This window comes from Sparassis crispa (assembly GCF_003851025.1).
Source record: "Sparassis crispa DNA, contig_000007F, whole genome shotgun sequence".
NCBI lineage: Eukaryota > Fungi > Basidiomycota > Agaricomycetes > Polyporales > Sparassidaceae > Sparassis > Sparassis crispa.
Window position 1 is genome coordinate 1,375,528 of NW_020939754.1, and position 55,089 is coordinate 1,430,616.

Sequence of the window (55,089 nt, forward strand, 5' to 3'; positions counted from 1 at the left end):
ACATCCAATGGAGCAGATCGAGAGCGCTGTAACAAGACATCCACAGGTACGGTGGCAGATGGGAATAGCACAATATTAGCCCAGAGGGTGGGCAGGTCCAGCGCAAGGCCGCGCCAGAGGTGGCACACATGGGTCAATTTGACGTAGCATGTGGAATCCACGTAGCGAGGCAACCAGGGAGAGTTCCCGAAGTCCTCGCAACAGAAGTAATCACCAATTGTGCATGGGCTGTCTGGTACAAGCTGGAAGATAATACCGAGAACGTCGGGAGGCAAGTTGTTGAAGGCGTGTTGTGAATTGCGGCAATCGCTCCCAAGGATGCTTTGAGGGTGGTGGCTAATTCTGTGACCTACGTAGTTATCCGTGGTGAGTAGCAGAATGTCGCGAATTTCTGTGATCTTGCTCACTAAGTTCAGGCTATAATCTCGCTGCCGAAATTGCGCAGGATTGTATTTCACCATCGACTGGATGGTATCGGCATTGCGCCGGTCCTGACAAACCTCGAAGTGCCAAACGACACAGCGCTGCGGTTACGTTATTTAATCCCTTATGAAGTAGATGATCCTATCAAGCTCTCCCGTTTACCTTTGATGAAGAGTATCACCAAAGTCTTCATAGCAAAGATTCTGAACATCTGCGAGCTCGTCGCCGTAGGGCCAGTCTCCGGAATTGAAGTTGTCACGGAGCAGTGTGGCGTGAACGACGACGACGATATCGCCGCCTTCGCACCGTTGTTCGCCTTGATCGACAGAGAATTCCCATCCAGGAGCTCTGCATTGCGGAGAGTACAGGCACCTTCCTACCATTTTCTGGTCAACACAACCGCTTCGTCCGATGCTGCAACAGATGCGGAACTTGGAGACATTGGTAGTCTCACAAAAGAGCCTGTACCACACTATCAATGCCCTCCTTGCACCCATGAGTATCTCCCGGTTACCTCTCCCTCGCAGGAACATGACAGTGCATATCATCATGCAGCTGTCCGACGTGAACATGGAGACACTCGGGAGCCTCATAGCACGCCTCACGGAAATCGGTGTCATGCGCCTTATCATAGGGTATCACCGCATGCACGCCGGCCCTCCGTTTGAGGGTACGTGCTTCAGTGGTTTATTCAAGTCGGTGGAACATAGATACCACGAAACCATGCCTGGCCGGCCGTGTGCACATCCTATGCACATCTCCATTGGACGTCGTGGTCGGAGTCGTGGTCCTACCTTGACCCTCCAGTGGAGAATTATTAGAGTTGAGTAGTGTGCGCGAAGCGATGGAGATAGCTTGTGTTGGGTAGGAATAGGAGATGCTGAGTACCCATAGCGAATTACCACCGGGCTCTATTAGGCCTGTACACTGTACATGTATTCCGTAAGTCCGTATACCTGACAGACACTCACATCAGGTTCCCCTTACACCTACCCATCCTGCAAGTAGTAATATCACGATGATGGAACCCCAAGCTCGTATTTGTCCGATGTTTATGTCTCTATCTCCAGGATCCATGCCACCTGCAACGGCTTCCCTGAATTTAACTGCAGCCGACTGGGCAATATAGGGAGCTGCAAGTAACGCGGGGACATCACTCGCGTTTTCGCTCTCAAGCGGAGCAGCACCCTCTGAGTAATGCGAGAACGCTTCCGCCGAAGGTGGGTAGTCCAGTAAGGCGGAGAGAACTTCTGCTTGAGAAACACCACCGAAGAAATCGGTGACAAGTGTGTCTTGAAGAGGCCTGTCAAAGAGGTCTGCTCGCACACCGGCGTGGGAATGAATTTTCTCGAAGTCATACGTGTCGAACTGGAAAACGCAACGTCAAAATTAGGATATATCGCAAAAGAGTAGAGACGCACGAGGTCCTGCATTGATTTTTGACTCGTCTTGTTGATGCCTTCCATGAATTGGAGAACGTGGTGAGTGTAACTATCGATGACTGCCACGCCAATGTCATTATCGTTCTCATGCTGGATATTTTATCGGTCAGTAGAGAGCATGATTTCTACGCCGGATCTACACGCACGGAGTAGGAATTCTCGTGAATCTCAGACGACCCCGTTGCGAGGATGTTTGGAGAATAGAACTTGGTGTACATGGTATTGGCTTGACATGTATCGATCATGAAGAAGATCTCGTTGTACCTGCATAAATAATGGGTCAAAGATCCCCGAGAGTAACCAAGGCATCCTACCGCTTCTTCTGGCACATTTGGGCGAACGCGTCGGCTATATCAAACGCACTGATTTCCTCGTTGTCTTGGAACTTGAGAAACTCGTTACCCCCATGACCAGTCATGTAGACGAAGATATTTGACCGGTCGTCCGTCAAGAGACGCTTCGAGCGGGGAACAGAAGGATCCATCCGTCCTGCAATACGACCACATAAGGCACCGCTGAGATAAGGATACTCCACAGTTCACCTGTGAGAACTCTGAGGAAGTTTTCGACGGTGACTTCATACCCTCTGTAGTCTACCTCGATGTTGTCGCCGTAGAGGTCAAGGTGACGGCCGCGGTTCGCGTACACACACCCGGGGAACTTGTTTCTCGCATTGCAGGCCACGTCATCCGCGAGCATCAAAATGATGTTCGAGTCTGGTATGCCCAGACGTTTGACGGTTCGATACCTGTGACATGAGGTCAAGTTCTGCAAAAACAGCCCATCCCGTCAGTCAACGCACATGCCAAGTGCATTTGCCATATGCTGGCTGTGTGTGAGTTTCGAATACATATCTGACGCACACGAGGAGACATACCCTGTAGTTGAACCAGTATCTGGATGCGCATACTAGCACCGCCCAGTTACTGGTGTGCGCAGACGCGCTTCCAGCATGTTTGGGGAACAATTTACCGACATCCTTTGCTACTGCTTCCTGCGCGGATGTAGACGTATCAAAGAAATTCAAAATAAATAACAGCACGAAGAAGATGTGGTAGTTGCGGCACAGCATTCGAGCCGCACCGTGGGGCTGTAACTTGGTTCGAAATGCGCTTCACGAATTTAGCGCCCACTCTTACGCGATGCGATGAATTCTCGACAGGACTTCTGCGCAGTTCGTGCTAAATTACTACTCTACATGAAGCCTGGCTATGAAACATTACGGTTCCGCTATGCATAGAGAATGGAAAGAGGGAGGGAAAAAGAATACAACGATTTGCACAACTAAACGTGTGATGAGGGCGACATATAGCATCTCCGGAGATATAATACATGCACGATAAAATGAAGGCAGCTTGATGGAGAGGTATACTACAGAGGTATGGGGACAACACATGAAGAGGTGCAAGCCATCAAGGCCTGAACCTGCTGCTCACTGAGTCCAGTCTCGTAAAAGGGTCGCGATAGGCGCCTGTGAGTGGTGCTGGATGCGGTTTCGAGCCAGGTGCATTTTCCGCTCACCTGCAAGCTTGTTGATGGCATTGATCAGGTCACTTCGTCGTAATGGCTCTACACGCAAAGGTCAGCGACATGCAGCCTCTTTGAGAGAGTTCCTGTGCGCACTGGTGATGTGATCGTCCTGAAGAGAAATATCCATTAGACGGCTGTATCTCACAGCACCAGATCTGACTCACCATTCCTGCCTGTAGGCATCTCTCCCTGTCTCCAATCACTAGGAATATGGTGGCCTCAGTATGGCGTCATAGCGGATGTGCGAAGTAGATACGCACTTGCGTGTGCAGTCAATGCAATGATAGGCACGGGGTCGAGGCCGTGTGACGTCTCGTACGCACGAATCAACTCGGTGGCCTCCATACCGCCCATGAACGGCATCGACACATCCATCTAGGAAAGGAATTCAGCCTTGTGTTGATTTGCAAATCGACACAAGACTCACGAGAATGATGTCAAATGGCCTGTTCCTCTGGATCCGCGCCTTGAACGCGTCGACCGCCAGCGAGCCGTTTTCAGCGATCTCCACCTGGTGACCATACTTCTCGAGGATCTTGACTGCAAGTTTTTGGTTGACGAGATTGTCTTCCGCGATGAGGATGTCGTATGGTACGTCATTCTCAGCGACGACTGGGGTCACCGTGTTCGACTCTAAGGCTGAGATCAGGGCCGATGCGAGGTCTGGGGCAGTCACCGGCGTCGTGACTTGAGATGATATGCTGTTGTCGAGGCACCATTTCACTGCACATAGGTCAGCAGAAGTTCCTATATAAGCGGATTGGGCCACACACAATTTAGTCGAGGAGCGGATTGCTATAGAGTACCCGTCAATGCTGGGCCTGAAGGATTATCTGACGCAATGACGTACCGGTGTCAACAGTACGATAGGAATGTACCGCAAATGTTCGTGTTCTCTGAGGCTTTCGGTCTAGCACTAAACGTCAACATAATATTGACAACGACACGAAGCGCATGGACGCACCACATGGAGAGAGTCCACGACGATGGTATCGATATGTGGGCAGGTCGCCTTGTCCGCAACCTCGCTGACGTCGTGAACGACGTAAGGCCGTAGGCCGAGCTCTAGGATCCGCTGGACAACGCCCGTGCGGTCATACAGGGTATCAACAAACAGGATATTGCGCTTCTGGAACGGCTGCATCTTGCTGAGAGTGCCCTCCATCGTCATCGGGCTTATTTGCGACGTAATGGTGAAGAAGAACTTGGAGCCATTGCTAACTTCGGACTCGACCCACATGTTGCCTTGCATGAGCGTCACGAGCCGCTTCGAGATGGATAACCCTAGACCCGTTCCACCGTATTCCTAACCCACGAAGAAGGATCTTCAGTATCCATCCCGGGCAAGGCAATGACGTAGACTCACTCGTGTGGTGGAGCCATCTGCCTGGCAGAACGTGTCGAAGATCATGGTCAGCTTGTCCTTCGCGATACCGATACCCGTGTCGCACACGCAGATCTCCAAGGTCACATGCATGTCATCCAGCGCTAGTAGCCTGCAGCTCAGTGCAACCTGGCCCTTTTTTGATACCTTCGATGGTGTGAACTTGATCGCGTTGCCCACCAGGTTAGTGATAACTTGGCGCAGACGGAGGGAATCACCGATCAGCTGGTCGGGAATGTCGGGATCCACGTCATATGTCAGGTCCAACTGGTTCTGAGAGGCTCGGACAACTAAGGTCTTGAGAATGCCGAAGACAGTCTGCCTGAGCGAATAAGAGACTTGTTCCATGGTCATGCGTCCAGCCTCAACTACACACCCAGGTCAGAACAAATACAGCGGAGCTTTGAGAAGCACGTACTCTTTGAGATATCCAAGATATCATCGATGATCAATAATAACGAACGGGCCAAGCTATGCACAAGCAGCAAGCTCTCGCGCTGAGATCGGTTCAGGTCGCTATCCAAGGTGAGTTCCGTCATGCCAATGATGCCATTCATTGGCGTCCTTCAGTGCGTGTCAGCGACAGCGAGCATCATGCAGTCCGGTACAACTAACCTGATCTCATGAGACATATTAGCCAAGAACTCAGACTTACTGCGATTGGCCAACTCAGCAGCTTCCCTCGCAGCAGTGTTCTTCTGGATGCTGTCTCGCAAGTTGAACACCATCTGGTTGATCTGTGTCTTCAACGAGTCCATTTCGCCGTTGGCTTCGACAGTGATGAACCGACTGAAGTCTCCGTCTGTCGCAGCGGCGGAGATCTGGGCGAACCCACGCACTTGGGTCGTCAAGTTCATCGCCATAGTATTGACAGACATGCTAGATCCCCGGAGTCAACACCCTACCAATGACAAACATTGCACAGAGGCACTTACGTGAGATCCTGCCAGATGCCCTCGACATTGTCGACTTGTGCCTGACCGCCGAGTTTGCCTTCCGTTCCGACCTCGCGTGCAACCTTCTGTACCTCGGCAGCGAAAATGGCCAACTGGTCGATCATGCGGTTAATGGTGTTGACTAAATCGAGCATTTCTCCGGATACGGACACGCCCATGACCTTCTGCGTCAAGTCTCCTCGAGCGACAGCGGTCTACAGATAGATCAGTAGTGATCTTACTCGCATTGAGAAGTAACATACCGTAGCTACTGCAATCGTCCGCACTTGTAACGTCAACTGAAAATATAGTTATCGCACCAACGCCACGACGACGATGACGACGATGGTCAGTACGCACGTTGGCCGCCATGACATTGACATTATCCGTCAAATCCTGCCAGATGACGGCGTTCAGCATGGTGCCCATTCCGGCGGTGGAGAACTACATACCCTCCAAGTGCCGCCGACATTCATGACCTGCGCCTGGCCACCCAACTTACCCTCCGTGCCGACCTCCTTCGCGACTCGGGTGACCTCGTCAGCAAAGACGCTCAAGCTTTCCGTCATGCCGTTCACGGTCTCTTTCAAGTCGAGCATCTCGCCGCGCACGTCGACCGTGATGCGCTTCGTCAAGTCTCCGCCGGCGACGGCCTTGGTCACCTCCGCGATCGAGCGCACCTGGTTCGTCAAGTTCATCGCCATCAAGTTGACGTTGTCCGCCAACACCTACCGCACGCCGTCAGCGAGCGTCGACGAGAGGAGGTGGAATGTACCTTCCACATGCCCTGTACGTCCGGCACGGATGCCTGGCCGCCCATGATACCCTCGGTCCCGACCTCAAGCGATACGCGTGTGACCTCGCTCGCCAACGTCGACAAGCGGGCAACCATCTGGTTCACGGTCGTCTTCAAATCCAGCATCTCTCCCTGCACATCGACGTTGACCGACCGGCTCAGGTCGCCGTTCGCGACGGCCTTTGTGACCTCGGATATCGAGCGCACCTGGTCCGTCAAATTAGTCGCCATTTTCTACAATCAAATCGCGGTTGCACAGTTCAGCGTCGGTCCCGATGGACCGAGGGAGGCGGAGGGGACCAGTAAGCCAGGGAACCAGTCAAACAGGAGAACAAACAACATACGTTGACGTTCCTCGTCAAATCCGCCCAGGTGCCCTGCACGCCCTCGACGCGCGCCTGGCCCCCCAAGATACCCTGCGTACCTACCTCCAACGCGACGCGTGTGACCTCGGACGCGAACGCGCTCAACTGATCCACCATGGAGTTCACCGTCTGCTTCAAGGTCAACATCTCGCCTTCGACTTCGATCTCAATCTTCTGTGTCAAATCACCCTTGGCGACTGCCGTCGTGACTTTCGCGATCGACCGCACTTGGTCCGTCAAGCTCGCGCACATCCGGTTAACCTGAATTGATGACGTCGTCGGGTGATCAAAAATGGAAGGAGAGGGAAGGGGGGAATTTAGGGACGTACATTACGAGTCAAATCCAGCCACACTCCCTCGACGTCCGGTACATGCACCTGTCCGCCCAACTTTCCCTTAGATCCGACCTCCAATGTAACCCGAGTGACTTCAGCCGCTAACGTGCGCAATCGAACAACCATGCCATTGACCGTGTTCTTCAGTTCCAAAATCTCACCGCGCGCATCGACGTCGATCTGCTTGGACAAGTCGCCCAACGCGACTGCCTTGGTGACCTTGGCGATGGACCGTACCTGGTTTGTCAAGTTCGCTGCGAGCTTGTTGACGACGCCCGTGAGCTCGCGCCAGGTGCCTTCCGCGTCGAGCACGAGTGCCTGACCACCCAGTTTGCTGCGAGCACATCAGTCTCAACGGGAACAAACACGATGCAGGACAGAGATGCGCGCACCCTTCCGTACCGACTTCCTGACTGACGCGAGTGACCTCCTTTGCGAATTGGCCCAGTTTGTCCACCTGGGGTGCGAGCGCGGGTGAGCCATCGCACAGATAGAAAATTAGATTTTAGGCACCATGGCATTGATGACCTCCTTGAGCTGTACCATAACCACACCCTGAACGGGGACCGTGATCTTCTGCGACAAGTCGCCGCGCGCGACGGCGTTGCAGACCCGCGCGACGTCCATGACCTGCGCCTTTAAGAGCTGTAGCTCCTCGACGGCGCTCATGCCGCTCTCGAACGCTGCCGCGGCGAGCGGGCCGGGGGGAACGACGAGCGGTGAGCTGATGCGCTCGCCGGTCAACGAGGCAACCCTTTGCAAGGTCGCATTGTCGAGGAGCGTCTTCCCGCAGTTCGGGCAGTACATGTGGTCCGTATTGGGCAGAATGGGGACGACGCCGGTGCCGTTGACCTTGAATATCCTGTTGAAGCTGTCCATCGGGTTCACGACGCTGTCCAGGGATATGTTCATCGGCGAGACAAGGTGCACACCGGGAGCTGCGAGGGGGGTGCGCTCGGAATCGAGCGACGAGATGTCGGACATCTCGACGTCATTGCTACTAATGGTGCTCGGGATGCTCTCCACGCTACTGCGGGCGGCGAAAAATGGCGAGATGGTGGTCGCAGCGGCGTTGGAGAGGCCGCTGGTGTCGTACGACGCGGTGCCGGCGCGGGACGAGCTTGCGCTGGAGCTGTGGGGGCTGTCGCCGACGCTGCGACGCTTCTTGGACTCCGGCCCGCAGTTCTCAGAGGCCTTGATAGCGTTGAGCTGCTCCTCGGCGGTGATCATGCGACGGGTGATGGCACCGAGAGAGCGGAGGACGCTGTCTGTCTGCCAATCGGACGGGCCATCGTACTTGGGGGTGGGGGACGAGAGGGGGCCGAGCTCGTACACGGAGAGGAGGGCGACGAGGTGGGTGAGGAACGGGTGGTTGATGTGCTCCCGATAGTCGACGATGGGGGTTATGGCCGCCGGCATCGTCGGCGTCCACGTTGTCAATGTCGTGATGGTCGTCGTGGTGGACAGTGAGGACGAGGTTCGCGACTAATGGGAGAGGACGGGAAAGAAGGGAGAGAGCAAGGAGTATCAGATCGCGAACTCGGCGCTCAGCAAGGCTACCCTTACACGCGTTCGCTGCAGTTGCACCCTCTCGCTAATCTTTCCCGGGAAATCCTTCCTCCTCAATCGATTGCAACAACCTCTGTGTCGTAAACATACACTCTCCCTCTCCTCGTGTACGCAAATAAGAGGTCTGAACCGTTATTTTCAACCACTGATTCATGTGTGTTGCACCGTGGTCCGTCGATTATCCGGCCGACATTGATATTACCTTCTAGACTCGGAACGCATACATGTAGTTCTGCCACTCTAATTGTGCTGGTAACCATGCCCACTCGCCTGCGTCGGCGCGTACTCGTCCGTACAAAAAATGTACGTGAATTTGTGATGCTCTGCACCTCGCGCAACCGCCTCACCACGGAGCAATACAATTAATTGCGTCAACGTCCTCGTGATCTTGCGGTCTGATCAGTTCCGTCGCGGGCATCATCGTATTGGTAGCCCAAAAAAAAACACAGACAGAGCTGCAACAGAAACGGACCTCGAAGTGACGACCGGAGAGATATGGACAAAAACATGCCGGCAGCAGGCGCACTCCAATATTCTGGAAGTCGAAGAGTGGAGCAGCGAGCCCAAGGTGCACTGCATTCGCAGGGTATTGCAGCAAACGCAGCACCCGCGGCGGCGCGATAGCCAGGCGAGTGAATTCGAAGGCGGACTAGGTGCAGGCGCTGCTGCAAGCGACACGGCGGGCACTAAATATTAAATCATAATGACGGGGTGTCCGCGGTCCCTGCAGCACGGGGGCGCGTCTGCGATCAAACTGTGAGCAGACAAACCGCAGCGTCCAAATCTGAGCCTGCCGGACGGCCCAGGGGTGATCCACTTGGCATGATAACCTGCGCTAGAGAGGAGCACACGCGAACACGAGGGACTGCACCCGAAAGCCCGCGGAGGATAACTGCGTGTAGAGGAGCAGAAACGGAAGCTCCATCTCCTTCGTGACACTGACAGGAACTACAACGTCTTGCGCGGACAGTCGTTATCCATACGAACGCATTGCGCTGCAATTGCGTGCGGTTAGAAGTTCGACATGGTAGCATGACACACCACCGCATCCTGTTCGGGAACCATCTACACACCAGTGCGGTCGTCCTGTTACCATCAGCGATTGACGAAGAAGCAAGCAGGCATCGTGGTCCACAGAAACGCATCCAGCAGCACGCGTTCCCGACGCGCTGGCGACGCTCTCACTGCGCACCGCATGTAGCCAATTGGCGCGGCCGGAATGCGCACAGCCTGCTCCGTCGTTCGACGCGGTTCGTACTTCGAGCGGGGAGCCTCGACTGCGTGCGAAGCCGAGGAGCATGCTATTGCAGCAGACCAGGCGAGCTTGAGGGTGACACAGGACGGCAGTCACGAGGGCTGACAACCTGCGCACGGGCTACCCACATCGCAGCGATGGTACAGTACTTACTGTATCGGTGTTTTCACAACCCAGATGCCGCATCGGACCAGATGTGCCGGTGTAGGAGGTCGGACCACCTATACCGTTCCGTCCCAGGAGTTTGGCTTCACCGCTCGGTGTAACGGACCAGAATAGAAACCAGCGCGCCAACTTGAGACGAGTGGGACCAGGGGATTCTGCGCTCGGAAGATCTTCACGAACCGGGTCCAGACACCGTTACGCAGACAAGCAGGACTCACCAATTATCACTCGAGAAGTCCTCGAGCACGCCAGGAAGCCCAGGCCACAAAGCAGCCGGTTGGTAAGATCCACCACAGGACGTATTCGCGCAGGCTGGCTCACAAGATGGCGACTCCGCTATTATTCGCGACCTTCATTAATACTGAGTGCTCGTGCAAATCTCGGAAGGAAAAGGCTTATCGGAAGAGCACCGCTCCACACGAGACAGGTATAGCGAGCAGGAGAAGATCGCCATGTTGCCTGGACCTGGACTTGTGAGTCTGATCACCTTGTATGTCTCGTATCGCACGCCACGCGTTCGCGAAGCAGTGGAGTGAGTACGTATCAGCTAACGGTACTTAGCAGGAGGAAACCGACTTGCGCAGCGTAACTCGAGTCACGGTGTCATGCTAGCGCGCTTGTCACGTGAGCTCTGTCACGTCACCCGTCGCGTTCGCAAATCAGTCCTTGGACAGAACCGACTCGAGCTTCGTGTCAATGTGAGCTGGCCCTACAACAGAAGGTATCCGAGTGCTGGAAGAGGAACTCACCGCATTTATTTGTAGAGATACCAACTCGGATTGCCGGTACCAAATCACGACGATGCTCCACGAAGCAAGCGTACAATGCACAAGGAATTAGAATTTACCTCACATCTAATCTGTCGAGCAGCGCAAAGCTGATGAACTCATTAATTGAATCACAGTCATTTGACACTTTGCGCTCGCCTGCAGTGTAAGTATTTGGCCCGACTGGCACGTTTTATATACCACTGCGGCGTGTAGGAAGAAGTTGAAGACCATCTTCAAATTCGAGTACAGTATGCGGTTATTTATCCTAGAACGTTACACGGAAGTTGATCACAGTGACCCGACTACGATGTACAATCCGACACTCTGTATTGTTCCGTTGCTTTCGTTGGTAGCCGGCGGCGCGCGCAGGCCGTGGCTGTCATGCCGTTAAATATTCAGGGCCATGTGGAGAACATTATTTCCTGGCGTGCGAGTATCGAACGACATGATCAGCGAATTTGAGCACTGGTCAGAGTACTGACCTCCGACGGACCCCACAGAGTTCATTCCGAAGGCCCACAGCACTGAGTAAGCTGATTGACGCAGCCTTTGTTGGCGAAAGATAGTCACTCCTTTTAAATAACGGCTAGCATGATGTGGGTATAAGTGAGGTGTTTTTCCCGACTCGCGATCGGCGTCGTCCTTGGGTATATGTATGGGGACTTGAGGGTTACATGTCACGTACAATGTATAGGTCGGTAAGAGCCGGTGGCAATTCATTGTGCATGTTCGACAACTCCTTCGTACCCAACGCAACTTCCAACACCGACTCGAATAAACAGCCGAGAAATGCATGGTCGAACCGAGGGCCGGTGTACTGGCGGTGGTACGCTATGACAAGGCGCATAACGCCGATTTCTGCAAGGCGTACCACGACCCCCGTGAGTGCCCCCATATCGACGTCAGGCAACTGCACGATGATATGCACCGTCATGTTCCTGCGAAAGAGGGGTAACCGAGAGGAATCCGTGGGTGCAAGGAGGGCATCGATGATGCGGTGCAGGTTCTCCTCCATGACCAATAGCTTCTCCAAATTCCGCATCTGTCGCAGCATCGGGACGAAGCGATTGTATTGACCGGACAACGGCAGGAAGGCACCCTCCCTCTCCACAATCCAGAGTTCCCGGATTTGCAGTAACGGAAGCTCCGCGTAGAGCATGGCAAACAGCGGTGCAAAGCCGACGGTGTCGTCCCTGTCACACAGCTCCGTGATGATGTCGACCCCGGAGGCCGGCCCGACGGCGACGACTTCGCAGACGTTCGAATCCTGCGTTATGAAGACTTTGGTGGCAGTCCTCACTACAGGTGAGCGGGACAGCTTGATGAGATTTTCAACTTTATACGGCATGAAGTAGCGCAACCGTAACGCCGTGCTGTCTGGCACCTCCAGGTGTGTTAGCACCGCTGCGATGCCGATATCATCCAATCGGTGCTGAAATACGATCCTGCGTAATTTGGGGAGCGAGACGAGTCGGGAATCAAATTGGACAGATGTGTCGCGATTTCGAGACAGCACTAGATCGACGAGGTTGGGTGTCCTTTCTAGCACAGACAGTATATCAGAAGAAAGGCCCGGGGACTCGTAACTCGCGAGTTGCAGCTGTGTGAGGGAATGCATGTCATTCGCTGGTAGCCACAACATACCACGAAGGGATAAGTATCGAATGCGCAAAGCCTGCGCGTCGAATATGGGCGCCATACGCACACGCTTATGAAAGATCCTGTCTACACCCAGAAGCGTGAGCGACTCGATCGAGGGTGCAGGAAACCCCAGATCTTCTGGATATAATATGGCTTCGTTTCCCTCCCACCAGATCGACCGGATACGCTGGGCGTCTTGAGAAGAGAACAGCGCCGTCAACGCTTCCCCAGGATAGCCGGTCCAGTAGACGTTTAAGGGAGCGGATCGCGAGCGTCGCAGCAAGACGTCCGTAGGCACGGCACCGGCGACAAACGGGGATTGTACGATGTTGGCCCAGAGGGAAGGCAGATCCAGCGCCAAGTGACGCCAGAGACGACAAACATGACTCAGTTTGACATACGGCGCGGGGTTTACACAGGAAGGCGACCATGGAGGGTGCATGAAGGCCTTCCCATAGTAATATGCAGCCCTTGTGTATGGTGCATCCGGTACGAGCTGGAAGATAAGACCGAGAACATCCGGAGGCAGGTTGTTGATGGGGGACAGTGTATTGTGAATCCGGGTAATCGCTAACAAGGAAGCATTGAGTGTTATGGCCAGTTCCGTGATCTACATCCCCGGTGGGTCTCAGAATGCTGCAATTGCTGTAGTACGGCTCACCAAGTCAATGCTAGAATGATAGATCAAAAAAGTGAGCTATTCGAGTTGCAACGTGGATAGAGAGGGGTAAAACGGACCTTAGGGATTCGGCTTGTTTCTGTATCTCTGCTAGAAGGGTCTCCGCCAGTTGCATGACAGGGATCTCTTCGAGTATGTGACGGGCGCAAGTCGCCATGGTGACTATCAAAGATCGCACTAATCTCGCCGTGAGTGCTCAGTTGATGCCTGCCAAACGAATCACTTACAAGTTCAAGTTACAAAAGCTACCAAGTCTCGAGTTTCGAATGCTTCCTCCGACTCGGAGTACGTGCACGGTCCTGCTCAAGATTGAAGCCTCAGGAATCGTTCCCTCCGTTCGGACGGCGCCGCGTGTTGGTATGCACGTGGATAACGATCTTATGGTTAATTATGGGAGTGCGGAAGCTGGAACTCTGAACCTAAGTGCTACAATATTCCCCACTGCCCGGGCCGTTAGGGTGGGCGCCTCGTCTCGGTGAACTCGCGTACCTTTGCCCGTGTATGGTGGCAAAGTACATCCTCTATTTTCACTGACGGAGTTACCCATGATGCGGCAACCGCAAAGCAGCGAGTAGACTATTTCAACATGGACAAAGTACACAAAATCTACTCCGCCCACGGCGAGCGTTTCGCATCATCGCAAACCCTGCGAAGGTACATCAATTATAACTCTTGAGTCCAAGGTTCGCAATTGGTCCGACAGTATTGACGACAAGTAGCCACCTCTACACTACTTGTGCACACTACTTGTCCACGCGACGGGCATGTCCAAATATTATCAATCTTGGCAACACGTCGAGCTCGTCAACCAAACACCTCGTGTCTCCTGCCCACAGATGTAAATGACGAGCTTCTTGACACCGTTCTTTTGACCGGGGACATCTCGAGCGCGAATTCGTGTGCCTCACAGTGATGGCATAATGGTGTCTAGAGTCGTGCCGCTGTGCAACGTACCACAATCGGCTTCGAATGTGGTAAAGTGAGTCAGATATACAGCTACTACACATTGTCGGGCCTGAGATGTCACTTAAATCGCGCAGAAACCTCTACAACGGATCTTTCAGTTACGCACCAGCAATATACGTCAACACACCATTCCAACAGCTTCTGCTCTGACCCCGTCATGGAGTGGAGAGTATCACACGACACAGAAACCATCAGGAAGACTTGTCTTTCACAGAGATCAGCGTGAAAATATCCCTCAGAAACCGTATGCACAGCGCAGACGCTACCGGGTTACTGATCCGATCGTGGTTAGCAGTCGTCTCGGGCACACGGCATCACCGCTTGCTGCTTCCAAGTGCCGAGATCCTGCCGGATTGCGACCAGGATCCTACGTACGCCAAATGAGTAGCGCTAGGGCAGGTTGGATGTGAATAGAATTCCCATCCCCTGTGCAACGAGTTTCATGGACCGTCGTCATTGGCTGCCGTTGTTCTGTGGTAGAACCAGAGCTGCGTCCATGATCAAGCTCAAGCTCTACATGTGTCTCAGCGCAGTTGATGCGGTTCCTCTGCCAGGGCGTGCCTTCTATTGTGGATCAACCTATACATTGACCGCTTCAATAAGACAAGGCTAAGTACCGTAGCTCGATGGAATGCTCTAGCACGAAATTCACAAACTTGAGTGCGAAGCGGCGGAAAGCCGTGAGCACAAGTAGTAAGCACCGCTTTGACGTAGCAAGAGACTTCGTAGAGGAAAAACTTGAGCATTGAAAGCTGGAGGGCCGAACTCCTGTGTCACCTGTCCGACCCAAGCTCAGCTCGGGATCTTCCATGCATTCTGATTGTTTCATCGCAGAAATGAAGACGGGGCTTGAAATTGGAATGACGACCGGTGATCTAAGTCGCATGCTAAAATGGGAAGGAGAGATGCTAAAAAAGGAAATTCTGTTAGGGAATCTTGTCCGCGGTGAACCACGCCTCTGTGCGTCCCTCTGTGACTGGGTACTAGTGCGCCACTCGAGCTCAGAGCTTGCTTGTGGGCAGCAGTCTTCACTGCACATATATTGCCATCACCCATACTTACTGGATCGTTGACCGCTTGTGTACCAGGATTTTGTGCGGATAATGGAATTGGCAGGCTCCCGGAGTTCGCTGGATCCAGGTCATATGCCGGCCTTCGAAGACCGAATGCTGGGGTACCCCTTATAGGTTAGGTCTGCAGATATACCACTAGTAGATTGCTCGAACCTGTCTGTGCACACGTCAAACCGCGCAATCTTGACACTTGATCTCGATATGTGTGCATGGATATCATAGTGGCGCTCTAACAATATATTCCAGAGGGCTCCGAGATACCAACTGAAGTTTCCGAATACACTGTACAATTCAAACAACGCTTAGCAGCAAAACCCACCCAGTCTCTAAACAAAGTGACAGCCTATGCAGTCGGCGTCTTGTACAGCCCAACCTTGAGCGGCATCTCCGGCTTACTGTTTTCCTTGCCCACCGTAGGATACCGCACACCGGCCATGTTCCACACGATCGGTTTTCCGGACAGCTCAAATGTGAACTTCGGGAGTAGTGTCGTCAGGACGACTTCTGTGGCAGCGATGTTAGTTCTAGTGCGTATATGGCGGAGACAGGACGGACTCAATTCCATCTCGGAGAATTTGAAGCCACTAATGAGATATCATTATCAGCCTGGAAACTAAGCTTATTCAGGGACGTCACGAACATGCAAGCTCTACCGCCGCCCAGGAAGGACATCCTACGCAATGATGCATCCTCAGCTTCATGTTATACAGAAGCACCGCAACTTACAAATGCGAATACACGCCGGGTATGTGGGCATCCGTCACAGCGTCGGGGAGCGGCGAGAGCCAGCGCTTGGGCTTCCACTCGAGCGCATCCTCGCCCCATAGTGCCTTGTTCAAGTTCGACCCTGTGATGCCCAGGAAGATCTGCGTGCCATTCGGGACAAGGATCTCGCTCATAAGTTGCCCGTTCTTCCCGCGGATAGGTTGAGAGAAGGGGAGGATTATATCCTTCCGGGCTCTGTGAGCACGATATTCAATATGGACTTAGCGAAATTGATAGGTGCACGTACTGGCGAGAGAGGATTGTGACGGGAGGGTGGCTGAGATACGTATAACATTAGAGACACCTTCATAGAGCGAATAAAATTGCTTACACCCGCATAGTCTCGCGACAAACGGCGTCCAAGTACGGCAGCCCCATCAATTCGTCGTACGTCAATGGCTGGACTCCTCGACTGGCCGTTAATATCTCATGGCGCAGTCGCTCCTGGACCTCCGTATGTTCGGCAAGAAGCCCCAAAATGCGGGCAAGTGTGTTTGACGTGGTGTCCGTAGCGGCAAAGGTGAGTGTCCTGGGCAACAATATCTCGTCACAATTCGTGATCCGTTGAGCTGTAGAAACCGGAGCTCACGACATCTGGGCAAGAAGTTCCTCCTCCGAGAGCTTGTCCTCATCCAACTTCGCATCCATGTTCGCCCTGACTGAGCAGAAAATTAGACAACACGTCGGCAAACATCCAAACGACGCACTGAGGATGCTCATGATATCCTTGCCCTCGCCCACCTGTTGCGTGACAGCCTTGTCCCCCGCAGCGAGTGCAGCCTTCTTTGCGTTGAAGATCTCCTGTGAGCGCCGGTACATGGTGTCTATGATGGCCTTCATCCGCTGCACCCGGCGGCTCGGGATCATATTCACCACGCGTCGGCGAAATGCCGGCGAGCCAATGCGCACCAGGTATGGGAGACTGGGCAGGAGCAGATCCAGCGAGAATAAGACAGGTCTTAAACAGTCGCGGAAGTACAACCCTATCAGATGGAACTGAGTGCATATACGGTCTGTTGCACTTACAAGAATTCCTTCAGCGCATTACCGTACTCATCAGCGGCGTCCCTCACTAGCGGGTCAAATGAGTACCCAAGGCCGCCCTGTCCGATCAGCTCGAGTGCCGTGCGTCCCATCCAGCCCAGCATATCGAGCTCTTGCGGCCCGTCAGTGACACGTGAGCCCATCGCGGCACTTAGCTGTCACATCTGGTGAGCGTTCGAGATCGATAACAGACGCAGCAGTAACGTACGTTGCCTACGACCTTGTAGAAAATAGGGAGCATGTGACGCATGTGTGCAATGGAGAACACCGGGTTCAGCATCTTTCGCTGTTTACGGTGGACGTCTCCTGAGACTGCTTCAGACTGACAATGAAATTTCCAGCTGACTGGTTGACGCACCAACTGTTGAGAGCAGACTTGGGCCAAAGTTCAAATGATTCGACCTGAGCGATAATCAGGATCAGTGCACGAGGTAACATTCAAACTACACGTACGTCAGGAACGCTGGCGGCTCTTCGTAGATATAGTGGTCCTTCACAATGATGTTGTGCAGCGCCTTCGGGTCATAGACGTACAGGATGGGTTGCTGACAGCGCGCAATGTCTCAAGAGTCTTTCGTTTACAATGAGCTATCACACTTACCCCTAGAAACCCTTTGAGATTGACAACAGGGCCATAGTTCTGCGCGACATCCATCTGAAACTCCCATCCATGACGGGTCATGAAGCGGGAGAGGTGACCTATTCACATCACAAGGCAGTCATTAGGGATGTATTGCAGATGTCGCATACGGACGAGTTCACCGAACCAAAAGGAGTTGGATGGAGGACCCAGGAGGTTATCCAAGGGCGACTTCACCAGCAAGCGTCGCACACAGAGCCACAAAGTCCATGTGGTTCCCGCTATTAAAAGAGCTTGAAGCAAGACACTGACCATGGTCACGAGCACGAGATATTGAGAGAGTCGCTGCAGATAGTCTGAGGGAGTAATGGTCTTTGAAGATCTTCCCCCCAACTTATATAAATGTTTCGCCCATCCGAACACAACGGAGGAAACGGGAACAAGGGCAAAGTTCGGTTGACTCAAGTGCCGCTGAGGTAGATGATATATCGTAACTATCATCGGTAAATGGGCGCCCCATCAGAAGGATAAGACCTCTGTGTGAACGTTACTTCAAGTGTAGGGCACCGCGTGAACGTCGTTCTCCGGTCCTATAACGTGTGAGTTTATAGGGAATTACTCTAATTTCGATACATACCGAGGAAAGTTGCAGGCATCGTCGAATATTGACAACGGCAGATGTCAAATGGGTCAGAGCTCGGCGAATTTGATCGTGGACGCAAACAATCCCAACTTGAACTGAGTATTTCGCGAGCAGACAAACCGGTCCAATCACCAGCTTCTTTGATGAGTTGAATTGCATATGGAAGCTGTATGAGCGGTGTTCCAAGTGCTGTTGGCTGATGGTAGTTTCTCGTTACAGGTTGCGGAAAAGATCTGTTTCAATCTTCGGGCCTTAGGATTTCCGCCGGAACCTTACGCAAAGGTCCTCAAACAGGGACACGGGCGGCATCATCATCACACGGGCGTCGACCCACTTCTCAGTGCGCTCTCGTAAAGGTTGACTGTATTGAGCTTGCACTCCGTAGCACAGCCCTTGTCTGCTGGTGACAGATACCTGGAGGACGGGCAAGAAAGTGTGGGGTGGCGCATACTGATTTGTGTTCTGTGCTGATTTCCTCTGGTAGAAGCCGCGGCCGCGGCCACAGCCTTCACGTACTACAGGACACATTCTGCTTCTCGGGGCGTCCGCCCTCCGCGTCGTGTACCTGCTCGAACTGGTACCACTCACCGCAAGTAAGCACTGTGCAGAGCCGTCGTCAAACGCGTACTGCAGTCAGCAGGAGTTCAGCGAAGCAGCATGTGGACACTACACTGATTCGGACAGTCAAACGCTGCCCAGCTGCTACTACAGAGAGTCAACGTCGAGGGGACAGTGTGCATCAGTAATTAACAGTATGAGAGAAAGATAGAACTTACCGCCTAAGTCAAGAATTCTGTACGTGGATTATTTGTATCAGAACGATGAGTGCTCGCGGAGGAACGAGCATGGTCCTCGCATACCGCTGCACCCGTACTGCTTCTTCGTGATTGCAGTTCAACTGGATCAAGGAGAAGCAAAGGAGAAGTATGTTTTCGCAGCCTCACCTCTCGTGTACCCTTGGGTAAATCCTGGTGTTCGTGCGAAGTGCGAGAATCTGCAGGCATAGGGCAGGAGATCACATGGGTAAGGGATGACGTAAGGCCTCTGGCAGGTATAAAAGTCAGGTCGGCACGTCCTGCAGAGCGAGTGCTGGTGAGTGATTCTCGCATCGACTGGGAGAATAGCGTGCTCATCCCTCGACCGCAGTGTCCGTATCAGGCTTGGTGAAGACCTCCGGCACGAGTTTTGTTAGAAAATGCGGGGGCTCGTAGCCCTTTTGGGAAGCGAGGAATTTAATCTGAGAGAATCGGACCGGACGCGAGGTAAAGGATCGGGACGAAGATGTGGCTGCGGAGCTCTCATTGCTCCAAATATAGATATCCTTTTATATAATGGCCACATTATGTAATTAATCTCCGCTGTGGCGCATCCCTCGGATGCCCTCGGATTGCCTCTTTTCCGGCCATTTCCAACACTCCCCCTCAAGCCGACGGGCATTCGAGCATATTTATTTGCTTCTGATGCCTTGGCTTAGGGATTGTTTTTCTTTCCGGGATAGGACAATAAATATTTTGAGGATCGCATGCGATTAATATCGCCGTCTGATGGTCCTCAGATACACACTCCCGACCATCCTACCTTCTGGTAGGGGTAGACCAGCAGTTAAAACCTCGCGGGAAAAAACCCAGTGGGAAAAGCCCGCTGTCAGAATCTGGTGAGGGTTCCCCCAACACCAAATAACACTCGCTACTAGCCAGAGTGCGATTTTTTTTTTTTTTCAATTCTGAGCATTTTTAGCTCATATGCGCGCTTCTGTTGGCGCGCGTTCTCCGGATCGTCCTTCTTGGCATCCAGATCATTCGGTAGATTTTACCGACTTTTCTGTCTGTGGGCCTTTCCTTTTTTGTGTGCATCAGTCCCACCTTCTTCGCGTTCTTCGGGATCATCATCCCATCTGCGCTGCGCGGATTTGATGTGGCAGTTGACTGTGGTGCGGAATTCCCTAGCTCCCCCTCGCGCCACACGTCTATGGCTGCCGAGGTTTTAGGGCTTCGGATCTCTCATCCCCATATTGCACGTCTGCAGTATTGGTTGGTATGGGATCCGGCAATTTCCTTTTCTTCCCCCTGGCACTGCACGTCTGCAGTTCAGCCTAGTTTGGAGACTTCGGGACTCATCTCCGCACGCGGCACGTCTGTCACGTTGCTTGGTAGTGGACCCGGTGCTAATATGCTCCCCCTGATTTCCCCTCGCACTGCACGTCTGCAGTCGCTTTGAGTTTTATGGGACTTCAGATCTCCTTCCCATGCATGCACGTCTGCCATGCTAATTGGCGAGGGGTCTGGAATTTTTCATTTTCTCTCCCCCTGGCGCTGCACGTCTGCAGTTCCGCCTAGTTTGGGGACATCGGGCTTCTCCTTACCATGTGACACGTCTGTCCATTGGTTCGCAGGGAGCTCGGCTAGGTGGTCTTGACGCATTCATGCGCCCTACATTTCACTCCATCCATGTAGCTTACCAATATATTTTTGTAGCCCTGGATGCTAATATTGTATTTGAGGGTAGCATCTTTAATTGTGCTCATAGGCACATTTAATCGAGTAGTGTTCAATTTAGACATTCTACGGCTTTCTTTCTGGAATGGCGAGTGCAGCGCAGTCACACTCATCTCACTCTCATTGGCCGGGTACTGAGCAATTACTGTAGATTGCCCTTTCGATACTCTCGACCATCTAAATTTAGTGCCTTTGCTCACGATCAGCTTTGGCTTCTTTCCGGTGATATACCCATTATACCGGTTGATTTTATTCTGTACTCCATTAAGTACAGTACTGCATACAGCTTCACACTGTTTTTGGCCCGTAGAAATATATATTGTTGGGCCTTACATTTGTGTTTATAGGCCCCAGTCTCCGCATCCCGCTCTGCCTTGCCTGCCAGATCTAATCATCGGCTATGGCCTCGGCTTTTCTCCGGTGATACAGAGTCTGCTTCCTGAGCTTTGGGCTCGAAAACGTCTTCTGGCTATGGCTCGGGGGTCCACGCATTGCAAGTGCATCTCTCACCACTAACGCACATCGCGTCACAGCTTCCGTGCATCTTTGCACGCGCCATATTCCTCGAGGCTCACCATGCTGATGTGCGCAGTATGCATGCGCATCATCTTATCTTATCTCGCTTATCTGCTTTAGGCGCTCTGCGTTCCCAAGGCGCTTTGCATCCTCATCTAATCTTATCTCAATGACACATCTCGCGCCTCGGGTTTTCGAGTTTGGCCTCTCATCTCTGGCTCTGAGTCTTTGACTCGGGACTGTGGTCTCTCTATGGACTCTCAGTCTCTGGTCTTGCACTCTAGGCTCTGAGCTCCAGGTCTTAGCACTCGCATTTACCGCAGTTCTGCCTCTTAGGACAGCAAGAGCGCATCTCATTCTCGCACACTCCTATTTAGGCGCGCTTGGCCTCCCAACGCTTCTCTGTGCGGCTCTTTTGACCGCGTCTGCCGAATCATTATCCGGCGAAGTCTTTAGGCACAAAACAATATTATTTTTCCTCAGTAGTCCTAAATCATACATAGGACTGCTGAGATCTCCTATTACTTGTTGTGCAATGCAGTATATCAGCCTTTTGGTGAATAGGGGTCAAGGACTCAGCTATATATTCAGAGAAGAGCCTATGTCCGAGGATTGCAATTGTCTCGGGGCTCATAACCTGTTAGAAAATGCGGGGGCTCGTAGCCCTTTTGGGAAGCGAGGAATTTAATCTGAGAGAATCGGACCGGACGCGAGGTAAAGGATCGGGACGAAGATGTGGCTGCGGAGCTCTCATTGCTCCAAATATAGATATCCTTTTATATAATGGCCACATTATGTAATTAATCTCTGCTGTGGCGCATCCCTCGGATGCCCTCGGATTGCCTCTTTTCCGGCCATTTCCAACAAGTTTCATTTCAGTACTCCACTGAGATGCAACGTCGATATGAAATCGAGCGCGGTTCACCGAACATGCGCGGTAAGTCGAGCCAGGGGGCAACCAGCCGGGAAATTATCGACCTCAACCCGAAAAAGTGAAGAGGAGGACCCCGTGCACTGGATCTCCTACCCCCCGAGCCCGATATGGAAATAGATGAGATAACGCAATAGATCTACTACTAAGTACCATACCTTGCCGCCTTCCTGCGAGGCTGTTTAACTACTGTCGACGGTGCTCTATTCCTCTTCTGCGCGAGCCCTTCGCGCGTCTCTTCTATCACATCAGTATTCGGAATTTCATTTTTCAACCTCCACTCTTCAGTAACCTGCTCGTCAATCTCCATGAATGCTTCTTCGGCTCGTGAGATATGCATGTCCACGAGAAGTTGCGGGGCGATTGGTGGTAGCGTTCCGTCCTCTTTCGAGTGCTCCATAGTGATGTGGAACAGTGTGTTGTACTTCCATATGGTCCGAGGTTGACCCGATGCTGTGGGAGGACAGAGAGAGCAATGGATAGGGACATTGGTCTTCATACTTCCCAGATGATGAATTGTAATGTGCCCATGCTTGTTCACCGGTTCTGAGCGCGAGTAGGACGGGTGGATATCCAGGATTCAGGATGGAAATGCCTGACATTTGCATTGGAAGATATGAAGGAAAGAGATGCACGGCGTCATGTTCTTTATCTTATCTCATCGGGTCCAAAGCCTGAACACCACTGCCCTCGACAACGGCTGTGAACTCGAACAGCGGAGGAATATCTCAAAGTTTTGCCGGAGGTACTGTATACACATGTGAAGAACATATCCCGAGATTCCGAGCGCACAAAGTGGCCCAGGTTATGTGTAGTCAGAAAGTTGAGCGAAAGTGCTTGAAAAAGATAGAAATGGACCCCGTACACCAGTGGAGGGACAACAACCACAGGGGTTGGAGTCACGGAAAGTCCCGGTGGGTGCCCCCTGAGTCGAGCTGGAGCGGGCCGTGCATACGCATCTGCGCGTCAAAGTGGTGGCTGACCACGTGCGTTGCTCACCAATATTTGTAATTGATGCGTTCGCTCGTAAACATGAAAACGGATTTGTGAGACTTGGACGTGCAAAACCATCACGTATTCATTCGACTATCTAAACCGGATGTAGCCGGTTTTTTTCTCGCAGTTATCACACTTATAACATCACTAGGCCCATCTCGAAACACGTCACCGACATTCTCTTCGCACGCAGTGACTCTCTCCCTTATCAAATTTACAATTGGTCTCCCCCTTCATATTTCGTACTTTGAGAAGTGAGACACTTGGCACAATTACATTTATCACGACGCACCAGAGAGACATTGGATTCACCGCAAACAGAAGTCTACCTCTAAGCGGTCTACTTGGCAAATAGCCCAACCTTTAACGGAAGCTCCGCCTTGGTACTCACATTGCCAACGGTAGGAAAGCCAATTCCCGACACATTCCACACGATCGGTTTGTCAGTCAACTCAAAAGTGAATGTCGGTAAAAGAACGGACAGAACGACCTCTGTAGACGCATCGCTCTCAGTTTATGCAGAGGAAATACATGTATGTTTACGCACTCATCTCTAACTCGGAGAACTTGAAGCCTCTGAGAAATGCTTCATTAGTCAGCATGCTTGAGGTCTGTCATTTGGATACTCACATGCATGCTCGTCCGCCGCCCAAAAATGACAACCTGCGTAGGGAGACAGCACTTAACTCCACCCTCACTGCAGACCATGTGCTGCGACTCACAGATTGGAATACACGCCGGGAATGTGGGCATCGCTGACAGTACTAGAGAGCGGCAATAGCCACCGTTCGGGCTTCCATTCCAGCGCATCTTTGCCCCAAAGAGTCTTGCTCAGGTTGCAGCCTTCCACGCCGATGAAGACGTGGGTGCCGTTAGGAACCAGTATGTCGCTCATTGTCTCGCCGTCGATGCCACGGATAGGTTCAGACAGCGGAAGGACTATATCTTTCCTAGTTCTGTACAGCAACCTGCTGTCAGCAAACTAATAATTATAGCCGTGAATCAGGCGCACTGTCGATCCACTATGGTGACAGGTGGATATCTGAACATTGGTACGTCATTGGAAATCAACTCTCAAAACTTGGTGGTGAAGCGGACTTACGCTCTCAATGTTTCACGACACACGGCATCCAGGTACGGGAGTTGCATTAGCTGATCGTACGAAAATTCATCCTCGCCCCGCGCTTGCACGATCTCCTCGCGTAGCTTGGCTTGGGCATCCGGGTGTTGTGCGAGAAGCTGAAGGATGTGAGCGAGTGTATTTGACGTCGTGTCCACTGCAGCAGCCGTGAGTCCGCTAAATTGAACGTTAATCAGGAGCAGTTCCATAGAGAACGTAAAATCTTGGCTGACGAGATATGCGCAATCAACTCTTCCTCCGGAAGTTGGTTCTCGTCTGACTTGGCCTCCATATTCGCTGTCACTACATAGGAAATCGGCACGGTGATCTCGAGGACAGGAGACAACTCACTCAGAATGCTTATGATATCTTTCCCTTTCCCAAGCCTCTGCGAGACTGCCTCATCGCCCTTTAGGAGAGCGGCCTTCTTCTCATTGAAGATCTCCGTCGACCTTCTGTGAATGAGGTCAACGGTTATCTTCAGCCTCTGCAGGCGCCTGTTCGGGACAAAGTCCACTAGACGCCTGCGAAATCCAGGCGGGCCCAACTTTGTAAGTAGAGGCAGCAAATATCGGAGGAGGCCCATAGAGTAGGCAAGCGAGCTACATAAATGAATGTCATCCAGCAGCACAATGAACAGACATAACGGTGTAACACATGGCCATACTTACAAAGCTGACTTCAGCGCCTCTCCGAATTCATCGGAAGCATCATCTACGAGAGGGTCAAAGGAGTAGCCAAAACCGCCTTGCCCAATTAGCTCAAGAGCGGTGCGTCCCATCCAGCCCAGCATATCCAGCTCTTGAGATCCGCTCGTTACACGGGAAGCGATTGCAGTGCGCAACTACGGTGCGCAGTGGGTATCAAGATGACCGACGATGCAGAAGCAACATACCCTGGCAGTCACCTCATAAAACATCGGGAGCAAGTCGCGCATATGTCCAGCGGAGAACGCCGGGTTCAGCATTTTTCTCTGGTTGCGATGAGCGTCACCTGCAAAATTCGGTAAGATGACTGTCTGTCCCAAGCCTTACCCCTTGATGTACCTAGCGTGGCGCCCAATGTCAGACCAAACAAGAGATAGTTGAGGCTACGCAGAGATCAGCCCGAGATCCCAAGATCAATGGCGAAAGTCTGCACACTTGAGAAATGTCGGTGTTTCTTCATAGATGTATTGATCCCTCACTATGATGCTATGCAGCGCTTTTGGATCGGAGATGTACAATGCCGGTTGCTGGGAATTTAGAAATTTATCAATGACTTGCAAGGACCTTGAATTGAGGGACGCTGCACTTACCCCGAGCCAGCCCTTCATGTTCACAACGGAACCATAGTTACGAGATATATCGGCATGCAAATCCCATCCATCACGGGCCACGAAATTTGAGAGATTGCCTTATCGAAGTCAAAAGCAAATGAGCATCTTGGAAGTAGTGGAAGAAGCTACCTGTCCAGAAAGACTTAGATGCAGGTCCCGGTATGTTGTCCAACGGAGATTTCACGAATAAGCGTCGCACGGGGCTGTGCCACAATGCCCAAATAATACCGCATATCAATACGCCTTGAAGAATAGAAGCAGGAGTTATTGGAAGTGCGGCTGATGTGGATGTAAGCATTCTGTCCATCCTGACGCTGTGCTCATGCTTTCGTCCTCTGCACTCTGTCACTTATATGTGAATTTGCTCATGCGCAGTAAGCAATGCAGCATAAAGGTGAAGTCTTACGGCGAGATTTCAAAGAGTTATTGAGTCAGAGAAGCACAAGAAGAAACATAGAAGGACGCGATGTCATGACATCAACGTAGGTGACGCTCGTCCTCCGAGTAAGACATTGAAACGCCGAAAATGCGCTCCGAAGATCGCCCATGTGTACTGAGTTGGTGGGAAAGACAAAAATCCTGAGAGAGATGACAGTTCCTTCGCGTAGACCGTGAGTTCACTGTCTGAGCGAGGCAGCATTATATGTGACACTTCATCTTCACCTTGTGAGTATTTAGTCGGCTTGCACGTAAGTGAAAGCCTCAAATGTACACACCTATTCAATCGCATCGCATACTTGAGGTGTCGATCTAGGATTTTGGATAGCTTCTTAGAGAGACGGCGTGCTCCGAAATGGACAGCGGCAGACACTTCTTATCCGCGAGAATGTTATTTTCGGACAGAGACGTGGCGTATAAATATGTTTTTTCCCATCATCAATCGCGGATGCGTTGTGTTCTGTCGTTCCAACGGTTCCCGCTCACCAGCACCCACGGCCTTTTGACGATTCACTTGAATGCCGGAGTCGCCCTCGAAATTCGTTAATGAAGACCTGAGAATACTGGCAGTTAAGGGTAATTCCTATAGGATAGATAGGCTGGAGATGTGCTTGGGATTCCAGCTCCATAAGTCTTGTTGAAAGTCCAGGGCTGGTCGCAAGACTTGTAATTAGTCGATGCCACGTCCAGTAGCTACACGCTTCAGTAGTGTTGCCGCAAGCTAAGTTAAGCTGAGAAGCTTGAGCTGTCGGATTTTGAAATTTACACCTGCTCAAGCTGACTTGAGCTATATATGCTTGTCATTGAGCTGCCAATTGAGCTACCTTGTGGCAGGAGTCGAGAAGCGGGTAAAGCGGGTAAGCAATTTCATTACAAACATTTGTAGTGTGCGATCAGAAGCGCCCAGCTTTTGGTTCAAACCTGCGGCGCAGTGAACGGTCGAATGGGATCGATCTGAGTCAAAATTTGAGTGGATATGAGCCGACGACAGCAATTCCCGCTCGACAGTTATGGACCAATACTAAGGTGACTTCAGTATCGTCATAGTCTCCCAAAGGCAGACTACAAAATCAGTCCTATGAGAGGTGGGAGGGACGGACTGATATAGGTCTGCTTTCAAACGCGCCCCTTTAGCCGTTGCTCGCCATTTCACTCGTGAACGATAATGCCGAAGTATCGCCAACATAAACAGAACTCTTGACCCCAGTTTTTAACTCGTGTGGACGGTGGCGTGAAGGCCGCATAACGTTGACGTCGAGTACTTACGACCGAACTACGGCCTGCGATTGGCCCGAAGGCATTACGACTGATGCCTGTGCGCGACATCCCGCGTACACCTTTTGCAGTGGAGCAACTCAAGCCAAGCTTCAGCTCGCCAACGTCATCTCAAGCTGGCTTCCGGCATCGATTCTTGTGGTGGACGCAGGCAACTCGTGGGGGTCTGGCCCGGGGCAGGTAATGTTTATGCAGCCTTTGGGTCCGTCGTTGGCGGGCAATATAATGCCCTCGTTGAACCTCGGTATGCCTCGTTTGTTTTCTGGTGCCTGGGAGTTGGACTAACGACTATTATGTTCAGCCGCCTGTTGGTTGATCCCCCAGTGGGTGCCAATTCTGCGGACCCGATTCCTTCGCTTCCCTTCACGACTATCCCGCAGCCGCGTGAGTCCCTGGGCATCCACTTCATGTGAAATGATGCTGATCCGATGAACTGTGTTGTGTCATCCAAGCCGTGGCCAAAATCTCGAGATTGTTGCAAGATAAGGAGTACCGCTCCGCGCAACCAGTTTCTGAGCATACCAGTTTGTCTCGAAATCATCGTGGTACTCTTCAGCTCGGCTGATAATTCTGTATTCATAACTACTAAGGACGACTGGTTTCGCATCGATCCCAGTTTGCTAGACCCTGCGTTGCTTACAGCTGAGATGATCAGTGAGTATCTTTTGCACTCATATGACCGAGTGCATGCCCTCATCTTTACCTCTGACTGCGCGTTACTCAGCGCCCAACCTCGGTGGTCAAAATGTTCTGCAGCTCCAAGCGTTGTTCGCCGCGGGGTTCGCCGTCTACCCCGGCGCCCCGCCTGCTCCTGGTATGACTGTGTTCTCTAAATCTCCGGATAGTTTTATTTTAACGCTGTGCTTATTACTCTCAGGATTCATGTGGAACAATAACACGGCTGAGCCATCTCAAGACTCCAACGACAGCGGCCAAGACACCTCTCGCCAAGTCGTATTCCCAGCCATTGCTCGTGAGTTCCCGTTACGTTTGTATCCTCGAGAATGATACTGATAGAGATTCGTCTGCGCAGCCGCGTACTGGGCGTAGTGAGCATGCTCTTCAACTTCACTTTCACATGTGGCCCGATTGCCGTGCGGGCGCAAATTCGCTCTACGGATTGTGTTTTTTTTTTTCACTCTATCTTCAAGGATGCAAGTCACTCCTAGTTGTATTTGTAGTTCCCTTGCGCTATATCGATAGCTCTGCTGTGTCGTTGTGACAGCTGTTCACTGCTGTCTTGCTTTGTACTGCTGTCGTCACTCTCGTCCTCGAATACTGTTTTGTATTCTCCGCTCTACCCAAGTAATACATCGTGTTGTTTTAGCGAGCGATGCCAATCAAATCAGTTACGATTACAAGTGCACTTGTGGTTCACTTGCTGTCGTAACTACTTTGCTCGGCATGTAACACCCCAATGTTTAAGCGTTCACCTCTGCCCCGTCGTCCAAACACCGTCGCTCCCTGCAATATTCATAGGTCTCTCATCGCATGTCTTTTTTTCACCTCCTTCCCGCTTGTAAGCTTACAATTTTTCCTATATATAATATTACTTGGAGTTCGATGCAAGGGAGGGAGGTTCCGCGTCTCCGACGTTCTTGCCTTATAAGGTAAGTCGGCTTCCCTTTTCGGCCTACGTCATCTCATTTCTCCGGTCGTCACCTACATTAGGAACGAGCGAATCACAACTGGGAAAGGGTTTAAACTTTATTTCGTTCGCAGAGTACATATATAAGGAGGTCGGCCCATCGCTTCGAGTTATTCCATCTTTCTCCCATATATCTCTCTGTCCCTGTGGTTGTAAGTGGTTTCTGGTGATGGGCCCTTGTACAACTACAACGAAATTTTGTATGCATGCTAACGAAGGCTCCCATTTTAGCCCTCACGTTCACCAGGCTCTGCGGAACGTTCTTTCGCTTTACTGCCTGCACATACAGAGCATTCTATTTGTCACCCGGGCCGACTCACTGTGTCCGCTTCGTCTCCCACAGCAACACCCCTTGCAACATCCCTTGCAACATCCCTTCAAGTGTTGAACGTTGGACGTCGAACTGGAAAGATGTTGGTTCGTTTTCCCATATTACAGTGCGTGCATGTAGCTCGTGTCGCGCGGTGTTTACTCTCTCAATCTGCATATCACGGATGAATGCCGACCGATCCTTTCCGATCATGCAGCGATTACGGGGCGTGGCGCCGCCGCATGCTGCTACCGCAGGCCATCCCCTTCGTGACCCATATCGGAATATTCCGGTGCGCCACCAGAAGCCCTTCACAGCTAGTCGATCCCTCTTCCCAATCCCACGCGTCTGGCCTACCTGAAGTCAGTATACTCCGTCCAGATATTGCTGGACACCACTGAGAATAGCTCACATTTTGAAGTTCTTCTAACACACTGTTCCCAGACCCCCTCACACGGTCAACACGCTTCTCTCAGACAGTGACAGTGAGCTCTTGAGAGCTTGTCCAAGAAGCCATCGACCGCGTCCCATGCTGAGCGTTGAGACCCAGCGCTCCCTATCTACCGAAAAATACTTCGGTTCCCGGTGCTCTGTTCTGTTCGTCTGTGTCGACGATCTTTTGAAGATTATTCAAGCCGGGCGCTGAGTGCCGGAGACGTGCACAGGTACCAGAAAGTCATTCACCCGGATACCGCAAACTGAGATGTTGTGTCAACTGCCCAGGCTCTATCTATGGTAACTGGCAGAGGATATTTCAAGGAGACCCCGAACTGTGGTCGCTGCAGCGCCAATGAGAAGGCTGTCTGCGCAAAGGCCATGCAGCGGAAATCGTTTTCCCATATTACGGCGTGTGCATGTTACTCGTGTCGCGCAGTCTTCCTCTCTCGATCTGCATATCAGCTCATCGGTTACCACGGATGAATTGATTCTTTCCGATCATGCAGCGATTAGGGAGCGTGGCGTGCTGCTGCCGCAGTCCATCCCCTTCGTGAACCATATCGCGATATTCCAGTGCACCACTAGAAGCCCGTCACAGTCGGCCCCTCGCGTCTTCCATCCCAATCCCACGTGTCAGAAGTTCACCTACTAAAGTCAGTAATAGGCTGTCCAGATATGCTGAACACTGATTGCCATGACCCCACTGAGAATAGCTCACATTTTCAAGTTATTCTAATACACTGCTCCAAGACCCCTTCACGTGGCACGTTGCTCTCCTTCCAACACCACTGAAGTCGGAATTTCATCCCACTTTCCAGCTGGAGTGATTGCAGAGTGAATCATAGCCCGACGTCAATCCTGTCTTGACTACCCGAGCAAGCAACTAGCTCGTCGATCGTGGATATTTACGGTCGTCGTCTGCCTCACTCGGTGTAGGGCGCGCGCCTGCAACGTGACATCCACGTGAGGTCACGGCGTCAAGTCTGGAGCTGCACGTGCGTGTTCCCGACACCTCGCGCCGGCCAGCAAGGAGATGCTCCTATCTCTCACGCGCACGACTCGATGATACACGCGAACGTGTATCGATACCGGCTGCTTTTGACAGTTCATTAGCGAACCCCTGGGCCAAGAGCGAAAACCCGTGAGCGTCGGAGCTGCATTTATATGGATCGCTGTTACGCTGGGTGCGAAGGTGTCATCTTCAAGAGGGCTAATCTCCTGTGCGCGTAGGGTCATCCGGCGTTCCGTGAACGCGTGAACACGTACTCGAGTTAGAACGTGTACACGTGCGAGGCGGACTTTGCGTGTTTGCCGACGTACAGTTCAAAGCTTTGCGCTCCAGGATTTTTTCATGATGCCGGGCGACTTTCGTGTGGTCTCTATATACGAAGGTGAGTGTCAGATGTAAGGCCGTGTGATGAGGCTGCTCATCAGCTGTTGGGTCACTGGATGCGATAGTGCCATCATTCGGTGCCCCTGCTCATGTGCAGACGCGAGGCGCGGTTCCGGAAGTAAAAGTTTTTTGACCGATATGTTCTCGTTCACACATGGGTGTTGGGTTACCGGGCCTGGTATGTTCTATCACTACCGCACGACAAAATTTTTGTCGAAGTCTGGCTTCCATTCGTCCAGTGCTTGTTCGCTCACCTGCTGACAGGATATTTCCCGCTGGCTGTTGGTTGTTTCTGGGCGAGCAACAGCTCGTTACAGTCGGAGAATACACGTCTACATGGTATGGTCCGACGCCATTCGTCTCTGTGGGTCATGTCCTTGCTATGATTAGCTGCGCTATGTCGGCGAAATGAACAGGATCTGTACCTTGCACAACCATGGGGCATGCTCATGTGCTTGTGGCCGCTGAATGTTTTGTTTCGCGTCAATGATGCCTACTCCTTGGCTGCTTATCTTCGCGTTTCAGTGCGGACCGCATACAGGCGGAAACATCTGGTGACTGTTGGGTGTATGGGTATCGTTCTGGATAGGTCCATGATATTGATAGCTCCGTGAGTATCTTGTCTCCATGTCTTATGTGGCGATCAGCTGAAAAGAAGAAAAGTTCTTTCGTATATGCAGCGTTGCTTCGGACGCAGGCCGTCTGCTGAGTGGGACGCCCTTCGATGAAGCAAGGTGGCGGAGAGTAGATCCCGGAAGTGCGCACGCGATAGACAAAGAGAGTTGGGTGAATCGTGGACAGTGCATCTGAGATCTGCAGCGGGTATTAGGGTTGCTGCGTGCCGGCTCCTGGTTGGCTGGGAGGCGCCGGAGGCAGATTGTCGGCGACCGGATGTCGGACCGGAGCCTCCCTTGACGTCAAGCTTACCGCATCTGCGACGGAGCGTTCCAATTGACTCCACCACTCAGTTCACGGCAGCTTTTTTGCAATTTGGGTCGCTCGGGTCGGTAAACTCGACATGCGGGCTCCGAGGGTATTCTTATCCAGGAGGCCATGACCATGGAGCTTGTCAAACGTCCTCGCAATGGTGGTTCACTCATTATTCGGTTTCGGAATCGCCCATGCACTCTCATTGTCCTTCTCTTCCACCTCGAGGACAAACACGCACGTGTGGTCTCCTTGAGCACAAAAAACAACCGACTTGATCTTGCTCCGTGCCCTCGTTGTTTTGACCTCTAAAACGATCGGCCAGATCGCGGCTTTTTCCCGGTTCTAGAACTCGCGCGTCGCCACACTGCGCTTTGGCTCTGCTTACTGTGAGTGGCCCCGGCTCCTACATATGCCTTCTCTTTCTCCTCCAAACACTCATGTCTTCTCCCGTCTATGTTCCCCTCAAAGACTTAAAAGATAACCCAGTTTCCTCGACTGGAACGGTCATGTCTGACGCGAGCAGCCCTCAACGCAGCCCACATGGCTCCAGTCCAACCCATAACTCTCAAGATGACAGACCCCCAGGCGGGACACGTAGATCAGGCGCGAAGACTGCTCGCAAGGTGCAGTGGGTGGAGAACGACCGGGAGCCGATTACGTCCATCCGCGCGTTGGACGAGCATGGGCTTGACGTACGCACCCTTCTTGGTCATGTCTTTGTTATCTTTTTGACCTCGTTCACAGCCGGAACCGTTTGAGACGCTGACCGACGCGCTCGAACGCCATCGGTCCGACTCTCCCGTTGACCGTGGTCGCCCGGATGGCACCGTCGCTCCAGACTCGGCGCTCTCATCTTCGTCCGAAGTGACGCTTGCGCCCATGCGGGACATTCCAGGCGAGGTGTTCATCGGCGCTGACGAGACTGCTGGCCTGCCAGGTACAGGCACCGAGCAACATGCTGTCCACCAGGCGCAAAAGGTCGTGAGTGCGCACAAACGTGGTATTTTCGGGGGGTTTCGCCTTCCAGGCCATCACAATGAGCCGCAGAACGTCCGCCGGAGGAAGAGAGGCAGGAGTAGGACCAGAGGCTTATTCTCGCGCCACAGTGACGGCGAAGACTGGGACGGTGACACCGATGTAGAGAAATCTGCCGATTCGGGGCGCGCGACACCCGCGATGCAACCTGGCACGGGCGTCCTTGGTGCCCTCCTCGCGCTGTATGACCATAGCTCCATCTCACAGTCCGGTCGGTCAACGCCAACGCCTTCGCGTTCCTCGTCCGACGAGCTTCGTCCGCCGTCTGTCTTAGGAAAGTCTTCCACCTTTGACAGCATGGGAAGTACGGCCCCTTTGATATCCGGTGCACCCTCAGCATCGTCCGCCTTCGGTGGCCCGCCACTGACGACCACGTCATCGAGGTCGTCGACTTTCAACTGGGCAAAGCCGTTCGTGCTGGGAGAGCAGCGGATGCCCCACGCCAGGAACGGAGCAGGCGTGTTTGGTCCGCTCATCGCCAGTACAGGTAACATTAGTGGGGTGGCGGCCCCCGCATCTAGCACACTCGCTCCCAATATCAAAAGACCTGGGTACCACTTATCGCGGTTCGTGATGCCCTTACATGATTTACAACTCAATTGCTGATGTAGATTTTTCTCAGTTATTCGCTCGAAAGCAATTTGCCCACGTTGGAGACTGTTCAGAAGACCGTCCCGCGGTCGCGCAGCACGGATTTCGGGAGTCTACCTAACATCGAGACGACGGCAACCCTGTCGGAGGACACACACCAGGCGCGGTACTCACCCAGCGGCAGGCAGAAGTGGACCGGTGTTCTGAAGGATTTGCCTAAGCGCGGCTGGAGCCGTCCGGGAACGCCTAGTACCACACCGAACTCACCGGAGGACGAGTGGATCCACGACAAGTATATTTCGGAGGAAGAGCGCAAGCGTGAGCGCGCGGAGCGTCGGTTGAAGAGACGCAAGGCAACTATTTACGTGGGTAGCCTTCGTGAATGTCTGAATGCTATGGGCTGACTTGCGTTTGTCTCGTAGATTACCCGCCACGTCGCGGCAATTGTCCAGCGGCAGGAGTTTATCCTAAAGCTGACGCGTGCGATGATGATGTTTGGTGGCCCGAGTCATAGGCTGCAGGCACAGATCATGTCGACGGCTAAGGTCCTTGAGATCCAACTGTCGTGCATGTATCTGCCAGATGTCATGCTCATCTCGTTCGACGATGCTGCCACGAGCACGAGTAACATCAAGTTCATTCGCCAAGGTAGCGCACTCGATCTGGGCAAGCTGCAGGACGCATATGCACTGTACTGGAAGGTGAGTGCCGAGTTCGGCGAGCTGTCTCCGAGCAAAATCTTACACACCGCCAGGTCATCCACGACGATATCTCGGTGAAAGACGCGTCGATCGAACTTGACAACTTGATGCGGAACCCACCGCTGTACAAGATGTGGCAGCTCGTCATATTCGGTGGTTTCTGCTCATCGTCCATATGCAGCGTCAGCTTTAATGGCTCGTTCATCGACTCGTTGATCTCGTTCCCGCTTGGGTGTATGCTCATCGTCATTCAGTTGTTTGCTGCTCGAAATGAGCTCTATTCTAACGTCTTCGAGTATGTAGGATATACTATATATCATTGGTTGTTGATATTCATTATGTCTTTGTGTGCAGGATCACTGTTGCTACTATCTTCAGTTTTATCGCCGCAGCGCTCTCCTCTACCCATCATTTTTGCTACTCCGCTGTTGCTTCGGCATCAGTGGTGCTCATCCTCCCTGTACGTCTCGCAGTCTACGTGTTCATTGTGCTGTTTTCTCATCCCCGTTGTGCGCCAGGGTTTCATCGTTCTGTGTGGCAGCCTGGAGCTCGCTACCCGCAACATCGTGTCCGGTGCCGTCCGCGTTTGTTTCTCATTCATATACTCGCTATTCCTTGGCTTCGGGCTGGCGATCGGGGCGACTGCGTTCTCGAAGATCACACACCAAGACTCCCTCCCGGGCGAGAACGACCTGACATGCTCGAGGAGCCACAACCCTGATGGTCCGTGGTGGCAGCAGACCCCATCCCTATGGTGGGGTACGTACCCTGCTCTTTGTCGCTGCGAACGCGTGACTGATGAGCTGCACCAGCGTTCCTCACCGTGCCTCTGTACTCGCTCTCCCTCGGTCTGCGGAACCATGCGCCGTGGTGGAGGAAGGAAACAGTAAGTCCCGTTCCTGCGCTCGTGATTGGTAGCTGACGATCTCGTGTCTGTTTCAGCTGCTAGCTGTACTGGTATCCTCCCTTGGATGGGTTTCGAATCACTTCACGGGCACTAAGTTCCCTGGGCAGAGCGACGTCTCTGCTGCGGTTGGCGCCCTGGCGGTTGGGTTCACGTCTAATTTGTACGGCCGGTTCTTCAACGGCAATGCTTTTGTTATCATGGTGTGTCACTTCGCTCAATCTTATCACACGAAGATGAGCTGACTCCGTACCAGATTACCGGTATCCTCTTCCAGCTACCCTCCGGCCTAGCGAACGGCGGATTGTTCACATTCGCGTCGAACGAGACGTCCGGCACGAATTCGAGTATGACGTACATGTCCGGGTTCGATACGGCGATGCAGCTCGTGTCCGTGTCCATCGGTCTCACCGTCGGGCTCGGCATCTCCCTCGTCATTGTCCACCCTTTTCCGTCCCGGCGGCGGGCTGGTGGTGTTTTCAGCCTTTGATCTGCGTCACATCTCTCACACTATCGTCAGCAATATCGTCTGCTTCTATCCTCGCATCATCGTTCGCTCCATTAGAAGCCTTATTTCTCGATTCATCTCATCTGCATCATTATCTCAACCACGATCCTACATCTGCAATAACACCATCCGCATCTGCATCTGCATCTTGCCCATCTCATTCTCTGAATTTATTCCGTCTTCCTCACCTGTACTGAAAAGGTTTCTTGTGTTGTTATCAGACAAAGTGCTGTGTAAATCTCCCTTGATCCTACCTTTGATCACAAATCCTTCCCGCCCGTTCTCCCGCATTTTCCGCAAATCTGGACCCACGTGTCTCCTGTTTCAGTTTCTTCTGTAGGAATAGCGTTTGTTAACATCTGTTACATCACGATCGTTTCTCTATACTACATAGACTACATAGTATTGGACATGACTTGTGCGTTTGCGTATGGTAGATTTAGATAGATAAAATGATACGATAGACTTTCTCTCTCGAGCCGCCGCTGAGATCGGATGCACAGTTGAGTGATGTAGATCGGGTGCTGGTTCTTACTAGCCGTGGTCTCGTAATGGGCGATTGAATTATACATCGACAGATCTGCGAGCTGCTGCGTAGACTCGGATGCCATGCATCAACTACTACATGGGTCCAGTGGACCACTCCAAAGTTCTGAATGACTAGGGCTCGCGTAGAAACTACCGTACTAGTTATAGCGTGTGTTCTTAGTCACTGACTCACTGGTGAAAGTAACTGGCACAGAGAAGCCATCGGGGACGGGTTAACGTTGCAATGCCGTGGAAGGATCCACAGTATGGAGGACCTTGGGTGGATGTCCTTCAACACCAAACCACACCCGCCGACTTCAGACACACACCAACGACAACTTGTGTTGCAGCTGCCAAGGTGTCCGAACTAGGGCTCAAGCGCTCAAGGAACGCAGCGACAAAGCCAGAGGGATCAATTATGATTACAAGTGCACTACCACCCTCCACCTACGGCGACGGCTACAATTACAATAAGAGCGATGCGACGACAACATTGCGAAAGCAGCGACAGTAACGGGCAACGTCGTTATACAAGTACAGGGACAAAAAGAGATAGACGAAAGAGGAAGGAGAAAGAGACGAGAGACAAAAAGACGAGAAACAAAGAGGAGAAAGACAGAAGAGAAAAACCTCATCGCTTGACGCATGCCAAGCACTTGCAGCACAGCAGCAGCAACCTAGTGCCAGACTGAAATGAGGACGTTAGGCATGGGGACCGTACACAAACTTACGTGTAAACTAAAGTCAAGCGACAGGGCGCCGCTCGAGCCGTCCATTCGTGCTCATGCAGTCACGTAGAGGAATCAGCGAATTGGTGAGCTCTGCAGAACCTGAAAGGTGAGTGAAGGATACAGTCGGTTATTACAGTCTCCGAGGGGAAGGAAAAAGTGCATACTGGGGCTACGAGGAAGGGGGCGCGCTTATAGACATGCAGCAGTGCGCAGCCAAAATTGTATGCCTTCGCTTGCAAATATTCACGCGGAGTAACCGACAGCAGGATCGGTAATCTCTGTGTCAAGTGAATGTCCAACGAACGTGAAACAGTCAGATATGCAGCAACAAGAGGAAAGAGACAATCACATACCCGGCGCGATCGCAGGCAAGGCAAGGTACTCGGGTGAGAGCTGACCGAACGATGCCACGAAGTACTCATCCCAGAGATCCTGTTCAATTGGACCATCGGGCAGAAATGGAGCTAGGCGAATAGCGGAGACGTGAGCGTGAGTTCAATCGGCCTAAACGAGCAGGACTCACAACGCGGACGTGGAACGAGCACCGGCTGATATGCCGCTGGACACAGGAAAGTCAGTTGAGGCTTGGAGGTACCAGGTAAGAACGAGACGCACTATCATTCGGCAGTGGCATGGTCTGTTCCCCTATACCTGGCGTCGGTTGTAGCAGCGCGATGTCTCGTACTACTAACCGGTGAAGACGATATCGATAACACATAGCTGCAGAGGACGCGCGGAGACTTACCCATCAATACGACAGCCGGGATGGGGAGCCTGGACGTGGCCGGTGTGGAGACCTCCCACTGGTCGGAAACTAAACAAGACAGTAATTAGTGGAAGGCTAAAAGCCTCCATAGAGAATGGAGGGATGTACCAGTCGGCAATGAATGTGTCGAGCGTGTTGTCGTCCACGGGCGAGATCTCAGGGATAGCGCCGCCTGACTTGGGGGACGCGAGGGCCCCGTTCCAAGTATCGACGTCGACGAAGTTGAGGGACCGTTGTCGATCAGCTCCGATGCCACAGACGAATCGACCGCGGTGACTACTGTTGTAGTGGCCACTGTCGAGGTGGCCACGGGCGAGGTAGCCATGGTTGAGGTGGCCACGGTCGAGATGTCCCAGGTCGTGGTGGCAGCAGCGTTCCTTGTCCATTGCCCCGCACCCTGAGCAACGGCCCCGCCGGCGTTTTTTCTGCCCTTTCGCACGGTCGTTGGCTGCTCGGGCTTATGGCCCTGCGTAACTTTGGCTGCAGTGCGCCTGCGCTTCTTTGGGGGCGCAGCTGCCTTAGGACCCGCCTCTGGTTTGTCGGACTCCTCCGCTTGGCGGCCACGCTTCTTGCTTTGTGCCGCCGGAGGTGCAGGAGGTGTGGCCACCGGCGTGGCCATTGAAACTCGGGGGTACTGCATGACAACGACACGTAGTTAGTATCCATCCAGCAGTGCACATATCCGCCGACCTACCGGAAAGGACTTCAGAACGGCATCTGAGGGCAAGCTGCACCCCTCGTATGTGAAGGAAAGACTACCGGCCTGAGGATATCATGAGCAGCGGCTTAGACGAAGAATCAAAGACTTACCTCCACGAAAGCCACTGCCAATTCCTTCGGGAACACAATGTGTGGCCACATCAAGATATTACGAAGCTGGATGGTCACCGTCGATACACTGACACTAGCGAATCTCAAGCCTGACTTTCGTAATCCCTATACTCGAAGAAGTGGGGTGCACTGTGAATCGACGACTGATATGTACCTCGAGAGCCTCCCATAGCGCCTGCTCCATTCCCGCGTCTCTACCGGTATTACGGTCGAACATCGACCGGTAGGGGACAAAAAGTCCCTGGTTCTGTATGCCGTTCTGGCCGTCAGTGGGAGTATGAGTAAGGGTGAGACGATACAGCACCACTCTGTTGTCGGACATTTTTTGGTAGTCACTGCAGCGCAACCCCCGGAGCATGCAGTCCGTTTCGAGGTATTCGCTGACGAGGACACGAACCTCCAAGTCCTCAGGTATAATCTGAGACATGATAAGAATTAACAGAATATACGATGTTGGACGGTGAGTGGTGGTAGGCAAGGGTGAAAGACAAAGGTCAGTGATCGGGTGAGTGGCGGTTTAAGTAGTGTCGCGCGGCGGAGCGTGGCCACCGATACAAACTCAAATCGACCAAACAAAGACTCACTATGTTGCGGCAGCCACTTGCACGCAATGGGGTGCTGGGTGTTGCCCAACAGAGGGATGAAGATCTTTCATGTGGCCACCCGACGTCGGCCACTTCGGAAGGAGAGTTCAGACGCACGGAGGACACACGAGGAGGGCACATTCGGTCTGATGGCCACAACATTGCGAAGAACCAGGAGATCTCGCACACACTTGACCACAAGCTTCCACTTCGCTTCGAAAACTCGATGACGTCAAGGAAGTAGCGCATACGCGACATACCGCTATTGACGATGCTTTGTATGGGCACCCAATACTATTCATCAAGGACCACGCCCGAACATTGCGGTCGAACGGTGCGTGTTGTCTAGTATGACCACGGTGGTTAGCAGGTCTTCTGATAAATATGTTTTGCACTGACCATCACATTCTTGCAGCCTCCAATTGGCTCGGCAACTGGTGTCCAAGCGGTACCCTGCTGTGTTTCCAGAAGAATTTATACTCTTCGCGAACTGACTCACCGCATTCCTCTCGAACTCAGTCAAAGTTCGGAACAGCAAATCTATCACTCGGCACCGTCTGGAGGAAATGGTGGTTCTTTGACAGGTAAGCACGCAAACGGTGAAATTTATATATGACTGATGTTTGCAATAGAGCTTGCGGAATGAAGAAGGCTTCGCGCTGGAACTACATGTCTGTCCACGTCAGAACATAAATAGACAAATCGCCCAAAAGGAAAACGATCATGATGCGTTGCGCTCTCTAGTTGAAGTCAACAACCTACCTGCATTGATCCGCACTGTTGCGTCAAATGGGAGAGTCCTGTCTACAGTAGATATAAGCGATCAACGTTTATCGCATTGATACATGGACGAAATTTCATGTTCGCACTCACCACTATCTTGCTATTTCATGCTGCGATGAATTGACGATGACAGGCAACAAAGAGATTATCGTGGGCTAGAAGATATCGTTGTCATGCAAGGGCAAACGTGTTGCGAAATACTGCCAGCAGCTTGCGTAGAAGATCCAGCTATATGCAACGCCAGGACGGACCGTTCAAGGGCGCGCAGCAGTATGCCTGCGCGCCCCAACATATCATCACGGTGGAGGTATACAGGCACACTACTGCATACGATGATGGTATATTGCTAATGCGCAAGATGGCGGCTTTCATACGTTCAGCAACCGAGGAAAGATTCAGTAAGAGCGTCCTCTATCTGTTCGATGATATCGATTACCCCAACGCTTACCTGCATCTCTTACGCAGATACAAGTGTGCCTCCCGAGGGCAGCCTTACCATAGTTTTTCAGCAACAGCAGTTCAGCAGACTTATCGTAAGCAAGTCAGTTCGGAGGTCTCAGGTGTCAGGGTGACCCGCACCGATATCAAGACTGAGCGTGCAATTTGAGAGAATAAGACCCAGGAATCTATTTCTTGGGTTAGAAAAAGTTCTGGACTGTCGGTTATGGTCCAACCTTAAGGTCCAACCGACAGTCCAGAAAAACTCACTGCTGCACCTGCCATTTGTCAAATTTGTGGAATAGCGGTTTCCCACGTGGTGTTACTTCGAAGTAAAGTCATGTGATGGTACGCGTCGCGCGACGCGTCTACGCTGTGTGATGCGATGAAGGCGCTGTTGTAGGCGGCAATTCGTTATCGCCCCCTCTTGTCCACCGAGACGCTGATTCGTGTTGTGCTAATCAGCCCCATGATGTCCGAGCTTGGTGACCTACGCTTCGCTATCTCCTACGTCGCTGAAGTACCTCGTCGATACGATAGAGCAGGTCTAGCAAAATCTTCAACGCGAAAAGGCCGCTCTCCAGGAGGGCGATAAGACTATCTTGCGACAGGTGGGAGAAGGCAGGGATATCTTTAGTATCCTTAGTGCGTCATTCTCAGCGGTGCATGCAACTGACTCACTGCTCGTTAGTCAAAGCGAACACGAGGAAGAGAAATTGCCGGAAGAAGCGTTACTGGCTCAAATGTCGTGCGTTTGTTTGGACTGCCAGCTCATGCATGTGCACCATTTATGACGGCATCAACAATTTGCGTTGCTCAGGACATTGACATTCGCTGCAACAGACACCACCTCAAACATGCTGGCCGGCATCCGAATATTCAAATCAAACTGCGTCAGGAGCTCTTGAAGGCGTGTCTGGGCGATGAACCGCTTTCCTACGATCGGTTGATGCAGCCCCCGTATCTGGATACCGTCTGTCGGGAGATATTGCGAGTGTAAGTTGGGTCTCTTTTCACCACTGAGCGCTTCTGATGTCGCACCATACGAAGACAACCCCTTCTCACGATCCTGGATCGCCTGTATGTGGAATCTATATCTATTATCACCACAGCTGTTCCTTACAGAGTGAGAAAAGACGTGGCCTTGCCACTATCCGAACCGATACCAGGACTCAACGGCATGATGATGAGCGAGATACCTGTCCCCAAGGGCACCAGAATATTGTTGGTGTTGCGGGATCAAACCTCAGCAAGGTACTCTGGGCCGAGGACTCTCTGGAGTGGAAGCCCGAGCGGTGGCTGTCGCCTCTTCCCAGCGCTGTCACTGAAGCGCATATTCCTGGAGTTTTCTCAAACCTGTGAGCGATGACACCTCAACAAGCAATTGGGAACGCGGCTAAAAAAAATTTCTCTCCTAGTATGACGTTCATAGGTGGCGGTAGAGCGTGCATGTAAGTCCTCAAACGCGCTAAACGTTTGTGCTGACTGAACATATTTAATAGTGACTTCAAGTTCTCCGAAATGGACATGGGTGCTTCCCTCTCATGCGTAGGTGGATTGATGAGTCCCCTTCCCTAGAGGTCATCTTGTCGGTCCTGCTGCCGAAAATCACGGTAGAGTTGACGGAGAAGCCAATCGCGTGGAACATGGCTGGCATTCGGTGTCCCACTGTGGGTAAAGAGGGCATTAAGGCGGAGATGCCGCTGAAGGTCGGGTTGTTCAAGAAGGTGGATGTTCAAGGCCTAGTTCGCAGTTGTTTTCGTCAATTCCCGCTGACTAACATGTCTGAGCGCACGAGGTCCTGTTTCCTCTTGCCGTTAGATAACCAAGAATTCTCATTAGATGCTGTCAGTTTTCCGCACGACTCTATCATGACTGAGACAACGAGGAAAGTCCCGAGTGTTTCTGTCCACTTTGCCATGTGGTGGGCTGCTACAACTTGAAGTCTTCAGCTTTGGCCCAGCGCCCAGTGCCAGTAACGGAGGAACATCGGAGAATTATCCATGATTCTATCAAACCTCTGCCGTAGGATGATGACACGTGTGGGGGCGCGGGTGCCATGTGCGTAATCAGATAGGCCATTGAGGCCTGAGCTGAACAGCCCTAGGCCTGCTGAACAGTCAGATCTGCACCAGCGGAGATTACTAGAGATGTGTAAGTGCGTGCGTTGTGCGGACACCAGGTGGACAGTCTGCGGCCACGATGTCACGGAAAGTGCTTGGCATCTAACCCCCACCACCATTGGGTACATACTATGGCACAACGACAGCGTATGCCAGAATCTTCCCTACAAAGTCCGGAAACTCGCGAGTCGGTGACTCAAAAGGGAGAACGCCCTCAATGGTCAATTCAAGTTCGCTGCCAAGCGGGATCAAATTGCCACAACTAGCTGGTGCCGCAGATCTAGATCGACCTGGATGGCGTTTAAATAACTTGAAATGTACGGTTGGTGAGCAGAATTGCGGGCGCGTGTCTGGAGTGTGACATATGGTTTTGGGGCAAATCTCACATACATGGGTTTCCTGCAGGTGACAGGCTCCAATCATTGTAGTGATCTGATGCAGGCTCACGCAATCTGGGGCGCATTATTTCTGGAGATCGCTCCTTGGGGTCGCAGAAACTCTCCGATTGTCGCTCTCGGCGGTTAATGGTGTCTTTTCTTCTGTCTCATAAGCGCGAGCTGAGACTGCTTTCGCAGGATGTAACCCCTTGCTGTCCACACACTACACTTTGCCCGCTTCATTATCTTGAGTCAGGCACAAAATACTGGCGTTCAGGACGTCTCTGCCGTCTGCGCTTCTTGTTATGTCTGGTTCCTTCGCTGAAGGTCTCTTTATATGTGTTGTCACTTGGATGTTATGGCGAACCCTCGTGCGACGCTTCGTCATGAAATCACCCTTGGATAACCTACCAGGTCCTCCACCTCAATCATCTTGGACAGGCTAGTATTTTTTGCCGGTATCTACCCCTGCATATTGGTGACATTTTCCTCCTCAGGTAATCTCGCTCGGTACATGGCACGAGATGGTTGGGATTTCCAACTGGATCTCTCGCAGAACTATGGGCCTGTTGTTAATATGACGGGATTTATGGGTGTTCGTCTTTTTCGTGCTTGCTTTTCAGATTGAACTGACTATCTGTTTCCCACTTAGAACCCAATGTTGTATGTCTACGATCCAAAAGCGCTGCAGAGCATAATTTTGCAGGACCAGGATATTTATGAGGAATCCCCGACGTTTATACAGTACGCGCGTCTCACAACTTATGGGAGGTTTCCAACTGATAGCTTATAAGTGCAAATCAGATGTGCTTCGGTCCAAGTCTAGTCGCAACAGTGGGTTTGTCGACAATGACTTGTAAGCGTAGTGACAGCTCATTGACTATCGTGCAGGTGATGTCCATCGAAAGCAGCGAAAGCTGCTGAATCCCGCGTTCTCCATCGCGCACATGCGCCGAGTACTGCCGATTTTTTATAAGGTCGTCGACAGGGTGAGCTCTTGTCGAATATCGCGAGTTGGTTGCCTTTGTGCTCACTGGTAACGGCAGCTACACACCGCGATCAATGCTCGCGTAAATGAAGAAGCCACAGAAGTAGACATGCTGGCATGGATGGGCCGTACGGCACTTGAACTCATCGGGCAAGGCGGCCTCGGTTACTCGTTCGACCCTCTTGTAGAAGATGCTACAGATGAGTATGCGGATGCCTTGAAGGCGTTTCTGTAAGTGCACCAAGTTCTTTCTTCGTTCAGACAAGCCTGACCACCTCACGCGATATTTCACGGGAAACGCATCTAGTACAACCTCGTACTCGTTCGGTTTGATCAGATTTGCTGCACCATACATATCGCAATTTGGTACCCCTGCATTTCGAAGGCACCTGTTGAAGTTCATCCCCAGCAGGCGAGTGCATAAAATGGTCGATATTGTGGACACGATGTACAGAAAATCGACGGAGATTTTCAACGCAAAGAAGGCCGCTCTGCAGCGTGGAGATGAAACTGCCATTCTTCAGCAGATAGGAGAAGGAAGGGACATCATGAGCATTCTATGTATGACCCTTTTCAGTCCGAGAATCGAATTCAGAATTGCTGACACACATGCTACCAGTGAAAGCAAACATGGAGGCGAAATCAGAGGAAGACCGACTACCAGAGGAACACTTACTAGCCCAAATGTCGTTCGTTTTGCCCGTCATTGTTGTTGCTTAGTTCTTGTGCTCAGTACTGCGTAGGACGTTCACATTCGCCGCTACAGATACAACATCATACACCCTTGCTCGAATATTTGAGCTCCTGGCAGAACATCCTGATGTACAAGAGAGGCTTCGTAATGAGATCGTGCGGGAATATAATGGCGCCGAATTGTCATACGACCAGTTGATGCAGCTGCCTTACCTAGATGCCGTGTGCAGGGAGACACTTCGTGTGTGAGCTTATACACCGGGTCAGTCTTCTGAATAGCGAAATAACCAAACGCAAAATACTTAGGTACCCTCCAGCCACGCTCTTACACCGCCAGTAAGAAATTCATTCTAGCTTGTTAGTACGTTCTGCTTACACCGCGACCCATTCCCAGAGTCCGAAATGATGTGATCCTCCCTCTGTCTGCGCCGATCCGTGGTCGTGACGGGAAGATGATCAGCGAAATCCCCATCCCGAATGGCACAAAGCTCTTCATTGGCATCGCGGGCTCTAACTTGAACAAGGCCCTCTGGGGTGAGGATGCTCTGGAGTGGAAGCCTGAACGCTGGCTGTCGCCGCTTCCCAGTGCCCTGACCGACGCACGCATCCCCGGCGTGTATTCCAATCTGTATGTCGCGACTCCTCGTGAATAGTCAACGTGTAACCAAGGTTCTTTTGCAGGATGTCCTTCCTCGGTGGCGGAAGAGCGTGCATGTGAGTTCTGTTATAGCCGATGCTGAGCCTGGGCGCTGATCAGACATCCCCTAGCGGCTTCAAGTTCTCCGAATTGGAAATGAGTAGGTGATTCGCGCAACCTCTTCCCTTCAGAGGGACTGACGGCCATGTTGCAGAGGTTGTCTTGGCTGTTCTCCTTCCCAACTTTACATTCGAATCAACCGGAAAACCGATTGTATGGAATATAGCAGGTGTCCAGTATCCAACTGTAGGCAACGAAAGCACCAGAGCGGAAATGCCGTTGAAAGTAGGACTGTACAAGAATTCTTGCTCGTAGACTACCACAACCGTGTACATCTGGTGATTGCGACATCTGGCTAGTATCTTCCGAACTAGGGGCATAGATGTACGCAGGTCGTGTGTTATCTCTAGTCTCTGCTTCTCTGGCGTAAAAGAACATAAGTATATGGCAACAAATAGAAAAAAATGCATCCCGGTGAACATCAAACCCAACTGAAGCAGAGGCGGTGGACAATAATAACATTGCTGCAACAGATTACTGTGGAGACTCACCAGCACAATTCACGTGAACCACAATATCACTGTGAGGACGCAGAATATGCGCGTGATTTAAGAAGAGACGACATAGGTACACATCAAATTCAATAGAACAGTACGTAGGACGGAGGTTGAAGAATACATGGCTCCTGGAACGATACCAACCTAAAGTATGCGGGGAATCACCCGTGAGCGTAGGGAAACAGTGTGAAAGGGCAACGCAGCGGAACAGGAAGGATCAGATCAAGACGCTTGCATCGTCGACGATGGAGGTTTTGGTGTGAAGGAAGGAAAAATAAATACCGGGTATAAAATACGACGCTGTCGTGGACCACCGGGCGATATGTGAAGGGTATTTATAGCAATCTTACCAGTAGTACATAGTAAACGCCGGCGGCACAGAACACGGGGAACAATCAAGACGTTTGTGGGTTTGAAGAAAGGGGAGTAGAATATCGAAAATGGTAATAATTCAGACAACGGAGGGCCGACACGATCACCATGGACCTATCACCAACATATATGGGTACGCGCCATCTATGCTGGGAGCGGGAGTGTACAGCGGTAAGGAAAGAGGAAAGGTGGGGAAGAAAGGTATCGCCAGGATGGTTGGTACCATCACTCGGCCATACCAGTCTCAACGGCCCCGTACGCGTCTTCGTCGTCGAGGTCCTCGTACTGGCTAGCAACAGTGACTGCTATACTCTTTCTGACGAGCTCCTGGATAGCCTTGGGCGAGCTTATAGTGTATTGCGACTCAGGCGAGGCAGGTGCCATGGGCGACGTGGCCAATGGCGCAGATGAGTCGGGAGTGGTAGGTGAATACAGGATGCGCATGCCGGTACCGTTGTAGTTAGCCACGGGTGCAGGGACGGTAGGGCCGCCCGGCACAGGCGAGCCAATAGTGCGGCGCTCCGCATACGCACGCAACATTTCATCTGGCGACATCACGTTCGCAGGCATCGGCTGCATCGGCATGATGCCTACTATGGACGACTTCGGGATCTGATGAGCCAGGGAGGGGGGAGCCGGCATAGGGGGACTGGGGGCCAACAACATGTCGTCGTTATTCGAGACCCCATCACCACCGGTGCGCATCACTGGCAAGCGCGTTAGGACACAACTTCCACTGCATGAACACTAAACGCACTGGACAGAGCGGGAAGAACCGCATCGATGCTCGGCCGAGAATCCTCTTGTCCGGACATGCGTGCTTGAATATCTTCCGCGGACAGACTGAAGGGGCCTGCAGCCTGGGTGGGGGACAACGCCCCAGTTTCGTCCTCGTCCGGAAGGGGGGGCACGTGCCCGACGTGGAACGCACGCGTGCGGCGGTACTCCCCAGACGGACGGGTATCCGGCGCAAACGAGACACGCGAGACGCGTTCGCTACCGAACGACGACGCGCGAGCGCGCACGCCCGGCCGGATGTGGGCCATATCCGGCGACGACAGGTCGATGCCGCCAATCTCTAGTCCCTTAGCGCCGATGCCCGCCTGTCCGCCTTCTACTGCGATCGTGCTGGAGGGGCGCATCGCGCCGAACGAGAACGACGACGCACGATCTCCCGCATTTGCTGCTGACGAGAGCACACTGTTGCGTACCACCACCGTCGCGCCCGCAACGGATACGGGCCGCCAGCTCGTCGAGATCGTCGACATCCGCTTGTCGATCGCCTCGTTCCATCGCTTGCGCTTGTCCCTGCCTTTCGCGCGGCTCAATTTGATGTATACCCCGACGGCCAGTCCGATCACGAACAGCAGCGGCAAGAGCACTGCCGCGGCGACTGCTCCCTTGGAGAGGCCATGACTCTTCGACGGCCCGTTGTTCACGTTTTGGATTGAGGCACCAGGCGTGGAAGTGTCCGCTGCGGCAGGGACGCTGCCCGAGGTTGGCTTGGTGTACGTAGCGGTGAAGACGGGTCCAGCTGGCATAGTAGCAAGAAACGGTGGTGTTCCCGCCTCCACAATTGCAAGCTGGAGGTTCGCAGACGCTGTCGAGTTCCACCATTTCGGCATCAGGTTGACATTGTAACTGCCGTACGCAAAGTCCACGTTCGCCCATTCGTGGATGCGAGGCAAGGCGCTGCCGGGGGCGTAAAGATAGATGTCTACGGTGTTCGAAGTCATGCAGGATGTGTCCCAGGAGATGTTGAGTGGGGTAGTATATGGGATAACCTGACCCGCGGTCGGTGTCTTGTAGAATCCGCCCGACGAGCACGGAGCTGGATGGAGGAATTTTCAGCATCGTATCCAAGCATCATCCGGACTGTCCAGCAATCAACTGGTAGCACAACTTCGGCCGATACCGCCCCAAATATGCTACAGATAACAGTCCGCATCGTGAACGTAGAATGTACACAAGGTGACACTCAAGCCTCCCGATTAGCACCGTCGAGTGATATTGCGCGAATGATATGCTCATCAATAGTCAAACTCGCCTGGCCACGCTATGTAACGCAGTAAACATCACGCTATACCACTCCCCATGTCCTCTGCGGCACTGTAGTCGGCGTGTTACCATGTCGAGTCTGATGGCTCAAGCTCGAACTTTCTGAACATCGACAGCCTCCTCCCTTCTCTTGAATATGGCAGAAAAATCCACAACAAAACTTACCGGAGCGTTGACGATGCGCATGAGCAGGTGCGACGGCATGGCCGGTGCGGAAGACTTTGGTGAACCCCTTCATGATAGATGTACAGGGCTTGCTTGATTTTCTTGGGCAGAGTCCTCAAAAAAAATAAAAGAGCGTGAACAGTGAGCAGAAGGAGAGAAATAGTGAAGGGGTAGTGGATGGCGGGGATGGCGGGAGGGGAAGACACAAGAGCGGGGACGCCGTAACAGAGGTTGTCAAGCCAGCCTCGACATTTCTGACATCTGACTTCAATCTAACCTACAAAATTCAGACTCAGCGGGCCTGTTTGTGTACTGTCTCCAAATAAATCATCTAACAATCAAAACTACCGAGATAATGCAAAAGCGAAGTACAATTGCAGGAGGCGATCATGACAACTGTTATACATTGAGACTCCCTCTCTCCCTCCACCGAAGGTACAGAAATGAGTTTCTATTCTAGTGTGCAAGCTTGTCTAGTCCTTGAGGTATCTAAATAAGATACCGTTAGTCTGGCGTAGACACGAAAATGTACCAGATACGCACCTTCCAACCATGGGTAGCGGCAGCTCTCTTGTATCCTTCCAGTGCTTCATGCATGCCATAGGGCCTGATGTAGAGCCATTATTAGAATGTGAAGGTGCAATGATAAGCAGTGACTCACGCATCCCAGTTCTGAGCCAGCCGAGCCGGACGAGGCTCAAGATTAGATATCGCAAGTCTGATCTGTAAAAGTATCGCCGAAATGCTGAACATTTCGTCGGATCGGCTTCAGCTTTCTGCGCTATCACCCACGCCGGGGATGACTTGCCTATAACTTGGAAGCCACCCTGATATTGCGAAAATATATGAGCGGCGAAAGGTGCTGAAAGAAGATTGACACAAACCATCCGCGGTCAAAAGATCCATGCACATTGATCCTCCTGACATAATTATCAGCATCCTGGAACACCAACCCTTGAGGGATCTCACCTCCGGTGACATGACCGCCTCCGCCCTACGCAATAGTCATCAGCAGTCAGTCACCTTCAAAGGGAGACACTGACATGAATGAACGGCAAGAATCGGGGTTTCAGGATGCGAAAAAATGGGGGAGAGTGCGGGAAGGTGGGTGGGAACCGGATCTCGAAGACCAGTGAGTTAACGCCTCTGTGGGGTACACCGATCAGCAACGAAATGGCGGTCGGAACGGCCTTAAGTCTTACCGACTTGTCATATCCTTCGCGACAGGCAGTGAATCGTCGAAAGAATGTAACTCCACAATCCATTGGAAGAGGTTGTCTCCAATGAGTTCAGGTGGCATGTACCAGCCGAGCTCCTTCAAGTTCTTCGCCTTCTCCTGCTCCTTCAGCATTGCCTTCAGCTCTTTTTGCAGAGCCATGGTGGCCATAGGGGATGACTCGACGGGTGCTGGCATCATATGTTCGATCGTCGTTTTGACCCATGCGGGGTCATGGATCCAATCGTCCAAAGCTTTCGAAGAATCATCCATATCCATGGGCTGAGACTGTGATGCGGCAGTCTCTCCAGCACAAAAAATGCTCAGGTCGTCTTCATCGTAGTCTGCATCCATGTACTCCTCGCGCCGCGCCGCAAGAAGTTTCTCTAGTTTGTAGGACGGTTCCGGGATCTTGATGGGATGGTGAGAGAGCGTAGTGGGATGCTTAGGATCCAACGGTACAATCGGGATGTCTGGATTGACAGAAACAGGGAGAGGATTCGAACCGGGGTTATATTGTCCGGAACTCGAGTTCACCAACAAATAGCGACTGAAAGCAGTTTGATGTCACTGGAAGCTGTACATGGAGGAGCGACTTACCAGACAATCCATTGCGTATCCGCCACGACGAAGTACGGGTCTGTACTGACGAATCTCGATGGCTGGTTGATGATCTCAGCCAGCACAGCACACTTGTGCGCACGCACTGCGCTGTTTCGCCAAACTTTTGGGGAACCAGAGGCATATGAGGACATAGAGATGGTCCCTTCTTTGGCGAAGTAAACACCTGGTAGCATTATCAAATTTCAAGCCTTGCAGTACATCCACGAAACGCCGTACCGTTGCCATATGCACGCCCGTGTGCGATATTCTTGTACCAAAGTCCATGCCTAATAATCTGAAAGTGGCAGTCAGGACAACCATATAACGGCATTCGAAGCAACCAACCGAATGCCAATTCTTCAGCGGAGAACCGTGGAAGGCCTGAAATCGAACAGGTTGAAGATGAAAACGAGTACGAATGGTTTTAATAAGATACGTACGTATAGAGATGGGTACTTCAAAGTGTTATTGTCCACCTTTTTAGCCTGCACGAGAGCACTGCGGAATTTCGCCTCAGCATCAGGGGCCCCGACGCTAAAACGGAACTGCCGCCATGTAGGCTCTGAGACCGAGGAACAGGAATTACACCGACTTTTTCTAGTAATGGTGAGATGTGTACTAACCAATGTTGTGCACGCGATCTTCTTCCGATCTCAACTCCTCAATGTGCGCGGTGCACGATGCAACACACCTGTGAAGGGGGATGCACAAGGAGTTTACACTAGAGCGCCTACTTCTCCGAACTCACCATCGAAGTATGGACCAAGCAGCATCAGTAATGTTATTATCCATATCCTTCAGTCTTGGCTTTATTCTACGACCTTCCGTGGACTTCTCCAGATGTTTCTTCATATCTACGACCTGAAATATTGGAAGATGGCTCTATCAGCATATATCTGAGGATGACAAGCATCGTTAGCAGAAGGATGCGTACTTTAGGCAAGGTATCTATCAGATTTACGATAACAGAGCACATCTGTAGGAATGTCAGACGATGTTCAAGGAATGAGGACACGTTTGAAGTGTACCTGAGGACGGGACAGCGTGTCGAAGTCGCACAGCCCGTCTGGATCTGAGGATGACCCCATGTTAGCCAGAGGTACGCGCAGACCCATACCCAAAGGTAAAGGTTCATCCAGGGATCCCTCCGCTGCACTAGTGTACGCCAACGAAACAAGTAAATCTATAGTTGCAGGGTTTGCGCATATTTCGTACTAGACAAGAACGGAAATCAGGGCTGGTTTTTCAGCAAAAAGAGAAGATGACAACTTCAAGTGATGGACCGCGATTCAGGTTGTAATATTGGTACGTGCAGAGTCTCGAATCACAGACGTAAGGCTTGAGCGCTTCGTAGTCGGTACTAAGTTTGTTATGGCAAACAATGCAATAGCGAGAACAAAGCTAATGGTGTTGTGAGCATCAACCCCGCGAGTAGATCAATGGATAAGTCTTTACCGTCAGTCGGCGAATCAGATAGCAGAACGCTATCAGAGGTAGGTTAAGATGGCCTCTGTCTTCTGCAGTAAGTAGAGGGTCAGGAGGAAGGTTGTAGCTGCTCGAAAGTGCGTTTTCCTCTTCTTCCGCTTTACGCATTTTCTAAAGAAGCAGTAACTACGCGAAGTAGGCAACTTATACTAATGCCACTCACCTTGCCCATGCTCTTCATGATGACTTGTTCAGGCTGTTGCGATCGCTCTGCTTCCCAGCACAGAAGCTCCGCGCTTGCCCAGTCGAGCTCGTACTTCAACCTCAATTGTACCACTTTCAAGAAGTAGTTGTTGAGCAGATTCTCCAAAGAAGAGCTCAGACTGAATGGCTGGAAACCATGTGTCTCTGTGTCCGGTTCACTGAAATCCTCCAGGTACTGATCGGACGCGTCCGCTGTCTCTTCGACTTCCACATCCTCATCCTCGAGTTCAGGATCGGGCGAGACAGGCAGCGTAATTGTATCCGTGGCATCCGCAGCTCTATCTTCCTTTAACCCGAAGTTGCGCACGACCTCGGCAACGTGCTCCTTCGATGGCTTTTGTGTGGCTGTCAGCCCGATCCTGAATTGCAAGGAAACCGCCCGCTTCAGCGCATCAAGAAAGATTGTTCCATCCTTTTGTAGGACCGGATATACACCTCGGAATCCAGATACGATCAATGTGAGATGCTGCGTGCGAGACAGAAGCCGTCGATCCCAGGCCATAAGAGCGCGTGCAGGTATGTCGGTCGCCAACGAGATCACAGGCAACGACATTGTGAGCACGAACTCGTCCCTGCCGAACGGCACGAAACCCGGTCGATAGTTACAAGCGGCCGCCTCATTGAAATCACTGAGGATGAGATGCAAAATCGTCAATCATCAAGAGTTTCACAAAACACCCGGCGCACTCACCGCTGTAGACAGCCGACGTTCATTTGAATCTTGTTAGTAGCAATGATTCCAAAGTCGTCATCTGAATGCTCATCGTATGCATCGTATGCATCGTAGTCTTCCTCCATTTCATCGTTATCAGACCCTTCCTCCGTATGCTCATGACCAACAGAGATCTTCCTAGCTAGTGTCGAGAGCAAATTCTTCAACAACATTTCTATCGTGCACGAGCGTTCCTCGTGAACGGCCTCCATTGCCCGTAGCACATGCGGAGGAGGATTTTCATCTTGCGAAAAGCAAAAGAAAGTGTGGCTCTCCGGATATTCAGATGTGTCTGGTACAAAATATGTTGTCTGTCCTAAGGGCCACAAAGTAGTGAACTCACCAGAGACGACGCAGTTCAGGGATACCAGGGGCTCCCCATTTGGTCTCACCACGTCACACTCAAATGCTCCTTCGTCCTCGCCAGCTTTTACGTCTGATTATATGCATCCGTCAGACGTTCCAGGGTAATCGCAACAAGGAAGAGTCACATACGGCGAACGTGGAGATCATTGACCTGGAAGCCTTCCTTTGACGCCTCCTTCATGGCATTGAAATCTGCGATAAATTTCTTGCGTCCTTTCATGGTCTTCGTTGGTGAATCCATCGTTCTGAGTCCTTTAGTGCGCTCGATGCTATGTGGTGGAGATAGCGCTGAAGATACAGGCCCAAACAGCGTGTGGCTTCCTCCTGTCTTCTGGCGCTTCGACACACGTTCCCACCCAGATTCTAGAAAGGGGCTCGCGTTGCGAACCGTACCAGAACGCAGCTCACGATCAGGCATATGATCTTAAGAGCGCAGGACCGTTTACTTTTGTTCTTGGAAGTCAGGAAGAATGAGGCGGATTATTGCCACCCTCAGCACGCGTGGTGTCACGCAGGAGTCACAACATACGCGGTCACCTGCTACGAGACTCACTCCGCGTAACGCGTTCAACAAGTTTGAACTGACACGCAGAAGGTGATAAGACCCTACGTTCTGGTTCAATGGAGTCTATGTTTCATAAAATATTCAATTCAGGTAAAGTAGTACAGTCTGGAACCTCGAATCAACCTTGAATTCAATTCATACTACCAGCTCTGACAGGCCCCGTTCCAATCGACTTCCTCTTTGGGCGCAAGGTGGAGGCTGTGTACAGCGAAGATCATAGCTCAACACTGGTTCCTCACTGTCCGAGGCTGTTGCAACACGAGCACTCTTCCTTCAACATCGCGCAAGCCGTCAACTTTTGATCTGGCACCTCCGCCTTCTGTGGCAGATCTCATCCTCTGAGCGCTTTGGACTCCAGCACTCCATATGTGTGTCCCATACGCAGTGATGGTCTTCCAAACGAGTTCAAGACTGCATTCTGCGATACTCTGTGCAATTGTAGTAATCGCCCGTCTTTCGCGCCCAGTCATTTCTAGCTTCAAACTTCCAACTGATCACATACCTCCATATCTTCCACCTCCAACTCAGATATCAGTCTCGGAGCATTTCATTGGGCTTCAACGTCTCGTGTGCGTCTTCAGGGCTTGTCGATGTAATGGCCAACATCTGTCTGGCATATGTCGGGCATCCTGCATCTCGCAGTCGCACGCTTTCCGGTCAAGAAAATTCGAAATTCTGTAATTCGCAGGTGCACATAGCATCTGTAGGAACAGGTCCACAATAGCCTTACCTGGTCTTCGGCATCTTGCATTCGAATATCTAGTACGGAGCTGCATGTCCGTCTCAGAGGGGTGGACTCCGGCTTACTGTACTAGGGCTCCGTGGTGCTGTCAGAATTGCATTCAATTCATTGCTCTTGTCGCTCAACATTTCAGGTTCGATGCACCTGCATCCAGCTTCTACCTTGGCGTCTGAAGAAATGATTCCGTATCTTGTGGCCACTCTAGGTCATCTGCTCCAGATTCATGGAACACTGGGTCAGACCCGCGATCCCGACGGAACGGAACATACTGATGTTACTTACATCGAAAAATATCCTGGCAGGCGAGCCGCACAATTTCCAGGCTGGGAAAGAACAGCCGGTCACTGCAGAGAAGCTCAACGAGCCAGGATGTGGTGCGTAGCTTTGCGTGAATTTCGACTGCAGGGCAACTGTCGAATCACATAACGGAGCAGCCAGGGGCAGTGAATGTGCGCAGTAGTTTTGACAACAGTGGCTAGTATCACTCATCGATATCTGTATATGTACTGAGTTTGTCCTACAGGTATACTCCGCACTGCGGTTCCTATGACGTGGCACCGGAATCCGGGCAACTGGATTGGCTGTCTGTGTCTCCGCG

The 55,089-nt window shown here is 52.1% G+C and overlaps 14 protein-coding genes across 14 annotated transcripts; 5 read left to right on the forward strand and 9 right to left on the reverse strand.

The window, feature by feature from the left end:
- Nucleotides 1-1,395: 1,395 nt before the first annotated feature.
- Nucleotides 1,396-2,937, reverse strand: SCP_0804720 (GPI-anchor transamidase; the record flags this gene model as incomplete). The annotated part of the gene is made up of 7 exons (XM_027761060.1): nucleotides 1,396-1,791; nucleotides 1,845-1,955; nucleotides 2,012-2,129; nucleotides 2,180-2,354; nucleotides 2,408-2,613; nucleotides 2,668-2,690; nucleotides 2,743-2,937. The coding sequence occupies 7 exons, from the start codon at nucleotides 2,935-2,937 to the stop codon at nucleotides 1,396-1,398; spliced, it is 1,224 nt and encodes a 407-aa protein (XP_027616861.1).
- Nucleotides 2,938-3,277: 340 nt separating this feature from the next.
- Nucleotides 3,278-8,629, reverse strand: SCP_0804730 (Histidine protein kinase NIK1; the record flags this gene model as incomplete). Its single annotated transcript, XM_027761061.1, has 21 exons — nucleotides 3,278-3,336; nucleotides 3,387-3,434; nucleotides 3,489-3,504; nucleotides 3,560-3,597; nucleotides 3,656-3,770; nucleotides 3,823-4,118; nucleotides 4,169-4,190; nucleotides 4,246-4,305; nucleotides 4,360-4,701; nucleotides 4,762-5,147; nucleotides 5,198-5,343; nucleotides 5,395-5,658; nucleotides 5,715-5,929; nucleotides 5,978-6,013; nucleotides 6,075-6,110; nucleotides 6,167-6,442; nucleotides 6,490-6,744; nucleotides 6,855-7,136; nucleotides 7,205-7,544; nucleotides 7,603-7,667; nucleotides 7,724-8,629. The coding sequence occupies 21 exons, from the start codon at nucleotides 8,627-8,629 to the stop codon at nucleotides 3,278-3,280; spliced, it is 4,203 nt and encodes a 1,400-aa protein (XP_027616862.1).
- A 3,010-nt stretch (nucleotides 8,630-11,639) lies between these two features.
- Nucleotides 11,640-13,446, reverse strand: SCP_0804740 (hypothetical protein; the record flags this gene model as incomplete). The annotated part of the gene is made up of 3 exons (XM_027761062.1): nucleotides 11,640-13,220; nucleotides 13,272-13,281; nucleotides 13,349-13,446. 3 exons carry the CDS (start codon nucleotides 13,444-13,446, stop codon nucleotides 11,640-11,642), a joined length of 1,689 nt encoding a protein of 562 aa, XP_027616863.1.
- Nucleotides 13,447-15,671: 2,225 nt separating this feature from the next.
- SCP_0804750 (Docosahexaenoic acid omega-hydroxylase CYP4F3) lies at nucleotides 15,672-18,218 on the reverse strand (the record flags this gene model as incomplete). Its single annotated transcript, XM_027761063.1, has 15 exons — nucleotides 15,672-15,832; nucleotides 15,884-15,912; nucleotides 15,969-16,001; nucleotides 16,055-16,288; nucleotides 16,341-16,370; nucleotides 16,425-16,622; nucleotides 16,683-16,752; nucleotides 16,801-17,051; nucleotides 17,120-17,292; nucleotides 17,346-17,443; nucleotides 17,496-17,539; nucleotides 17,591-17,682; nucleotides 17,739-17,836; nucleotides 17,900-17,948; nucleotides 18,030-18,218. 15 exons carry the CDS (start codon nucleotides 18,216-18,218, stop codon nucleotides 15,672-15,674), a joined length of 1,749 nt encoding a protein of 582 aa, XP_027616864.1.
- A 4,229-nt stretch (nucleotides 18,219-22,447) lies between these two features.
- On the reverse strand, nucleotides 22,448-22,702 carry SCP_0804760 (hypothetical protein; the record flags this gene model as incomplete). Its single annotated transcript, XM_027761064.1, has 1 exon — nucleotides 22,448-22,702. The coding sequence occupies one exon, from the start codon at nucleotides 22,700-22,702 to the stop codon at nucleotides 22,448-22,450; it is 255 nt and encodes an 84-aa protein (XP_027616865.1).
- Nucleotides 22,703-23,638: 936 nt separating this feature from the next.
- On the reverse strand, nucleotides 23,639-26,043 carry SCP_0804770 (Docosahexaenoic acid omega-hydroxylase CYP4F3; the record flags this gene model as incomplete). The annotated part of the gene is made up of 14 exons (XM_027761065.1): nucleotides 23,639-23,790; nucleotides 23,846-23,874; nucleotides 23,929-23,961; nucleotides 24,021-24,254; nucleotides 24,311-24,340; nucleotides 24,401-24,595; nucleotides 24,652-24,721; nucleotides 24,770-25,020; nucleotides 25,090-25,262; nucleotides 25,314-25,411; nucleotides 25,465-25,508; nucleotides 25,561-25,652; nucleotides 25,716-25,813; nucleotides 25,866-26,043. The coding sequence occupies 14 exons, from the start codon at nucleotides 26,041-26,043 to the stop codon at nucleotides 23,639-23,641; spliced, it is 1,677 nt and encodes a 558-aa protein (XP_027616866.1).
- A 1,595-nt stretch (nucleotides 26,044-27,638) lies between these two features.
- SCP_0804780 (hypothetical protein) lies at nucleotides 27,639-28,499 on the forward strand (the record flags this gene model as incomplete). Its single annotated transcript, XM_027761066.1, has 7 exons — nucleotides 27,639-27,693; nucleotides 27,751-27,833; nucleotides 27,902-27,973; nucleotides 28,040-28,103; nucleotides 28,174-28,263; nucleotides 28,327-28,422; nucleotides 28,483-28,499. 7 exons carry the CDS (start codon nucleotides 27,639-27,641, stop codon nucleotides 28,497-28,499), a joined length of 477 nt encoding a protein of 158 aa, XP_027616867.1.
- Nucleotides 28,500-31,392: 2,893 nt separating this feature from the next.
- Nucleotides 31,393-31,947, forward strand: SCP_0804790 (hypothetical protein; the record flags this gene model as incomplete). Its single annotated transcript, XM_027761067.1, has 4 exons — nucleotides 31,393-31,416; nucleotides 31,503-31,602; nucleotides 31,764-31,848; nucleotides 31,902-31,947. 4 exons carry the CDS (start codon nucleotides 31,393-31,395, stop codon nucleotides 31,945-31,947), a joined length of 255 nt encoding a protein of 84 aa, XP_027616868.1.
- Nucleotides 31,948-32,674: 727 nt separating this feature from the next.
- SCP_0804800 (Pheromone-regulated membrane protein) lies at nucleotides 32,675-35,889 on the forward strand (the record flags this gene model as incomplete). Its single annotated transcript, XM_027761068.1, has 10 exons — nucleotides 32,675-32,860; nucleotides 32,913-33,769; nucleotides 33,826-34,159; nucleotides 34,217-34,495; nucleotides 34,549-34,790; nucleotides 34,850-34,955; nucleotides 35,014-35,254; nucleotides 35,308-35,381; nucleotides 35,438-35,602; nucleotides 35,656-35,889. 10 exons carry the CDS (start codon nucleotides 32,675-32,677, stop codon nucleotides 35,887-35,889), a joined length of 2,718 nt encoding a protein of 905 aa, XP_027616869.1.
- A 1,520-nt stretch (nucleotides 35,890-37,409) lies between these two features.
- SCP_0804810 (hypothetical protein) lies at nucleotides 37,410-39,085 on the reverse strand (the record flags this gene model as incomplete). Its single annotated transcript, XM_027761069.1, has 10 exons — nucleotides 37,410-37,444; nucleotides 37,520-37,630; nucleotides 37,690-37,725; nucleotides 37,782-37,850; nucleotides 37,912-37,980; nucleotides 38,041-38,566; nucleotides 38,627-38,695; nucleotides 38,743-38,868; nucleotides 38,918-39,010; nucleotides 39,068-39,085. 10 exons carry the CDS (start codon nucleotides 39,083-39,085, stop codon nucleotides 37,410-37,412), a joined length of 1,152 nt encoding a protein of 383 aa, XP_027616870.1.
- Nucleotides 39,086-41,517: 2,432 nt separating this feature from the next.
- On the forward strand, nucleotides 41,518-42,146 carry SCP_0804820 (hypothetical protein; the record flags this gene model as incomplete). The annotated part of the gene is made up of 5 exons (XM_027761070.1): nucleotides 41,518-41,564; nucleotides 41,619-41,648; nucleotides 41,705-41,926; nucleotides 41,987-42,019; nucleotides 42,071-42,146. The coding sequence occupies 5 exons, from the start codon at nucleotides 41,518-41,520 to the stop codon at nucleotides 42,144-42,146; spliced, it is 408 nt and encodes a 135-aa protein (XP_027616871.1).
- Nucleotides 42,147-43,454: 1,308 nt separating this feature from the next.
- SCP_0804830 (Docosahexaenoic acid omega-hydroxylase CYP4F3) lies at nucleotides 43,455-45,761 on the forward strand (the record flags this gene model as incomplete). Its single annotated transcript, XM_027761071.1, has 14 exons — nucleotides 43,455-43,509; nucleotides 43,566-43,663; nucleotides 43,721-43,812; nucleotides 43,863-43,906; nucleotides 43,960-44,057; nucleotides 44,115-44,287; nucleotides 44,364-44,617; nucleotides 44,676-44,745; nucleotides 44,800-44,994; nucleotides 45,056-45,085; nucleotides 45,144-45,377; nucleotides 45,431-45,463; nucleotides 45,518-45,546; nucleotides 45,601-45,761. 14 exons carry the CDS (start codon nucleotides 43,455-43,457, stop codon nucleotides 45,759-45,761), a joined length of 1,566 nt encoding a protein of 521 aa, XP_027616872.1.
- Nucleotides 45,762-46,600: 839 nt separating this feature from the next.
- SCP_0804840 (hypothetical protein) lies at nucleotides 46,601-48,671 on the reverse strand (the record flags this gene model as incomplete). The annotated part of the gene is made up of 3 exons (XM_027761072.1): nucleotides 46,601-47,082; nucleotides 47,133-48,206; nucleotides 48,599-48,671. The coding sequence occupies 3 exons, from the start codon at nucleotides 48,669-48,671 to the stop codon at nucleotides 46,601-46,603; spliced, it is 1,629 nt and encodes a 542-aa protein (XP_027616873.1).
- A 383-nt stretch (nucleotides 48,672-49,054) lies between these two features.
- SCP_0804850 (hypothetical protein) lies at nucleotides 49,055-53,602 on the reverse strand (the record flags this gene model as incomplete). The annotated part of the gene is made up of 22 exons (XM_027761073.1): nucleotides 49,055-49,087; nucleotides 49,142-49,205; nucleotides 49,260-49,343; nucleotides 49,407-49,425; nucleotides 49,483-49,518; nucleotides 49,568-49,592; nucleotides 49,642-49,744; nucleotides 49,801-50,364; nucleotides 50,415-50,601; nucleotides 50,655-50,712; nucleotides 50,763-50,798; nucleotides 50,858-50,979; nucleotides 51,041-51,108; nucleotides 51,166-51,278; nucleotides 51,352-51,393; nucleotides 51,446-51,631; nucleotides 51,687-51,818; nucleotides 51,873-52,013; nucleotides 52,066-52,735; nucleotides 52,798-53,110; nucleotides 53,162-53,254; nucleotides 53,314-53,602. The coding sequence occupies 22 exons, from the start codon at nucleotides 53,600-53,602 to the stop codon at nucleotides 49,055-49,057; spliced, it is 3,378 nt and encodes a 1,125-aa protein (XP_027616874.1).
- Between the last annotated feature and the right edge of the window lie 1,487 nt (nucleotides 53,603-55,089).